Raw genomic sequence first — 60,948 nt, 5'->3', positions numbered from 1 at the left:
ACAGCCCCAAACTTTGGGTTTTATCAGGTCCCTTTGAATGTAACAAAACCCTGCAAACAGCCTGTGTAAATGTTATTTTCAATATACCCATGTAGGTGTTCAGACCTTTTCTGTGTTGAACTTGGAGGGAATTTTTTAAGTGGGAATAAGGTACAAAACCCAGAGCAGGAAATGTCATGCTCAGGACTCCATGTCTGAGTGTTTTAAACGTATTTTTAGGTTTTAGAAGGTGTTCATGTTTCAATTAAAATCTGTGAGGCTTTCCCCTGACCTGAAACACAGGACAAAAACAATGTCATCAAAATATCCTGCACCAAACATGTGGACAATGAAAAAGGAGTTTAAGGTCATAAAGGCAACTCAGATTTTCCATCTGTGGAGTTGTTGGCTCAAGCAGGAAATAGTTCAAGCAATGTAGGAACAGCAGCTCCTTGTGACTACTGTTACAGTAAAGTATGGAAACATTCTTGTAAAAAGCATTGATCATGGTTTTTTAAGTTTTATTTTGAGCTCATATTAATGCATCATCAATATCATGTAAATTCAGCTGTTAAACCATTAAAGTGCTTCGTGGGTGGAGCAGGTTAGAATTTGAGTTACATGTTTGAAGCTGTGTGGTTGCAGTACATTAACCCCAAGACATCTTACAGTGCTACATGTACTTGTTGTTTGTCTTCCTTTCAGGTGGATAGGCTGTGTCAGATCATGCACAGGAGCACAAAACAGCCACAGCACTGAAATTGTACTCCCTACTCTCCTGAGAACCAGCAAACCTTTCATACCTGTGTAAGTCCATTTTTGGGCATTCCTTAGAGAATTTCCTCTGCTTTGACCAACGAGATTTTTTCTCATATATTATCTCATATATTTTCTCATATATTAGTGAAAATGATGGGCTTTAATCTTCATTTGCTCCTGTATTCTGAAGGGCAAGAAGAGACAGAATGGTGGCTGAAAACAGGCTTTGAAGCTGCGCTGAAAGAAGTAGCTCAGTGACTTCCTTTTTTTGTGTTTCTCAGCCTTCCTCAGAGCCATAGCACAGCATGTGAGTGTTTTGGAGGCAGGCAGACCTGAGACAGGATGCAAATGACTGAGTTAAGGCTGCTTTTTCCATAGCTCTGAGGACAGGCTCACGGATGGCAGGGGACGTCACCTACGCGGCCGTGGCGATGCTGCCGAGGGAAAGGCCCCGCGCTCCTCCAGGGACACCAAACCCAGGTAAAACCTCTTGGGCACACACTCTCTGCTCTCCTGAGCTCTCTCTCTCTTTCCCTCTCACATTTTAAGTTGGGTAAAACTAGGAGAATGCCTTAAGATGCTGCATGGGAAGGGCAAGAAGGTGGAGTAGTGAGATCCTCACAGTACAAATCAGCCAAGCTGCTCCAAGGCAGAAGCACCAAAGAACAGCAGATCAGGTCTGGTCCCAGGCTTTAAGTAACAGAATGAGAAAGAAAAAGTGTTTGTTGGTTGAGTAATGAGCATAATATTTCTTTTTAAATTAGTAACATGATCAAGACAATGCTCCACTGAATTACTACCTAGCCCACAAATCAGGTCAATGTTTATGTTCATGGAAAAGGAGCAGTAAATTAACCAGGAAATCAGGAAACAAGTAGCAGTCTAAAGTGCAGCCACTGTCACTGAAGGAAGTACTGAATGTCCCCTAAAAACTTCCTGCTCTTTCTCTTTAATTTTCCAGTGGTGATTTTTCAGAACCAAATTACCAATCTGTGATCATTTCACATTTTTGTAAAAAAGCCCCAAAGGATTAAGCCAGTATTCAGGGTAAGGAGATGATTTATAATAAATTTTCTGAAGAAGTGGCATTTCTATTACTTGAAAAAAAAATGTAATTCATTCATGAAAGCATTTGGACAAAATTCTGGATGACATCTAACATGAATGACAGCTTATTATGAGCAAATAGGAAATTCTTGTTGCATCAGACTAAGGATATTTTCATGCTTTCATTAGTAATTATTGTATTTAATCCCTTAAGGAAACAGCATTGTGTAATGAGCATTTTTACATGTTCTGCTTACAATGGAGATTAATAGTGATGATGGTGCTCTGAATACATGCACTTAAATGACAGAAAATAATAGCTTTTATACATTTTTACAAGAGTGGTATCCAAAAGATAAAAATTAGTTCACTTTATTATATATATATATTTTTATATATTACATATATATTTATATATATGTAATATAAATACACTTTATTATATATATGGCATGAAATACTGCCTTAAATTCTGTGTTCATGCACCTATGGATGTTGTTTGCACTGCTTTAACCTGCGCAACACAAAGAGGTCTTGCCTGGAATTTTACCCAATATCCAAAGTGATAAAACTTATTTGTGAAGGGAGACAGACATCAAATCTTGATTAGAAGACATCCAAAACTAGTCCTTGATCATGCTGTCTAAAGGAAAAGCTCAATTTTGGACACGCCAGTTCCAATGAAATTTATCATTAATATGTGGATGGCTCTTAGTAAACTTTTGTTGAACTGATTTTAACTCATGTTATTTTCTCATATGAAGCTACTGGCCATGGTAATTAAGTGATTTCTCAATGCCCCGTTCCCTTTAAATATTTAACCTCTCAAAAATGCTAATCATTTTTGTGGCTGTTCTGTTCATACTCCAGTGCTTCCATCCCCTTTAAGAAACAGGCACCAGAGATCCACGCAGTAGTTCTACAAGCCTTAGTTATTCTATCTCAAATATACAGAGACAAAATCTCTTAACTAATCTTTTCTTCAGTGTTTATATACTCAATATATTTGAGTATATTGATTATACTCAAATACATTTTGTTTGATTGGGCTTGGATTGCAGCTGGACTTCAGCTGTCACTCATGTGCTCTGGATAACAGGGACGTGGGGCCACATTTCTCTTCACAGAGAAAAGCAAGGCACAGCTCCCCAGGGATATTTTCCGGGAGTCACAGCCAGGAACCTCAGAGAAGGAAAAACCGATTCTTATCTCATTTGCTGCTCCTGTGTTGTGCCAAAGTGGAATGCAATATGGAGATTGTTTACCCAAAGTGATGGTGTTTTGTTTCCTTGCCTTGTTTCAGGGCCATGTGTGTGTCCAGACTGTTGGTCAGGAGAGAGTCACAAGATTCTGTGCAGTGGAGTTGAGTGCTTGTGCAGTTTCAGTGTAGATATAGTGTAATATAGTATAAAACAATGCAGTGTAATAAAGTAATTAATTAGCCTTCGGATATCCATAGAGTCAGATGCATAATTTCTCCCAGATGCTGGGTCCCCTGCTTTACAATAGGGACGAGGGGATTCCTGGATGCTCTGCCAGAGTGTGTTGAGGAGGATTTAGCAATGGCACTATCTGTGCCCAGGCTTTGCTAGGTGCAGGTGCTGTTACTGTGCATGTGCTTCAAACAGGTGTCCAACAGTATGTGAAAAATGCCAATCATTTGTTTTTAAAATTTTAAAAGTTTAACAATAATAAAATGGTTATCAAAAATAGTAATACAATTGGAGTAATAATAATTTGGACAAATTGAATTGGACAATATGAGACAATAAAAACAAAGAGTTACGGACTGCCAGGGTTCCTTTTTCTGGGCAGCACGAGCCCGATAAAGGACACACGTTAACAGAGGATTAACCCTTAAAAACAACAGCCTGTTGCATATTCATACACCTCATACATGATGCATGAATTCCATTCAAACACAGGATTCTGTCTGGTCAGTGTCAGCTTCTTCCTCTGAATCCTAATAGCGCCTTCAAGGCAGGAAGAAGTTAATTTCTTCTGATAAGAGAACAATAAATTCTTTTTCTCTGAAAGATTTAGGTGTCCTGTGGCTGCTACCTCGGTGTGAGTCCTTTCTTTAAAAAAAGTATCTTACATAGCATAGTTTCTATTTTAACATTTTTTATAACCTAAAACTATATTTAACACATCATTTCAGAGAATTAATACAGCATAACTTTCTAACACAACACATCTAATATTCATTTTAATATTTGTGAAAAGCCAATCATAAAATAATGCATTTTTCACAAGTAGAAAAGTGTTCCTAAATCCCAGCAAGGATTAACACACCTGGGAATCCATTTTCCAGCGAAAGACTCCAGCAGTTTTTGTGTCCCGATTCCCTCACAGATAATTTGAGAGCTGCCTGATTATGAATCCTGAGTGGCTACACAGAACTTTCCCTGGGAGAAGGACAAACCAAGGAGAGTTGAATTCTACCACCAAACTAACCCACAAGCAGTTGTAGCCTGCTATTGGTTGTGCCCTTAACTTCTTATTCCCCTCCTTAACCTCCTGGGCTGCTCTGGGCGTTGACCAGGGCCACCTGGAGCCTCTGGAGCTTCCCCCAGACCCCTGGATGTGCTGGCCCACATCTGGACACACCATTCCCTCAGGGACCTTCCCAGGCCACTCCCTGGCTGCACATTCACCGGGCAGAAGCTTCCAATACACAGGGATGTTTTCTGCACCTGACAACAGGCACAGGGAAGTGCAGTGAAATTTCTGTTTCAGTGGCTGACAGAGATCTCCACCTTGTTGTTGAATTAGGTGAGGGTGTAGAAGCATCTGGCAGAATTAAGGTTATGTGGTGTTTTAAAGCCTCCTGCTGACTTCCGAGGACTCTGCATTCAAATAATAATTCCAGCATTCAAATAATCATACCAGCCCATACACACTGTAATAGAAGGAATGATTTGTGTTAAATATTCAGCTTGCATGGATGAGTTTTTTTTTCTTACAGGCTTAGAGATATTTTTGAAGGAATAAACGTGCATTTGAGAGAGAAATTATTTACTAACAGTAGCACAATGTCTAAAATACTTATTTTAGAAGTACCTCCATTTACAGGGCTAATGCATTTAAAAGTTTAAAAGTCCTGAGTGTTTTTGGAAAATTATTTACATTCTAAGAAGAAAAACTTTTAGGGCATTTGATTTAAGAACAACTACATTTAATTCACAAATTTTCTGTAGTTCATTGAATTAATAATTTGAAAGAAAGCAAACAACCAATTGTATTAGGTCATATTCTCTAAAGCATAGACTGTCTCCCCTATATGAATAACCCTTCTTTGCCAATCAGGTTCTCAGTTGGTTTTTTAACTGTAAAACCTCTCCATACTTCAGTAATTCTCATATGAAATGCTGCCTCATTTAAACCTAATGAAACTCTCTTCCTCTACCAAGTTTTTCCCTGACCAGTGAAATTTAATACAACACTTCTTTTAAAAGCCGCAGTGGTCACAAACTAGGGTGGTAACACAGAAGCTTATTCTTGATACAGATGGATAAAAATCTCTCCATTTATGGAACCAAAAGCAGTGTCCCAAAGGTCCAAATACCTTCCATAACACAAACCAGTAGCTCTGCAAAATACCCAGGTAAATTATATTGAAAACATCTTCAGAAAGAATCCACGTGCCTTGAACCCACACCGTGAGATTTTAATGCCAGTTTTGGTTTTGTTTTGGCAACGTGCTTTTGGAAAAGGATGTCTTCAACCCTCAGGTCCATTGCTGCTGCAGGCAGCACCTGAAATATCCTGGGATAAGCACTCACAAGTCAGGAATGCCCCCAGGAATTGCCTTGCTGCAGCAGCATTTCTCTGAGTGCTGGTTGGCATTTGGCACCTCTCTGCCCCACAGAGCAGTGGTGGGTCTGGTGCCCCTCCAGCCCCTGGGGTACCCTCTGAGATGCCTTAGCAACAGATGGGGTGCTTGCCATGGACAGGATCCAGATCCTTCCCATCCTTCAGCCTGTTTGGCTCCTGCTCCAGCCACACAGCACCCAGCAGTTCAAAGCTTATGGAGGAGGCTTTTCCCGCCTGACAGCAGGAGGAAGTGGTAAATCATCGTCTTGCCTGCCGTTGCCTAGGAAAAGGAAAATGCTGAACAAGCAGCCCTGGAAACACACCTCCCTTTTCACGCAAGCTCCGCCTTTATTGTTCCTCCACCTGGTGATTGGCAGAGGCACAAATGTCAGCGCTGCCCTCTCCCTACAGGAAACACCATCACGTATGCTGAGCTGCATGTGAAGCCCCAGCCCCAAGGGAGCAGCAGAGCAGAGACTTCCGCTCCTGGTACTGTGCAATTTTGTTTGGTTACTATTTATAGATGGAGTTTTTCCTATTGCCCACCAGTGAAACCTGCTATCAAGAGCTTTTATGTACTCTCTCTCAATGAAGGGCTGATCTGTCATTTCATCTGCTGTTTTTCTTCCTGGCTTCTCAGATTTTACACTTTCCTTTTAAAAATAATACTGAAGGATGTTTTAAAAATAATTTCTAAAAATGCTTTTGTGCCCTACATGGGAAATGTAGTAAAGCAAAGAAAAATTCCATGGTTTTTGTAGAACACTCATGGGGGAAGAGTCCCAGGGATGCATTTGGCTTTGGAGGCAGGGTAATGCCCAGGTCTCTCTGTGCCATTAGTGCCTGGTGATTGTCACCCTCCCTGCACTGGGAACATCACACCAGATAGGTCAGGCAGCCAGAGAATGGAGCAGTTGCTCATCTCACACAGGCAGGGTCAGGGAAACAGAGGTCATGACAGTGCACATCTGTCTTGTGGCACTGGCACCTTAACCCCAAATCTCCTCGGTTCTGCAGCTTCCTGAGGGTTTTCCTCTGACACACACAAATGCCAAACAGCTGGAGAGATGCTTGGTTTGATGCACCTCCCTGTGCCGTGCCAGGGGGTGTCAGTATGGGGCTTTTTTTCCTGTGCATTTAGGGAAGTTATCTTTGCACTGCAGGACCGGAACAGTAACGCTTGGGAGCAGAGAGGAGCAACACCCCACAGCCCATCCCTGACAGACACCACAACCATCCCTGACACCACAACCATCCCTGACAGACACCACAGCCCATTCCTGACACCTCAGCCCATCCCTGACAGACACCACAGCCCATCCCTGACACCACAGCCCATCCTTGATACTTTCCCTGAACTGCTCTGCAAGGTCCTGCAGGCTGTGTGCGGGTAGGTGAGAGGAGGCAACGCTTGAGAAAAATAAGTCAAAGGAGAAAAGGCAAATTCTTAAAGGCTGACAAGCACTTGCTCTGTCTGACCAAACAGATTTTGATTTCACTTCCATGTGTGCAAAATGGATGCAGATTTTTAATAAGTTAAATGCCACTGCATCCTCCTGACAGTAGACTGATTTTAGGCAGATGATTTCTCTGTTGTTTCCCCAGTGTTAAGGTTAAGTTTAAGAGTGCCAGGACCTTAAGGTGCTCTTCCTCCTGCCTCCCTGCAGGCTGCCAGCACAGGAGCTCAGCCTGGTTCTACGTGGCGCTGGTCCTGGCAGTCCTCGTGCTCATCCTGCTGGGAATTGTGGCCATACAAGCCAAGCAGTGTGAGTAGATCCTGCCTCCTGCTTCACCCCTTCACTGCAGACATGGCTAAACCTCTGACAGAGCTGAGAGAAAAATTCCCTTAGTGGCACACTAAAAGGTGTCAACTCGTACACAAATACAGGAAATGAGAAACTCCTGACAAGGGCCTGGAGTGACAGGACAGGGAGCAATGGCTTCACACTGGCAGAGAGCAGGTTTACATTGGATATGAGGAAGAAATTGTTCCCTGTGAGGGTGGTGAGGCCCTGGCACAGGGTGCCCAGAGCAGCTGTGGCTGCCCCAGCCCTGGCAGTGTCCAAGGCCAGGCTGGATGGGGCTCTGAGCAACCTGGGATAGTGGGAGGTGTCCCTGCCCATGGCAGGGGGGTTGGAATGAAATTATCTTTAAAGTCTTTCCAAGCCAGGCCATGCCATGAACATCTTCTCAGGAGGGTTTAGCTCACTGAGCTTTACTCACTGAGTTTGCTCCTAACTGTATCTGTACCAGGCAATGTACACAGAGATATCCTCACATTCCCAGACCAGCTCTGGGTACAAAGACTGCATTTCCTTATTCTTGCTGTTAACCATGACCTCTTTCTCTCTTTTTTTTTTTTTTTTAATTTTTGTTTACTTTGGGCTGTTCCAGTTTTGAAGGGCATAGCAGGAAAATCAGGAAGTTTGCCCCAGTATGGTCTGAACAGCACCAGCAGTGACATTTCTTCAGAGAGGACTGTCTCAGCAGCTCTCCTGAAACAGCTCGTGGAGGAGCTGTGTGAAGATGGACAGGGTGAGGCACGTTGCTCCTTTCCAGCAGAGAGGATGTGTGGTGTGCAAAGTTCTGTTGTCTCTGTTCCCATTTCTCTGACACCCTGTAGTTTATGGGAACTCATGGTGCTCCTGCAGAGCAGTGGTAACAAAACCTAAAGTAACATTTCAATCACGATAGTCTTGCTCCTCTGTTGATATAAAGTTTCCAGTATTTTCATTACGTTTCTATCTGCCAGGAGCTGCTGTCAGAAATGCCATATATCCTCCTCTTGTCCTGGAGAACACTTTCCAGACAATGGTTCATAAACAGGGGGGAAAATTCCATCCATTGCAGGAGCTAAATATTCCCCCTTCCACCCACAGGGACAACGTGTGAGCTGTGTCCCCCTGGCTGGCAGCTGCACAGGGGCAGATGTTACTTCTTCTCTGAGGAGGCCAGGAGCTGGGAGGACAGCCAGAAAAACTGCCTGGCCAGGAAATCCCAGCTGCTTGTCTTTGAGGATGAAATTGAGATGGTGAGTCTTGCAGCAGTGACAGGCCTCAGCCAAACATTTCTCCAAGAGAAAATGGCCTGGATGTCAGGAGTACACATAGACAAACAAGAGCCCCAGCAGGGAAAGGATCTGAGTCTCTCTGCACAGGAGCTGGGTTTGGGAATGTCAGCAGAGCAGAGCTGAAGAGGAGAAGCACAAGAGGTGTCAAGTGTGGAAGCCAGAGTGGTTTAAACTGGGAAGAGGAAATGCTGGGGACTTTCCACTGCTTGGCTCTGGGAAGAGAGGAGGCTGGTTGTGTGTGGGGGCTGATGTGAGGGGCTGCTCTGCCATGGCTGCATCCCTGCCCTTGCTCTTCAAAAGGAAATAAAAGCTGTGCATGAGGCAGGAGCATGACCTGGGCACAGCAAGAAAGCTCTTTTGTCAGGTAACATCCTTCAAATCATTCCACAGGAATTTATAGACAGCAAAGATAAAGATACCAAATATATCTGGATTGGCTCGGACATCGAAGACATGGAGAAAACACAGAGTTCAGTGGAAGATCACAGAGTAAAAGAAAAGAGGTGATGATTTTTGGGGGGGAGGATATCTTTGGGGAAAGCAAAGTGCAATATCCCTGCTTGGAAATACCATTCTGAATCTGAGCTAATTACCCAAAGCACAGATCTAAGCCTGCAGCCTCAGGTACCTATTCAGTCTATTTCATGGCCAGTTCCAGATCAACAGGTTCCTGCTGGGCACTTTGGGAAACTGATTTCTGCCTCCAGGACTAACCACAGCCACAGCTCATATATTTATTAATGCAGTGATATAATTACACACTTCTGCTGAAATCCCTGCCAACAAACTCTGTCACTTTGCAGACCATGTGCTGCCTGTCACCACATAGCACTGGCTGGGATCTCTGCAGCTTTCTTCAGCACTGTGGCTGCATGGGGAGGATCCTTATCTTTGTAACACTAATAATGCCAAGCATCCATCCCTCAGAAGCCAGCAGTCCCTGCTGGGGGTGCCCAACCCACCTCTGCACAGCTGCTGTGCTTCAAGGGGGTGGTCAAGTGGGCATCATCCACGCCCCTCACCCAGAGCATCACCAGGATTTGTAAGCAGTGCTGAGTTTAAACCCAGCAACTCATTGCATTCCTTTTGGTCTCTCAGCAGGACAGCTCTAAAAAGCACTGAGGGTGACAAAAACTGTGCTGTTTACAGAAGGAAAAACCTGATCCAGACAGACAACTGCCAGACCTTAAAGGAGTGGATCTGTAAGAAGAATGCAACTTTGCTGGTGCTCTGAGCCACATTTCCAGACAGCAGGCAGAGCTTCTCATCAGAAGACCCATTTTACAGACAAACCAACTTGTGATGTGAATCATTTTCATCAGACTTGCAGGGAAACTTGCACTTTGCTGTGCTGTGCTCCCTAAGAAGTCAAAAGACAGGTCCTGCAACGGGGCTGCAAGCTGGCACACGAGGATTCTGGGGTGCTGAGCCTTCACACAGACAGATCTTGGCAGCAGCTGCCTCAGGAAGGGTCAGAGGAGGAGAGATACTCGTGGGGAGGAGCACTGTGCACATAAACAGTGAGATGTGCAGGAATTGTGACCCCTGTGGGGCATGAAAGGTGTGCTGGGCCCTCTGCTGTCATCCCTGCTGAGCTGAGGACTTCTTATTTGCGTTTCAGAATTTTATGTTTGTTGAAGTTTGTGGCCTTGGGGTTTTGTGGTTTTTTTCCTTGGGGTGTATTTGTGACTCACAGAAGCCACTTGAGGGCTGGGAAAAATGCATTTATTGGACAATGTCTTATTCAAAGCTGCTGCACAGCTACTGGGTGTGGACAGCAGATCAGGCATGGAGTGACTTCTAATACTTGTGGTTAATGAGCTGATTGCTCCCATCCTCTTCTGCTGCTGAGCCTTGAAATCTGAAGGGATTAACTAGGGAAAGGGCTTGGGCTGCAAAACAACATTGCAGTGCAAGGAAATAAAGTTGATAACCTTCCTCTCCACCTATATTTTGTCCCTTTACATTGTAAATTCCACAGTTATGGTATGATGAGGTACCAAAGCCAAAGACTGCTAAAATAAATGCCTGGGAGTGCACTGAGTAAATGCATTACTTGGGCACTGAAATGTCATAAATAAATGCTGTTTCTGGGTCTAGAACACAAAAATGCTAAGAGCAGTCTGACCTAGTGTCTTTATTAGATTGCCATGTTTGACAAAAATGAAGAAATGTCATGAATTGAAGGTGCTACTCTAACAAAAATGGCACCAACTGGAATTTAGGTCCTTACAGCAATGAGAAACAAGTCTAACATGGCTTTTGAGATGGTGAGCCTTTACCTCATCTCTGCTGTGATGCACACAAATAAAGGCAGCTGCAGTTTCTCAGAGATGTTTTTTCATGCCTGTGCATGCCTGGGGAGGGTTAATGTCCAGCACTTTAGGGCTGCAGATTAAAAAGTGAACTGTACCCTCAGGGACTTCCCTTCAAACAACAACAATAACAAAATCCCAGCACAGATTTGTCACACAGAATGCAGCATCAGCAGCTCAAGACCCATGAGAAACTGCTGTTATGTAAGAGGAAACAAGAAAAATCCCCCAAACTCAGCACAGCACGTGAGGGGAAGAGGATTGGTTTGCTCATTCTAGACAGAGAAGCAAAGAAAAGGAAAAAGTCTGAAATGAGTAAGATCATCATCTATACCTATATAATACATGCTTTATAGAGAGAGAATTTCTGACTGCTGAGAAATTTTCAGGGTACTCACAGCACACCCTTCTCCATGCAGTGGACTTGACAATTGCTGGTTTTCTGGCAGATCTATCTTGACTCATGCTGAATTTAACAAGAAAAACAAACTCCTGCATGCTGGCTTCTCTCATATTAGTTGTGGTGTTTAGGTTTTAACAATATTCATGAAACATCTATGATTTGGGCCTTCTTGCTATTATTCATGCAATTAAACAAGTTTTTGCAGGGCCTTACTGAAGTTCTTACCTACAGTTTAAGCAGTCACTTATTGAAAGGAAAAAAGAAATTACCATTGAAGTACCTCATCAAACTCCACTCTGAGTAAAGCAAGTTGGCAGAGTTTGCAGCTTCACTCTTCTTAACACCCCCAAGGAAGTTCATTGCATCCCTGAGGAGTCAGATTCCAGAAGAGTTTTCACTTTTTAACCTTTTGTTAAAAGTGTGACTCATTATGAGGATTAAAAAGGGAAAAACATTCTTTTTTGGATCAAATATTCTGCTTCGTGTCAGCCCCAACATTATGATTAAAGATTTTTTCCATGTTCAAAACATGAATATTTTACTTGGCTTCAGATTTTTTTTCACCAAAATGGTGCCTGCGATGAAAAATACTTTTAATATCCCAATATTAAGATACAAACCACTGTAATTCAGGGGCTCTGGAAAGATATTTATTAAGTATCTTTTCAGGACTATTGCACATACCATATCCTTCAGAATCAGGTTAATGTAAAAACATTGCAGAATAACACCTTCCCCCCAACATAAAAAATAAATAGATAATTAGGCTTTTAATACTGTAGAGTCCTGTTACTGTGCCTATAAAGAATACAAGCAATTAAGAAAAGTGTAATCCAGCAAAATTAGTGATTATATTTAAATAAACATCTGAAAGGCACAAGCTGCTGACAGTATCCATGTGTATGGTCCTGCTACAGTCAAGTCCTTCTGTCACAGAAAATAATGGGGGTGAACTTCCCATTCTTCCTTCCCTGGAAACTTCATAGTTATATTCCTTCCAGGCAAATTTGCTTCCTCTGGGTCAAATGACACTTTTAATCTTTGGACAACCTGATAGATATGCGCAGGACTCAGACAATCAGAGGGATTGTGCCCTAATCCTGTTCAGGCTCCCAGCAATCCAAGAGCACTGGGGGCTGCTGCTGAAAATGTCACCTACACCAGGAAACACTGACTGTCCACCTGGAAATGTCCCCTTGCTCAGAAGCCTCACACCATGACAGGCACAGGGCAAAAGGGAGACACAGAGAAATATCCCTTGCTGTTAATTCTCTGATTCCCTTCTCCTGATTCTGCCTCCTTGCACTTAGGACTATTCCTACATTTACACATTATACATAATGCCTGCATTACACATTAATGCCTGCAGCTTCACTATCACTCCTCCAGTTCCTCTTCTCCCCTCATCAGTGCAGATGCTGAGGTAAATAAATATTCTTATCTACCGTGACCTTTTTTTGGCTAAAGAAAGTGTTGTGAGGATAACTTCAGGTGCAGTGCAGCTACATAAATCAGCTTGACAGTGTTATCACCAGGATTTAACAACATTAATGTAACATAACATTAACAAAACGTGGAATACAATGCAAGGTACATCCCATCAAATGCAAAGAGAGGAATTTGCTGTGATCCTGTCTAAAACACCAGTGTTCACTTCTGCATTGCCCTCTATCCATGAGGCACTGGCAGCCCTCCAGACAGACCCACTCCACCACCCTTGCACACAGAGCCTGGCAAAAGGAAAAGCAGAACAAAAACCTCCAACTGCACGCCCAAAAAGGGAAAGAAAGAGCAGCTGCTCCTACAAGAGAAGAGTAAATGGAGGAAATACTGATGGCACAGCAAAAAGAAACTACAGCTGGGCAGTAGCTGGAAAAATGGGGCAAGGAAATGACTTATCAAGATGCTGAAGAAAGCCTTTAAAATGGTATCTTTAAAGCTTTCCTCCATGGGTGGAGAATTCTGGCTACCAGAAAAGTCATTCACCACTGAGTAGGAGCTGGGACACATTCCCAGGTCCCAAAGTGCAGGCATAGCCTGTGTAGGCATCATATCAGAGCTCTGAGAGTCAGGGGTGGTGGCTTTGTCCACCTTTATCTTGCTGAGTTGATATTCAAGCTACAGACCCATTTCCTGGTTAAAGAACATCCTGAGGCTGAGACTCCTTTGGACTCCAGATAGGCACAGCTGCCAGAGCCTTTCACTTCAAACCTGTCAGGGAGAAGGGGAGACAGGGTTACTTGGACACCCACAATCAAATATTGCAATAGAGCAAAGGCAGCTATGGGCATCTCTGGTTCTCTTTGAATTCTCTTGGAATAAAGCCTGATTTATCTCAGGCAAGGCACCAGAGGATGATGTTTTGTGCCTTGAAGGGACCACCATGGAGATTGTCTTTTCTTAATGGTATCTCATGCCCAGAATACAAAATCCAGCACTTGTAGTACTCCTGCATCTTGTTTAGTGGTCACTTAATGTGAAACACACCCTTAGAGCAGAGACTGAAACTCAGGTTTGCCTTTCTCAGGGATGCTGTGCCATCAAGATGGGCACCACCACCTTGTACCTCTACATCCTCCTATCCAGCTCAAAGGCTCCAGCAGAAGCTGTGAAGGAAATGCATCTCTAATTCCTCCCTTCCTCAGAACCCAACAGGCACCATGGTTAAGGGTTGTTGGGGGAAACAAGAAGCAAACCCCAGTTTCCACACCATAGGTGTCCCTACATAAGAGGTAAGGGACTCCTTCAGCAACTCTGCTTTCAAACAAAGTGCTATAAAGCTCTATGGATAGGCCAAGCAAACTGGAATGGTGTCTGGAAAAGCCAAGGGACAAATCCCCACCAGCGTAGTGACACCTGAGCTTAGATATCAAGGTGTTTGCCCTCCCCTTCAGGAGGGGCAGTTTGAGGCAAGCAGTGAGGCAGAGGTCCAAGAATGGGAAGAAGCTCACTGAAAATGAAAGCTTCAGTGGATGTTTGTACTGCAGAGAGGGGATAAAAGAGTGGGAAGGACTGCAGTTTTCAACTTGAGGTGCCCACGTGTTCCCCACACCTCACATTAAATGCCTTTGTCAGATCAAGCCTTCAGGGCTTGGGGATGAAGTGAATATAGTCACACATCACCAGTAATGTCACAGACTTAAAAGTATTTAAATTTTCCATTTTTTTAAGGTAATTTCAGGCTTGTGAACTCTCCTTGCTTAAACCTATCAATGGTAATTCTGCCACCTCCTGCCAGCAGCTGCTCCAGGATGAGCTGCAGCAGCCTCTGAGGAGATGGGACAGCTGCCAGGGAGAGGAACAAAGTGCCCTACACCTGGCACTGCTGGCACAGAACACACAGTGGGCCCTGGCCACAGAGCAGCTCATGCAACATAAATTCACATCTTCCTTTCCCTCCAGCAGCCTCTTTCTAAGAAACATTCTATAAAAATGAAAACATGTCTTAGGAGTCTCCCAAATCCCTTTGCTATTAACCTCACACAGCTCACATGCAGGTTTGTATTGTTGCAAAATATATTCTATGATGAGGAATTTGTGTTACTGCAATTTTCCCTTCCTCCCCCAATTCCCTTCCTCCCATTGCTTTTGTGTCTCTTGGTTTCACTTTCTCTAATGTCTGTTACCATCAGCCTGCCTCATGTTGCTTCTCAGCATTACAAACTCATCCCCTCACTTTCATCTGCCACAGTTTTAACAATGCCATGTGAAATCTTCAGTGCATTCCATACCCTCTCCATCCCTTCAATATAATAACAGAGTCCTACAAGTCACAAGATCTGCATTATTTTTCTTACTCTCCTATAATCAAATATCACCAGCAAAACCCCTCCACATCAACTTACAGTTCATTGTCTAATGCTTTTCCATTTACCCAGAAGAACTCTTCATTTCTTTTATGGAGTCCAATCCACGGGTCTTGCTTTGTTATCTTCATCATAAACCTCTGTAGGAATAAACCCACATGAGAAAAGAAGTTCTGCAAGTTCAGCAAAACAACAATCTAGCCTTTCCTGCTGAAGGAGTAATATTAAAACCTAAATACATAGAGACTGGTTGGGATAGGGTTGACTGACCTAGAGAGAGGCTATTCTAAAATATCAAGGTCTGCTATCAAGGTCTGGAACAGATCCAGAATAATGTATTCTCCTAGGCCTTTGCTCAGGGTGGAATCTTTCCTAATACTGTGGTACAATATAGAAAAAAAAATGCTCCAAGCTGCACTTCAGGTAACTATCTCCTAACTCCAAAGGTCACAACATATTTACCAACTTGTGTGTCATTAGCCTATCTCAATATGAGAAAATAATTGTTTAATTAAAGATAAATGAGATGCAACAGTGTTTACCCTGATAGATGCCCTCAATATGGCAATTTATAGCTGTGAGCAGCACCAAATTTAATTCAGAGAAGTACTCAGAGGTTTTCTAAACCATCAACTTCTCAAACTGATGTTTCCTGTTTTCAGAGGCACAAAGTCTTCTCTGGGCTGTGACTCATTGTGGTCTTACATCAGCTTCCTAACTGTTCAGCTGAGGAGGATGGAGAAGCAGTTCCCTGGAAGAGAACTGGGAGGAAAACAGGATCCCCCTGTGGTTCCCTTACCAGCTCCTGGTGATTCTCGATGACCAGCAGGGAAGCGTTGTGGGAGGAGCACTGGCTCTGGCTGGAGTTCCAGGCAGCCTCACTCTCTGAGAGGAAGTAACACTTCCTCTGGAAGTACAGCCAGCCTGATGGACACAGCTCCAGGGGAGGACACACTGGAAACGCTTTGGCCAGAGAAGGCTTTACTGGGAAAAGACAAGAAACAATCTACCCTCTTCTTCCACTGGGAAAGGTTTTATTTTCTGCAGCATCTAAAATAATCCCAGTGTAGCCACAGCATTGTTACTTCTGCCCAGCTGAAAGAATAATAATAATTATTACATCTTCTGGATATTATTATTATTATTATTATTATTATTATTATTATTATTATTATTATTATTATTATTATTATTATTATTATTATTATTATTATTATTATTATATCTTCTGGATCCTGCACCCTTCTGCCTCTTGACATGTCCTTAAAAGGATGGTCAGGGACACGTTGGTAGAAGCAGCTGAGAAGGTGATCATAAAGAAACACCCAAAGACTCTTCTACAGCTTGAAAATTCCAATAACTCCAATTTTTGCATGTGTTGCTTCCTCACAGTTGAATTAATAATTTTGTTTATTATAGTGGCATTTTTGAAGGACTGCAGATTGGTAGGACTATCTTCCTGTTGTTATTTGTTTTCTTGAACTTGGATTAAGACCAACAGGGATGTGACAAACTTGATACCAAAAGTAAACTAAAACTAAGCTGAGCCCTCCCTAGCCCCACTGAAGCACGTGGAGCTGTTCCTGCACTGACCCACAATTTCAAACAGAAATCACAGAATCACACAGGATCACAGAGTGGCTTGGGTTGAGAGTGACCTTAAAGATCATTTTGTTCCACCCCCTGCCATGGGCAGGGACAGATTCCACCAGACCAGGTTGTTCCCAGCCCCATCCAGCCTGGCCTTGGACACCTCAGGGATGGGGTAGCCACAGCTGCTCTGGGCAGCCTGTGCCAGGACCTCGGCACCCTCTCAGTATGGAACCCCAAACCCTGGTAATTTCTATTGCTAATTAGATTTTCTTTTAAAATTCCTTACTTACCAAACTGGATACAGGAAATCAGAATGACAGCAGCAGTAAGGACTCCAGCGACAGCTCGCCACAGCCAGATGTTTGAGAGCAGACCTGAAAAAATGAATGCAAGGAATTAAAAAACAAAACAAACCCAAAATAACAAATAAGAACCAGCTGAAAGGGGAGTAGAGCCCAGGACACACAAAGCTGTTTAAAACAAATATAGCTCTCTGTGGAGAGCAGGCTGGGAGCAGAAACACTTAGCTTAACTTCACAAGGTTTATCATCTAACAAGAACTCTGAGTTACTGCAAATTTTAGTTACATCATCCAGAACTTAAAGTGATCCAAAGAGAAAGAAACGAGCAAGGGGAAAATGACGGTGGACACTGAGTGCCTAAACACGGCACGGATAAGTTCCATGGATAAGAGGCTGGAGAGGAAATAAGAAAAGCCATCCGTTCTGGAGCCCAAACCTTTTCCTGAGAAATATCCAGCCTTATCCCACAGTCACAGCTGTTTGGTCTCCTTTTGCTCCTGTCCCCTCCAGGGCTGTGGAAGCACCCAGGCCCTGCCGCTGCCCGGCCGAGCTGATCCCAGGGGCCCCTCAGGAGGGTTCCCTCTCCGGGCACTCGCTCCGCTGCCAGAACGGAGCGTTTTCAGCGATGCGGCAGCTCCCGAGGGGCCTCCCCGGCTCCCCATGCTCCGGAGGGATGTCCCGGATCCCCCCCGCACCCCAGCGCGGCCCCTCGGTGTCCCCCGCCCGTCACCTTTGGTGCCGCGCCCCGCGGAGCCGCCGCGCTCGGCGCCGCTGCCCATGGGCGCGGGGCTGGCAGGGCCGGGGCCGCCCGGCCGCGCTCGGGCCGCAGCGAGACCGGCCCCTGCTCCCCTCGGTGCCCCTGCTCCTCTCGGTGCCGCTGCTCCCCTCGGTGCCGCTTCTCTCCCTGCCCTCGCTGCCTCTGGCCCCGCTGCTGCTCGCCTCGCCGACACTGGCCCCGCTGCCGCTGCCCTCGCCGCCAGCCCCCAGGGGCATGGCCAGGGAGCCCGGGCAGTCACTCCGCAACTCCGGAGAAATAGGAAATGGGGACGCTTTCAAGGAGAAGTCGGCTCCTACAAAATCTCACCGGGATCCTGTGACATCAGCAAATTCCAGGAACTAACAGAACTAACACGAAGGGAGAAGGCTCTGTTTTGGTTTTGTCTGGTGGGGTTTTTTTTTTTTTTTGCTTTTGCTTTTTTCGGGTGTTTTGGGTTTTTTATGGTTTTGTGGTTCCCCCCCCCCCCCAATTTTATTTATTTCATGTGTAAAACACCAATCGCTTGTTTTTAAAATTTTAAAAGTTCGGTAGTAATAAAATGGTTATAAAAATAGGAATATAATTAGAGTAATAATTATTTGGACAATTTGAATTAGGACAATATGAGACAATAAAAACAAAGAGTTACGGACGTCATGGTACCTTTTTCTGGGCAGCATAAGCTCGAAAAGGGACCCACGTTAACAGAGGATTAAGCCTTAAAAGCAACAGCCTATTGCATATTCATAAATCTCATACATGATGCATAAATTCCATTCAAACACAGGATTCTGTCTGGTCAGTGTCAGCTTCTTCCTCTGAATCCTAGCAGTGCCTTTGAGCCTGAGCAAGGTGGGAAGAAGTTTGTTTCTTCTGATAAGAGAACAATAAATTCTTTTTCTCTGAAAGATTTAGGTGTCCTGTGGCTGCTATCTCAGTGCAAGTCCTTTCTTTTAAAAAGTATCCTACATAACATAGTTTCTATTTTAACCTGTTGTTATAGCCCAAAACTATATTTAACACATCACTTAAGAGAATTAATACAGCATAACTTTCTAACGCAACACATCCAATATTCATTTTAATATTTGCGAAAAGCCAATCATAAAATACACATTTTTCACATTTCATATTTATTAATTTTCTTCTTTTGTATGGAGAAGGAGAGTAAAATCAAGTATTTAAACGTTGATTACTTAAACCTCTTTGGAAAAACTGGACAGTGATTTGCTTTACCTAGAAGAACATAACGCCTGATGATGCTGGGTTGCCCGTGGGGATGAAGGTACAGTAGAAATTTCAGCATTGCTTGGAAGACAGGGCCACACCTATTATCCATTTCACCGGGTGGATTTGCACAATAACTGCTGTACTTACAACAGATCCGGGCTGTGCTTTGTGTTCTAACAGCCTGAGGAACACAGCTCTCTCCAAGTCATCATGTGGGCTCTGTGTGAGGCTGGTGAGGAATTCAGCAGTGGTTTATCCAAAATAAGCATCCTTCTGTACCTGGGCAGGAAACTTCAAACAGAAAACCATGGGAATGGGGGGTTACACTTTAAGCTTTCACTGCAATCTCCAATTACTTTGATTGTCAAGGATTCTGAGTGGTGGTGAGTTGCTGAAAATCATCTCCAGGTGTTTATGTTTACAGCTTAGACAGAAACATATAAACTTTATACTTCCATAAGTATAATTTGAATTGCAGTTGATTTTAGCCTCTGCTTGCAGCAGGAATTATTTAAGCAATGAACTGGGAGAGCTGGACTGGTCAAAGTTCCCAGGACAGCACTGGAAAAGAAAAGGAAAGATAAAAGGATGAAGAAGAATCCAAAAGATATGTGTGACAAGGCTTAAGGCCTGGTGGCTTCAGGGCGGCTAGGGAACCAGGAGAGAGAAGAGGTGATGGGTCCAGAGAGCACAAGCTGGAAACTTTTCCAGAGGATTTGGAAGACATGAATCCAGAGGGGCAGAGGATGAGAGGGGGGTGTGGAATTAGGGCAGCAGGGAGTTCAGTTTGTGCTTGATGTAGAGCATGTTTTACACACAAGGAGACAGTGGAGCATTGGTGTGTGTAGTGCTGGCATTCTAAGAACAGCTTATTCAGCATTTATTTGCTCTGAAGGAGTGGCTTGGGCTCCTGCCATTCAGTCCTGCCTGTCACTGAGGTCAAAAATAGAATTGTGGCTTTTAACCACAGAGCGTTCAGAAGTGAGCGCTCTCTTTGTGCTCACCCACGAGTACAGAAGGTAATTCTCACAGCCGCAGGAGATTCTCCAGGCTGGCAAGAAACCCTGAGAAATGCTGTCAACATAGCTGTGAATCAGCTGACCTCCAAAACTACTGCTATTGACCCCAGATGCTTGTAACTGAGACACTCACCTTCACCTTCACTTTCCCTGATCAGTTTGGCCAAGAAGCCTCCAGACAATTCCTAAAATAAAAGTTGGTTAGCAAGATAGGAATTTCTTGCAGGCTAAAGGCAGAAATAACCTCCAAAGTGACTCACTGGAAAGTTACTTTAAAATATTGCCATGATGTAGGGATAAAAATGCAAACATTCTAAGGAAAAAGCATAGCATTGTACCAGAGGGCTTTCATGGGACTGACTTGAAAAGTCAGAGTTGGATCCTGCCTCCTGCCTGCTGCTACCCCAAATAATCCTTGATTACCTTTTGTCACTCACTGATCATAGAATCATGGAATGGTTTGGATTGGAATAGACTTTATCTAATTCCAACCCCTCTGCCATGGGCAGGGACACCTTCCACTATCCCAGGCTGCTCAGAGTCCCATCCAGCCTGGCCTTGGACACTGCCAGGGCTAGGGCAGCCACAGCTGCTCTGGGCACCCTGTGCCAGGGCCTCAGCAACCCCCTGAGTATTTTTCCTAATATCTGCTTTAAATCTTTTCTATTTTAGTTAAAAACTGTTCACTCTTGTCCTGTCACTATCTGCTCATGTAAAAAGTCTCTCTCCCTCTTTTTTTACAAGCTCCCTTCAGGCACTGCAAGGCCACAATGAGGTCACCCCAAAGCCTTCTCTTCTCCAGGCTGCACAATCCCAATTCCCCCAGCCTTTCCTCCCAGCAGAGCTGCTCCATCCCTCTGATCCCCTTGGTGTCCCTGCTCTGGCCTGGCTCCAGCAGCTCCCTGTCCTTGCTGTGCTGGGCCCAGGGCTGGATGCAGCCCTGCAGAGGGCTCAGCAGAGAGGGGCACAGGGGCAGAATCCCCCCTGCCCTGCTGCCCTGGGGCTCTGGGTGCAGCCCAGCACAGGGGGGCTCTGGGTTGGGGCAGGGCCAGCTCTCACCCACAGCCCCCAGGTCCTTCAGCCAGGGCTGCTCCCTCTGCTCATCCCCAGCCTGGATTGATCCCAGGGGCTCTTCTGACCCAGGTGCAGCACCAACACTTGGTCCTGTTAAACCCCATTGAGATTCCCATGGGCCACTTCCCAAGAGAGAACAGAATTCCTTTATAGATAATTTGTGACCCACCACAGAGCAAACATCACACAGCACCTTGAAAAGTCATTCCCCATTTGAAGCCCTTGCAGCCACAAACCCAAAATGGTTCCAGAAAGTCCAGTGTGTGCTAAAAAGGAACCCAATCTGCCAGCGATTGCTGCAAGCTCTGTAACACTGTCAGTGCTATCTTTAGGGTGTTCTTTGTGTGCCCTAAACCCTGCTTGCTGCTCTGCCACCAAGTCTGCATTGGCAGTGCATCCTCCCTGAACTGCCCATTTGGCAGTAAGAGCCATTTCTTGTGTTGGTAGAGTTGTCATTTACAACCAGATAATATTGTTTGTATGTGCAATACTGCATGAACTTCTTTTTTTTATATAAAGTATCGCTCGTCTCTGAGATGCCTGCTCATGTCTGTCTCTGCTTAGTTACTTCTATGCAACAGCTTCTGGGCTTTTCAATGGTTTGGAGTGGATTCTTTTAAGAACCTTGCCTTCTTTCACTGTTTTCTCCTACAATAAAATCAAAATCCCTTGGTTGTGATTTTTGCCAAGATACTCAGAGCATTTTTTCCACCAAGTGTATCCTAAACACCACAGCTGGCTTGAGACACAGTTGGGACACAGGTTCATAGAAGTAAGATGAGCTTTGAGGATCAGCTCTTGGAGGTGTCCCTGTCACAGGTTCTCCTTGATAAAGGTCACTAAAGGAGCCAGTCCTGGGTCCAGGATGTGCCCCTCTGGGGCTGTGCTGCCAGCCTGGCCTGTCCCAGGGAGTGTCACCCATTGCCCAGCTGCAGCAGGAATTGAACCAGCCTGACATTCCCTGAGGCACTGAGCACGGAAGGAGCGAGAGGTCACGCTGGGATTGCTTAGGGATTGCTTGGCCTTGGCATCAGGATTAGACCCTGACCACACCAGAGTGAGGAGGAAATGTTTCACCCTTCTCTTGCAGTGGGGATGCCAGAGGTAATCCAAGAATCACAAGCTGTAAAGTGGAAGTTTATTGTAAAACTTAGCTCACAAGATCAGCGAATTGTGAACAAGAACAACACACAGGCAGAGGAAACAAAGCACTTTCATTTAAACTTCTGCCCTTGGTAGGGATTTCCTTGCAAGCTGTAGTTGCTCCTGAGTCCTGAGTCTTCCTGTGGCTTTCTGGATTTGATGGGGTTTGTGCAGTTCCACAGTGGCCCCAGGGTGGGTTGCCCTTCCCACCCCTCTGGTGCACAGCTGCTGCCTCTGCTGCCTGCTGAAGGCTCCAACTGAGGCCCAGTGGCTCCCAGGGAAGAGGCTTTTCCCTGGCCCTGCCTCCAGGAGAGCCCACTTGATCCAAGTGATCACAGCAGCTGGAATATGAAAATAGAAGGCAAAAATCTATAACACAACATGCTCTCCCACTCTCTCCAGTAAAATGAGTGCAAGCAAAGAGCCCTTCCAACTCAGCTTCCTTCTGGAATAGGAGTACAGATCCTGGGGTCTGACACTGGAATTGTTCTGCTCCAGCTCCATGTTCTTACTCTGTTCTCTGGGAATGGAAAGTCAGGGAAAGAAGTGCAAATACATTTCCAAAGCATTTGATGCAAGCAGTGAGTGAGGAGGATGGCTGGTGTGAGGAACATCACAATGTGCTTTTAATTTAGAAAGAGACAGTTTTACCTGTGGGATTCCATTTTCCCTTCCAAACGTCACAGCATACAGTATATAGATTTTTTGACTGAACAATTTTTTACCTGGTGGTAAACCAGGCTATGAGTTTCACAAATTTCACAGAGATTTCTCTACCCTGCAGCTAAAGGAGAGAGCCATGAAAGGCACCAATAAAGGAGGAATTATTCTGCCTAAAGGACACAGCAAGAAGAAATATTCTTGCAGTCACACGAGGCCCAGGGTCCCAGGAGTCACTGAAGAACAGCGGCAGAGTTTAGGTGATATTCCCTCTTTCATGATCACAGCTCTGTTTTCCTGGTGTCACCTGTTTCTGCTGTTGGCTTGAACATTTCTGAGCAGGAAAGCCTTCAGGCATCATTTCCACCTGTGACCCATCTCCAAGGAAAAGAGGGCAGAGCACTGTGTTGCCATTCCCTGTGGGTCACTCTCATGCTTCTGGCCAGCTCCTTCACAGATCCCTCTGGGTTTCATTGTCCTGTTTTCTCTCCAGCTCACCTTCTCTTGGGACTCGGCCTTGCTAGTCTCTGCTGGTCTCCATCCTGTGCCCTTCCCCAGCAGATCTGAGATCTGACATTCCTTCCCTTCCCCACACAGGACTGGGGCTGATTTTATGCCCAGAGCTGTGCTGCTGTAGGATCCTTTCCCTTGGGCTGATTCCCATTCCCCTCCCAGGCTCTGGGATCCTGTGTGCTCTTGCAACAGTCTGGGACAGGGGAAGGATTATCCACACCCCCACCTGACTTTCTCAAGTCCATCCTGGCTAGGAGTGGGGTTGGCCTTCCCTCCAGGATGCCAGCCAGAAATCTGTGCTGCCCTTCCCTTGTGGCTGCAGGCAAGGCCAGGCTGTGGCCAGGTGGGGAAGGCTCTCCTTGTGCCCAGGCAGAGCTGGGAACACAGGGCTGGCGCTGGATGGGACTTGCAGATGAGTCAGGATGTGTTTGGGATCACCCCTGTGCCCAGGCTGGACTCCTGTCCCCTGGCAGTGCCTGCCTGGCAGTGCCACCCCTGGCATGAGACAGTGCCAGAGTGCTCCTGTGTGCCAGGGCCAGCTCTTCCAGAGGGGATCCATCCAGGCTCAGGCAGCAGCAGGGACAGGCTGGGCTGAGCTCAGCCCCGAGGCTGGAGAGAGGCTGCAGGAGAGCCTGGGAGCAGAGACTGGGCAGCTCAAAGGAAATGGGACACATCCCATCCATGGTTCCTACAGGAAGCTGGGCAGAACAGATCATCGTGCACATGATGGTTTTAGCTCTCCTACAGATGCCTGTTGGAAATTGTTGCAGCTTTTTCACACATATTTTGTATTGCTCGGGTTCCAGCACAAGGTGCAATTGATACTTTACCAAATCCAATCACAGTGCAGTGCAAGTCACGGTAAAGTCCTAATATACGGAACCTGAATAGGGAAAGAAAGCCAAATTTGGTTCCATTCCTGACATGCAGTGAAAGGCATAGTGGCACCAGACCTGGCTGCTAAGCTGTGTTACTGCCACTGGGATCAGGAACTGCCTTGCTGGAATCTCTCTCCCATTCCTCACTGTTGTTCCCCACATCTCCACAAAAGGTTCTGGGCAATGCTTTCCCATCCAGAAACATTCCCCTGCTTTGGTCCCCTCCAGCCAATGGTGCTGACATCCCCCTCTCTTTCTTGTCCCTGCCTCCTGTGTCCTTCCTTTCCCCAGGGAGCTGCATCCAGCCAGATCCTTCCTTCCCCAGCAGAACTCCAGCTGGGTCCTCTCCTGCCATCCCTACAGGACAGCCCTGTGTTCCCTGGCCCTGCAAGGCTCCCTTGCCTTGGCCCAGGCTTGTGCTGAAGCCCCTGCATCTCCAGCAATCAGCTTCCCCCTCAGCACAGTCCCTGATCTCCCTTGGGCTCTTTGCTCATTGCTCTGCCTTTGGCATTCTCCTCTTCCCAGACACTGCATGGCAGGGACTTGCAGGGAGGAGCTCACATGGCTGGGTCATGTTCCACGTTGTTGATCCACTTCCACTTCTGCTCCTCTGCAGAGCGTGTGAGACCAAGGTAGTAGTAGTTATGGCTTGATTGTGAGAGCATATAGCTCTGGAAAGGAAGCCAACAATGGGAACACATGAAAATGACATTTTCTTCAGCATAGGCCCAGAAGGCTCAGGGCTAAACAGGCAGCACAGAGAGTGCAGTGTGCATCCAGCCACAGCACCTCTGCCCACTGCTCCAGAGGATGAATTTCTCCCTTTTGGAGACCCCTTATGAATATAAAAAATGTAAGAATACACCTGTGGTGCCATTACAGGTGTAATTTGGAGCTTAACAGGTGTGACTTGATACCTGGGGACACTTTTCCCTTTGGATGGGGGTGGCAAAGCCTTTCCAGGCTTTGTCCCAGCCATGGCTCTCCCAAATAAGTGTCTGCTCAAGCTCCATGGCCTGTGTGCTCAATCCCTGGAAAAGCCCAGCCAGCTGGGCAGGGACTTTGCTCCTTGCCATGGCATCAGGCCTGGGCACAGGAGCTTCCAGGGACAGGACTGCAAGGCCCAGGAGGCCTCTCCCTGTGCAGGCCTTTGCTGCCACTGCCAGGCCTGGGCTGTGCATGGCTGGCAGCAGGTCCCAGAGCCCAAGGCCATGGGACAGGGGCTGGCACAAGTGTCACTGCTGAGCCCTTGGCCAGGCAGCTCCAGCCCCCCGAGCAGCTGCCCCAGGAGTTGGATCTCACCAGCTCTTCCCTGCTGTCAATGACCACCAGGTCTGAGCCCATGGCAGTGCATTCTGCACGGGAGGCATTCCAGTCCATTGCTTCCCTCTCTGGAAAAAAGAAGTAGCATTTTCTGCCATGTTTCTTCCATGCTGTGGGGCAGCCTGCAGAAGGGAAGAAGAGGTGTGTAAAATCCATGTTGACACTGACCCAAGAATGCCACAACAATGGAGAGAGGCCATTCCAGCCCCAGAAATGCCTGTGTGCTCCTGCTGAGCATTGTCAGCAGAGCACCAGGGATCCCCCAGAGCCTCTGGGGCTGATGGCAGCCCAGAATCAGCAGGCAGGAGCCAGACAGGGAGCAGCAGCTCAGCAAACATGATCCAGCCTTGCCCAGCTTTGCTCAGGGCATACAGAGAAATGCTCAGGGCACAAAGCAGCTCCCAGATCCCCACAGTCTGGTCTGCCTGATGCAGAATCGGGCAGCAGAGGTGCCACTGGCAGCACCAACATTTGTGTGCATTGCCAGGCAGGGCAGCAGGAGGAGCAGGGAGGGGCAGCTGCAAAGGGGATGGGATTCAGGGAGACAGGGCCTGCAGGAGACACTTTGGTTGTGGATCCAGCAGCTCCTGAAGGGCAGCCTGGAATTGCAGTGAGGTCACAGGCTGGCAGTGGAGGGGCCTTGGGAAAGCAGCACAGGCACATTGTCCATCCTGCTCCCTGCAGGGCTGGGGACCTGAGGGATTGTTCCTCCTGTGCCTTCCCTGCCTCCCACTGCTCTGCTCTGGCAGCACAGAGGCATCAGCTCTTCCCTGGGGAACAGGAATGCAGAGCTGAGCCTGCACTGCTTCCAAAGGAGCTGCAAATGCAAACCCTCCATGGGCTCCACAGCTCATCCTGGGAGTGTCCTAGGGTGAGGTTTGTACTCCTGACATGGCAGAGGGGTTGTTTGTGTTCCTTCTGAACAGAATCCTGACAGAGTTCCTTTTCTGTCCCCCTTAACCATCAATCCAACAGACTTCTGGCAACTCCGTTTGGAAAGACAGAGGATTGCCTACCTGGTGTCCTTTCAGGGATGTGGGACAGTGTTGTTGGGTCCTCTTGAGTGGTAGGGGACAATGTTGTTGGGTCCTCTTGAATGGTGGGAGACAATGTTGTTGAGCCCTTTTGGCTGCCCGCAGTTTGACCATCTGGAAATAAGAACACAATTTCTGCTTGCAAGGAGTGGCCACTGTGCCATGCGCTGTCAGAGCTCTGCTGGACCTCTCTGAGCCCCATCACCCAACACAGAATGCAAACTCTGCCTCTTTGCTCATGGGGCTACTACAAAAATCATAAAATGGTCAGGTCAGGGTCCAGTGAGGAAAAGGCAACACTTGAGTTCATTTACACAAGTTGTATCTTAATTATGATTTTGTTCCTTGAGTTCCATCTAGATGTCAAGTTTCTTAGTGTATATAAATTTCAGGTCACCAAGGCAGTACTGAACCCACAAAAGAGCTATAACTAAAGCCAGGCCTGGATCCAAGTCTAATGACTACTCTTTCCCTGTTAAAGCTGCATTAAATGCTAATTACACTTTGTTACTTTGTGCTGCTTTGAATTTATTTAATTTTTCCCATCCTTCCTGGTTAGACATTTTATAAATGTCCGAACGCTGTCAGATACCAATCCCAAACTCTTTGCTTTAAAAAGGAAGAATGACTTGCCTCCCCCAGCCCTAGTTTTTAAGTTACATGGATAAAAACCTTTGCCATGTCTCCCCCATGTGCATCTCTGAGCAGGTGGCAAACTGTGGGACTTGGGAGTTATTGGTTGTAGCAGCTCCTCAAGCTTTCTCAGCTACCAAAGGATGGAAAGAAGAAATGACAACGGAATTTTTAAAATGATTCCATGAAAACTTTCAGAGGAAGTATCAAATGGGTTGATTTTTTTTCCTGGGGTAGATAAGAATATATTTTCCACCAGATATCATTTATCAGTTAATGTAACTTAAAAATTGTTATGAACTCAGTGCAGAGACTGAGCACAAGATTTTAATTGAAATTAGCAGGAAATAAATTCCTTTCATTTCCAATTTTGATGCCTTTTTCAAATGAGATTTAATTCAAAACATTGTAAGATTTTTCGTGTCTCATCCCTATGGCATAAGACAACACCATCATCTTGAAATATTCTCAAGGACTACAATCATAAGACCAAAAGGCATTATTTGATCTTCACTGGTTTCTTCAAAACATTTGCATCATAAATTCCTCAGTGTCTGAACATTATTGTTTTCCCTTTTGTCACAGATTTTTTTCTTTTGGAATTTTGAACTTTCAAACCCTTTGGCTATTTGCAGATTTCCTTCTACAGCCATGGGTGGCTAAAAACTGTCGCCCTTGGCCTTCACACCACACTTCCATTCCTCCTGGCTTTGGATGCCATGGCCTGGACATCAGGCAGTGGCTGAGTGACACAAATGAATTGCCAGTGTTACACTTCTAGCAGGACTTACGTGGGAGTGTCCAAGACAGGGTGAGGGCCACTACAATGGGAACCAGGACAACAACCAGGACAGACAATTGTGTTCTGGAATAATGGCTTTGACCTAGAGAGGGACAGAAACATAAAGATCAGGGAAATAGCTGGACAAGAGCCCCCTTGCCCTGCATTCCAAGATGCCTTTTCAGGCTCCCTCTGGGACTCTGGAGCATTCCAGATCTGCAGGCTGGAGCCAGGCTCAATGTCCTGGTGCTTCCCCACTGGCTCTGGAGCCCTGTGCTCAGGGAACTGAACAGATCCCAACCTGCCATGGCATTGAAGACATGGGAAAGCTGTAGGGCCATCATTCAGGAAAGGGAGATGGATCCAGCCTGTTTCAGGAAGTGCAGAAGGTGCTTAATATGCAAAATTGTAGCTGGTTTTATAGAAGAAGAGCAACCCTGCATGCAAGCCAAGCAAAGCAGGGAATTCATTCCCCACTTGCCATGGGCAGGCCCAGGAGAGCAGCTTCCATCCCAAGGAACAGTGGCTTGGGAAGAGTGAATTTCGTGGAGCACTGCCAAACTGGGTTAGTGAGGGGGCTCTGGCAGTCAGAATTTTGTCTGGATGTGAATGAGAGGCGCCATCCATCAGAGCTGGAGGGTCTTTAAAGAGCACTGCCCTGTGACCTAGAAGGGATCTGGGATCCCTGATGCCAACACTTTGCATTTTCATCCTGTCTGATGTAATTAAATGCCATTAACTTAAAAGAGCTTTCCAGCAGTGAAACAATTCAGACTTCTAAAAATTAATTCAATAACAAATATGCTTTTTCACGCTCGAAACCCGTCTCCCAGATCCAAGGGAACTGGCTGCCATTCTCTCCCATTGAAGCTGCACTGGGACCATTTATTGGTCTCCCAAGATTCTTTGTGTAATTTGCTATCAGAAGTGCTTCATGCAGAGGTTTTTGTGTGAGGCCTTTGGTGTCATTGAGTTTCTAAACTTAATTTACCTGATTTAGTCAGAATCTCTGACTGATTGTGGGAGTGTCTCCAGTTTGCTAAACTATCAAAGGATGGAAAGTAATGAGGAAAACCATCTGAAATTTAAAAATGATTCCTTGAAAACTTTCAAAGGAAGTACCACAGGGCTCTGATTCTTTTCCCTAGATGGAAAATATGATGTTTTCTTTCTCTAAAATATAATGTGTTGTTATAAATTGGATATGTGTCTAGAGATTGAGCAAAAGGCTTTTATTTGAATAAGGAGAAAACAACTGCCTTTAAGAGGTAACTTTGAAGTTTGCTGTCTTTTTCAAATGAGCTTTTACTCTTAATTCTTTTAAGAATTTTGGTGTCATATCTTGAAGTCATAAAAAGTTACCTTCTCCTTAAAAGATTTTCACATATCCCACTTGAAAGGCCAGTAGTTATTATCTGCTTTTGTTTCATCAAAATATTTGTATAATGAATTCTTCAGAGTTTGAACATTGTCAGTTTTCAATTGAGCTTGTTCTTTTTTTTCTGTTGCGGTTTTAAACTTTCAAACCTCTTGATTCTCATACACATTTCCTCTTACAGCCATGCTGGGCAAAAACCTGCTCTCCTTTGCCTCCAAGCCAGACTTCTGTTCCTGCTGGCCTTGGATGTCATGGCCTGGACCTCAGTCAGTGGCAAAGAGACACAAATTAATTGCTGTTATTCCATTTATAGCACTTACATGGGAGTACCTGACACACAACAATGAGCAGGAGCACGATTATCTCAGTGACCAGGACAGCAACTCGAGTTGTGGAACAACAACTCCTTCCTAGAGAGAGACAGAAAAAAGTAAAAATTACAGAAACACTTGGAATAATCCACCTTTCTCCTGCATTCCAAGGTGCCTTTTCAGGCTCCCACTGGGACTCTGGAGCATTCCAGGTTGGCAGGCTGGAGCCAGGCTCAATGTCCTGGTGCTTCCCCACTGGCTCTGGAGCCCTGTGCTCAGGGAAATGAACAGATCCCAACCTGCCATGGCTTTGAGGAGAGGGGAAAAGCAGGAGAGTGTTCCAAGCCCTGGATTGCAGAAGGACACAGAGAGGGTGGGTGGGTGACAGAGGGAGCTGCCTGAAGGAGAGGGGGCTCAGTAAAGAGGAGCTAAAAAGGGCTGCTCAGAGAGAATGGGATCCAGGCAGGATGGTTGGCTCTGCAGGAAACATTCAGCAGAGAAGGTCATGGCAGAGAAGATGAATCAATTCCTTGTGTCAGGATTGAATGAGTCAGAACTGGGCAGATCTTTCACTTCAAGGCAGTTCCTTGTGAGGAGCCACAAGGACTGTAAAAGGTATGGCCTAAATACAACATGGATGTACTAACACATCCCATCTACTGCTGGCAGATAATGCTAATGCTGGTTTTTAATCCCACTCTTAGAGCTCTCTTTCAACATGGCCAATAGAAGGGTTACCTGATGTGGATTCACAATAAGACAATAAAAAATAAAGTTCTAGAGGATATCTCAGAACATCAGCTCTGCTGTCCTGAGCACACACCAGTAGAATGGTTTAGGATGGAATTGACCTTTTCACATCTCTGAGCCCAGCTCCCCTGCTCAGGTGTTGGCCAGAGCAGGATGTCCAGGACCAAGCACAGGCATGTTGGAATATCTCTGGGATGGTGACTCTACAGCTCCTGGCAGTAGGAATTCCCTGAGTGAAGAAGGCCCAGGAAGTGCCTGAGGGAAATGTGAGAGTATTGCTTCTGAAACTATGACAGGAAAGTATCTTCAATGCCCTTTCTCTTCTTCCTCATCTCTTGTTCACTTTTCACTGCTGGTCTCTGAGTGTCCCATTCAGTTCACATCCATTCACAAATGGGGAGAATGCTTAAAATGTGGAAGCCTGAAAGCTGCAGACCATGCTAAATGTGGAGGTGTGACAGAGTTATGGGATAAATGCAAGCCAGCAGGGAAGAATGCACATGGACAAGTGTAAAGTTTATTGATGTGGGCACAAAATAAGACATGGACTATTCCATATTTCTGTAACACTCAAACCCATCCTGCTGTCCAGCACTGAGCCCCCTTGGTTCTATCTCCACACAAAGATAATACAATTTTCTATCAGTTTAAGTGCATTCTGCTGGCTTATGGAATTGATGTCAGTACTTTGTTGTTTTCCTTCTGACCAAAAACCTCACAGAGTTCCTCTTTGTCCCCCTTAACCATCAATCCAACAGGGGCTTCTGGACACTCCCTTTGGAATGACAGAGGGTTGCCTACCTGGTGCCTCCTCATGGCTTGGGGGTGACTCTGTTGATTCCTCTTGGCTGCTGGAGGACAATGGTGCTGAGACATTTTGGCTGCTGGAGGTCAATGCTGTTGAGTCCTGTTGGCTGCCTGCAGTTGGACCATGCAGAAATGAGAATACAATTGTTACTGCAATGAATGACCCCTGTGCCAGGCACTGTCAGAGCCCTGCTGGGCCTCTTTGGCTGCCCCATCACACAACACAAAATGCCAACTCTGCCTCTTTGCTCACTCCTGGCAAACAGCCCTCAAAGCTGCAGCACACACCAAGCTGTTCACTTCCCAAGGGCCAAAGCCCAGAACTGACCCAGAGCTGCTCCAGCCCTTCCCAGAGCAGAGGTGGATGTGAGGCACAGCACCCAGGGAGCCACAGCAATGGGAGACAAACCACAGCAAGTCCAGATTCTGTGCTCCATTAAATGCAGCCAATTTCCTTCTGTTGTCTTGGTTTATTATTTCTTTTGAATTTGTCCTTGCTCTGGTATTGCACATTTTGTACACATCAGAGCACTATGAGATAAATTCCCTGAACTCTTTGCATTGAAAACCAAAAAGCAATTACCCCACCCAAGCCTATGCTTTACACCAAATACATGAAAGTTTTTAGCATTTTTTCACCATGGGTAGCTCTGAGTAGTTGGGAGATTCTGGGATTTGAGTGTGATTGGCTGTGGAAACCCTTCAGACTTATTCAATGATCAAATTATGGAAAGAGAAAATGAGAAATATCTGAGAGTTAAAACTCATTCCTTGAAAACTTTCAAAGGAAAAGCTGTAATAATTACACACATTGTTTCATGCAGATGAGAATATTTTCTTTCTATGGAATTAATGTGTCTTTCAAGGTAGCTCAGAGATTGTTATGAGCTCAGTGATATCTCTGCAGACCCTGAGCACAAGGCTTTTATTTCAGTAAGGTGACAAAAATTCAATGACAAAAATTGAAGGTGTAACTTTGTTGTCTCTCTCAAAGGAGTTTTTATTCCTAATAATTTTAAGGGTTTTGGTGCCACACCTGGGTGCCATGATGCAATATCATCATCTCAAAATATTCTCAAGGATTGCAATCTGATCAAGGTCATGCATTATCTGATCTTGACTTGTTTCTTCAAAAGCTTTTCTATTATGAATTGCACAGTGTTTGAACCTTGTCAGTTCTTAATTGGGTTCTGGATTTTTATCTCCTGGATTTTAAAACTTTCAAAGCACCTGGCATTTCTTTTACAGATTTCCTCTCACAGCCATGGGTGGCTGAAAACTGCTGTCCTTTGCCTTCACAGCAGACTTCCATTCCTCCTGGCTTTGGATGCCATGGCCTGGACATCAGTCCGTGGCAGACAGACACCATTTACGTGCCAGGGTTCCATTTCCAGCAGGACTTACCCGTGGTGAGTGTCAGATACAGGGCTATGGCCAGCAGGAGGATGATCACAAGCAGGACAGCTCCAAGAGCAGCAGCTCGTGCTCTGGAACAATGGCTTTGACCTACAGAGGGGCAGAAACATCCAGGTGTGGGGAGCAGCTGCACAGAGCCCCTTTGCCCTGCATTCCAAGGTGCCTTTTCAGGCTCCCGCTGGGACTCTGGAGCATTCCAGGTTGGCAGGCTGGAGCCAGGCTCAATGTCCTGGTGCTTCCCCACTGGCTCTGGAGCCCTGTGCTCAGGGAATGGAACAGATCCCAGCCTGCCATGGCTTTGAGGAGAGGGGAAAAGCAGGAGAGTCCTCCAAGCCCTGGATTGCAGAAGGACACAGAGAGGGTGGGTGGGTGACAGAGGGAGCTGCCTGAAGGAGAGGGGGCTCAGTAAAGAGGAGCTAAAAAGGGCTGCTCAGAGAGAATGGGATCCAGGCACAAAGCAGCTCTTTGCTGAAAGCTAGAAATCAGTAGCTGGGAAGCTATGTGCACAACATAAGAAAAGAGTTGGTAGATATTTTTCCAAAAATGCACTGGAAGAGAAATATTAAAATATTATTGAAAATATATAAAAACATGAAATTACAATGAAATCGAACCTTTATTCAGGTAACATCCATTGTGGATTCCTGTCAAGTTAGCTGTGAATGCATTGGTCAAAAGAGGTTAAAACCCCGTTTTCTTGGGATATTAATAACTCCAGTTATCTGAAAAGAGATTCAGAAGGTTCACACTTTGTGCAAAAGACATCCAATGGATGGCAAGAAATAATTTCTGCCAGAGTGAAAGCAGAGTTAGGAAAAAAGGGAAAGAAAAATGAAAATGAAATACAGAGACACACTGTATGAAGTCTGTCAATTTTCAGGATACACATTTATGGCAGATATTGCAAAACCAGTGCAAACATATATGCAACCATTTTAAACTCATTAAAGAAAGATAACTCCCTGGTTAGAATTTTGTGGAGTGTTTGATCCCAAATCAGACTAAAGTTGTCCATGAAACATTTTTTCACATTGGTGCATTCAACAAGCAGTTGGCACAGCCAGAGCAGGAGGAGAAGCCCCCAGGCAGTGCCTGCTGTGCTCAGGGAGCAGGAGCAGCTGTGCAGGAGACTGCTGTGAGCACCAGCAACAGCAGCCTCTCCATCCTGAGCAGTTTGCTGCAGCAATCTCAGTCTGCTGGGGCACAGCAGGCCAGGGCCAGCAGCAATGGATGTTCAGCTCTGGAATGCTCTCCAAAATGGATAAAAATGACTCTCAATCTCACCCCAGAGACACTGCCTCACACTTGCACCTAAGCAAGAGAAAAGTAGATCTGCCAACAACTTGCCTTTGTAAATATCAACAACCCTCTCTGGACACTCCACCTGCAATTTTTTCAGCCCTGGCCCTCATGTTTCCCTTGGGCTCTTTGGGGCTTTGGTGCTGCAAAGAACTCTCTCAACAGATGTGGGAGAGAGAGTGGAGAATGCAAAGAAAGCTCAGGGCCCAGCACTGGACCTACCTGGGCCATCAGGGATGGTGTGTAGCCTGGCTCTGGGTGGTTCAGGCAATTTGCGGTCAGAGTTAATGACATTTTCTGCCATTCTGGTTCCACTCTGCTCTCTCCTGCCTCGGCTGCTGTGACAGTGACACTCTGGGCTGGGGACAACTCAGAACTCCCTCCCCTCTCCAACCTTCAGCAGGAAGTTCTTGACTCTTCCGGTCATTTAGAAACTTCTAATGAAAGGAGAAGTCTATTTCTACTTCATCTTTTGAAGGCTCATGGTTTTATGTCAGCAACATGAGAAAACAGAAGTTTGTTGTCTCCATGTTATTTTCTCAAAAATCCCTTCCCCAGGATTTCTTCTCCTGGGAAGCTGAGAAGCCTCAGAAAAGAATGAAAACAAGAATTATCTGTTGTCTGGAAATGTGGTCTGAAGATCATCTTCCAACGGGTCCATCATTAATTGGTTCCATGTGAATTGTTCTCAAAAAATGACGAATCCCCATCAGCTGAGTCAGACTCTGAGGAGTCAGTCATGAGCTTTCATTATCATACATGTGAAGCCTTCTGAAGACTCCCTTCTCTTTCTTTACTAAAGTTTTAGTATATAATTTCTTTTAATATAATATAATAAAATATCATAAAATAATAAATCAGCCTTGTGAGAACATGGAGTCAAATTGTCATCCCTCACCTCATCCTGGGAACCTCACAACAAGAGAAGACTATTTCTACTTCATCTTTTGATGGCACAGGGATTCATGTCAGTAACATGAGGAAATAGAAGTTCATGGCCTCCCCGAGGTCACCTGTGTTGGGAAGTGGTTCTGGACTGGAAGTGTCTGGAGCTCCCAAAGCTTCACCCACCCACACACAAGCACTGCTTTGTGTTTTGAAAAGACAAGATTTATTCCATTGAATGGAAAGGAGAGGAACTGTACAGGGGCCCAGCAGTCAGCCCAGACACCTGAGGAGAGCTCTCTGGGGGGACCCAGAGCACATCCATAGAGCTGCCCTGTCCTGTGACCCATCTCCAAGGAAAAGAGGGCAGAGCACTGTGTTGCCATTCCCTGTGGGTCACTCCCATGCTTCTCACCAGATCCTTCACAGGTCGCTGTGGATTTCATTTTTCTGTTTCCTGACCAGCTCAGCTTCTGTTAGTGCTCTGTTCTTCAGGCCTTGCTGCTCTCTGCTGGTCTCCATCCTGTACCCTTCCCCAGCAGATCTGAGATCTGACATTCCTTCCCTTCCCCACACAGGACTGGGGCTGATTTTATGCCCACAGCTGTGCTGCTGTAGGATCCTTTCCCTTGGGCTGATTCCCATTCCCCTCCCAGGCTCTGGGATCCTGTGTGCTCTTGCAGCAGTCAGGAACAGGGGAAGGATTATCCACACCCCACCTGACTTTATCCTGTCCATCCTGGCAAGGAGTGGGGTTGGCCTTCCCTGCAGGATCCCAGCCAGAAATCTGTGCTGCCCTTCCCTTGTGGCTGCAGGCAAGGCCAGGCTGTGGCCAGGTGGGGAAGGCTCTCCTTGTGCCCAGGCAGGGCTGGGAACACAGGGCTGGGGCTGGAGGGGACTTGCAGATGAGTCAGGATGTGTTTGGGATCACCCCTGTGCCCAGGCTGGACTCCTCTCCCCCAGCAGTGCCTGCCTGCCAGTGCAACCCCTGGCATGAGACAGTGCCAGAGTGCTCCTGTGTGCCAGGTCCAGCTCTTCCAGAGGGGATCCATCCAGGCTCAGGCAGCAGCAGGGACAGGCTGGGCTGAGCTCAGCCCCGAGGCTGGAGAGAGGCTGCAGGAGAGCCTGGGAGCAGAGACTGGGCAGCTCAAGGGAAATGGGACACATCCCATGCATGGTTCCTACAGGAAGCTGGGCAGAACAGATCAGCCTGCACCTCTTGGTTTTAGGTCTCCTACAGATGCCTGTTGGAAATTGTTGCATTTTTTTCACACATATTTTTTGTTGTTCGGCTTCCACCACATGATGCAGTTTGTACTTCACCATATCCAATGACTGTGCAGAGATAGTCATGGTCAGGTCCAATTATACGGAACCTGAATAGGGAAAAAGAGCCATATTTGGTTCCATTCCTGACATGCAGTGAAAGGCAGAGTGGCACCTGGCATGACTGCTAAGCTGGTTTTTTGCAAGTGGGACCAGGAACTGCCTTGCTGGAATCCCCCTCCCATTCCTCACTGTTGTTCCCCACATCTCCACAAAAGGTTCTGGGCAATGCTTTCCAATCCAAAAACATTCCCCTGCTTTGGTCCCCTCCAGCCAATGGTGCAGACATGCCTCCCTCTCTCTCTTGTCCCTGCCTCCTGTCCCCTTCCTTTCCCCAGGGAGCTGCATCCAGCCAGATCCTTCCTTCCCCAGCAGAACTCCAGCTGGGTCCTCTCCTGCCATCCCTACAGGACAGCCCTGTGTTCCCTGGCCCTGCAAGGCTCCCTTGCCTTGGCCCAGGCTTGTGCTGAAGCAGCTGCACCTCCAGCAATCAGCTTCCCCCTCAGCACAGTCCCTGATCTCCCTTGGGCTCTCTGCTCTTTGCTCTGCCTTTGCCATTTTCCTCTTCCCAGACATTGCATGGCAGGGACTTGCAGGGAGGAGCTCACATGGCTGGGTCATGTTCCACGTTGTTGATCCACTTCCACTTCTGCTGCTCTGGAGACCGTCTGAGACCAAGTAAGTAGTATTTATCTTTTGATTTGTTGTGCAGGAATTTCTGGAAAGGAAGCCAACATTGGGAATAAATGAAAATGACATTTTCTTCAGCAGAGGCACAGAAGGCTCAGGGCTAAACAGGCAGCACAGTGAGTGCAGTGTGCATCCAGCCACAGCACCTCTGCCCACTGCTCCAGAGGATTAATTTCTCCATTTATATTGAAGATCATCTCCCTTTTGGAGGCACTATATGAAGATAAGAAATGTAAGAATACACCTGTAGTGCCATTACAGCTGTGCAATAATGTCAGTCAGGTGTGACTTCATTCCCGGGGACTCTTTTCCCTTTGGATGGGGGTGGCAAAGCCTTTTCAGGTTTTGTCCCAGCCATGGCTCTCCCAAAGAAGTGTCTGCTCAAGCTCCATGGCCTCTGTGCTAAATCCCTGGAAAAGCCCAGCCAGCTGGGCAGGGACTTTGCTCCTTGCCATGGGACCAGGCCTGGCCACAGGAGCTTCCAGGGACAGGACTGCAAGGGCCAGGAGGCCTCTCCCTGTGCAGGCCTTTGCTGCCACTGCCAGGCCTGGGCTGTGCATGGCTGGCAGCAGGTCCCAGAGCCCAAGGCCATGGGACAGGAGCTGGCACAAGTGTCACTGGTGAGCCCTTGGCCAGGCAGCTCCAGCCCCCCGAGCAGCTGCCCCAGGAGTTGGATCTCACCAGCTCTTGCCTGCTGTCAATGACCACCAGGTCTGAGCCCATGGCAGTGCATTCTGCACGGAAGGCATCCCAGTCCTTTGGTTCCCTCTCTGGAGAAAAGTAGTAGCATTTTCTGCCATGTTTCTTCCATGCTGTGGGGCAGCCTGCAGAAGGGAATAAGAGGTGTGTAAAATCCATGTTGACACTGACCAAAGCATGCCACAACAATGGAGAGGTCAGAGAGGCCATTCCAGCCCCAGAAATGCGTGTGTGCTCCTGCTGAGAATTGTCAGCAGAGCACTGTGGAGAGCTTGGTTCAAACATGGCTTAAAGAAAGAGGCCATGAAAATATACAGCTGATGGAAAAGTAAAAGGCAGCTGTAAAGCAGCAGTTCCCAGGCCTGATTTTGTAAATAACTAGGTTCTCAGGCACATTTTTATAAACAGCAAGATTCTCAGACAGTCTTCTCATAACAGGTAAACATTCTGTCCTTGGCTGGTCTGGGAACAGACATAAAGGTTTTGAGAACTTTTCATATCAGGGTGAGAACACAAATCTTGGTTTCAATAAACAAACCCCAGGTATTGCAAACAAAAGGAGCGGTTAGTGTTTTGCTCTGTTGCCTATCGTGAGCTCGGATTCTGCAATATGCATGAACTTAATTAACACGGTTATCAAAAGTGACTGATTGAATCAATAAATCGGAGTTCTTTTCTCATCAATCAGATGGTCGTCTCCCTTCACTTCAATAGAGCACCAGGGATCCCCCAGAGCCTCTGGGGCTGATGGCAGCCCAGAATCAGCAGGCAGGAGCCAGACAGGGAGCAGCAGCTCAGCAAACATGATCCAGCCTTGCCCAGCTTTGCTCAGGGCATACAGAGAAATGCTCAGGGCACAAAGCAGCTCCCAGATCCCCACAGTCTGGTCTGCCTGATGCAGAATCGGGCAGCAGAGGTGCCACTGGCAGCACCAACATTTGTGTGCATTGCCAGGCAGGGCAGCAGGAGGAGCAGGGAGGGGCAGCTGCAAAGGGGATGAGATTCAGGGAGACAGGGCCTGCAGGAGACACTTTGGTTGTGGATCCAGCAGCTCCTGAAGGGCAGCCTGGAATTGCAGTGAGGTCACAGGCTGGCAGTGGAGGGGCCTTGGGAAAGCAGCACAGGCACATTGTCCATCCTGCTCCCTGCAGGGCTGGGGACCTGAGGGATTGTTCCTCCTGTGCCTTCCCTGCCTCCCACTGCTCTGCTCTGGCAGCACAGGGGCATCAGCTCTTCCCTGGGGAACAGGAATGCAGAGCTGAGCCTGCACTGCTTCCAAAGGAGCTGCAAATGCAAACCCTCCATGGGCTCCAGAGCTCATCCTGGGAGTGTCCCAGGGTGAGGTTTGTGCTCCTGATATGGCAGAGGGGTTGTTTGTGTTCCTTCTGAACAAAATCCTGACAGAGTTCCTTTTCTGTTCCCCTTAATCATCAATCCAACAGACTTCTGGCAACTCCCTTAGGAAAGACAGAGGATTGCCTACCTGGTGCCCTTTCAGGGATGTGGGACGGTGTTGTTGGGTCGTCTTGGTTGGTGGAGGACAATATTGTTGAGCCTGCAGTAGGACCATCTGGAAATAAGAACACAGTTTCTGCTGGCATGGAATGACCACTGTGCCAGGCACTGTCAGAGCTCTGCTGGACCTCTCTGAGCCCCATCACCCAACACAGAATGCAAAGTCTGCCTCTTTGCTCATGAGTCTACTATAAAAATCATGACATGGTCGGGTTGGGTTCCATTGAATTAAAGGCAACACTTGAGTTTATTTAAACAAGTTATATCTTAATAACAGTTTAATTTGCAAAACAAGACCCTATGGAAAATTCATACAAAACTAAAACTTAGCATAAACTTGTAGCATCCCATGAAATCTCTCAGCCAATTCCCAAGTCCTCTGCCCTATCAATGGCGGTGAGTACCTGCTACAGAGTAGTTCCTCCTGCAGGAAAAAGACAGACTCCCACATGGATTTCCCCTGGCTTCCCCTTTCCCTGTTCCCTCCTGGCTTCATACCCTGGTGGCCGACCCCCTCTTCCCTGGATACCGGTCCCCTTTGCCCTGCCCTTAGCTCTGCTCCCCACACCTTCCCTTTCTTAAGCTGCCTGCTCCACATGGTTGTCTCTCTTTCTCACTGGTCCCCTTCAGCCTCACGCTTCACTGGAATAAAACCTTGCAAGAAGAGCCTTTCTTGCCTCTCTGGCTGAGCCAGCTGTGGTGAGTGTTGGGTGGGGTTTGACTGTGTTGTCTGAATGCTGACCCAGCCTGCTTTTCTACAGCAGAGTTTTGTTGGGAACAGATAATAGGCAGCAGCACCCACCACCCACCACCTGCATTTTATAAACTCAAAATGCACCAGTTTTGATTTGGAGCAAAGTGAAACTGTTTGCTCTTGAACGTAAAAACTACCTTGATTTAATTTCTCAAGTTTGATCTATATCTCTAGTTACTTGGGAGTATTTTTTCAGGTCTGTAGCAGTTCGGAGACAGAACTGAGCGTCACAAAAGAAGGATAACTGAAGCCAGACCTGGATCTAAGTGTAAGAACTCCTCTTTCAATGTTAAAATTAAAGCTGTATTAAATGTAAATGACACCTTTTATTTTCTGTTGGTTCATTATTTGTTTTTAATTTGCCCCACCCTTTGCTGTTTGACATTTATAAATGTCTGGGCACTGTCAGATATCAATCCTGGACTCTTTGCCCTGAAACAGAAGAACGACTTGCCTCCCCCAGCCCTGTTTTTTAAGTTCCAAGGATCAAAGTCTTCCCCATGTGCATCTCTGAGCAGGTGGCAAACTGTGGGACTTGAGAGTGATTGGTTGTGGAAACTTCTCAAGCTTTCTCAGCTATGAAAGGATGGAAAGAAACAAGCAAAACCATCTGAAGTTTTAAAATGGTTCTTTGAAAACTTTTAAAGGATATACCAATTGGTTCTATTCATTTTTTTTCTTATGGAAGTAAGATTTTTTTCTATAAAATATAATTTATCTTTTTATGTAACTCAAAATATGTTATGATCTTCAGGAAACTCCATTAAGATGTGATTTACTTGCCTTCTTCAAATGAACTTGAATTCCTAATTATTTTAAGATTTTTGGTGTTATGGATATCTTGGTCTCATGATACAACCTCATCACCTTGTGGGATTCTCCCAGCTAGCAATTGCACAATTGGTAGGCATTATCACATCTTACCTTGTTTCTTCAAAACATTTATATATTAAATTCTTTATAATTTGAATATTGTCAGTTTTTCATTGGGATTTTGGCTTTTTTATCTGTTGGAATTTTCAACTTTCAAGCCACTTGACTCTCATACAGATTTCCTCTTACAGCCATGCTTGGCTTAAAACTGCTGTCCTTTACCTTCAAACCAAACTTCTGTTTCCTGCTGGCTTTGTATGTCATGGCCTGGACATCAGTCAGTGGGAGAGAGACACAAATAAATGGCTGTTATGACACTAACAAAAGAACTTACATGTGATTATTAAATACGCTGCCAGGACCAGTATGAGGATTATCACCACCAATATGGCAACACGTTTCCTAGAACAACGGCTTTTACCTACAGAGGGACAGAAGAATAAAGATTAGGGAGCAGCTGGACAGAAGCCCCTTTGCCCTGCATTCCAAGGTGCCATTTCAGGCTCCCACTGGGACTCTGGGGCATTCCAGGTTGGCAGGCTGGAGCCAGGCTTAATGTCCTGGTGCTTCCCCACTGGCTCTGGAGCCCTGTGCTCAGGGAACGGAACAGATCCCAACCTGCCATGGCTTTGAGGAGAGGGGAAAAGGAGGGGAGGCCTTGCAATCAATGCCCTCCCTCTGCTTCCTCCTCTCCTTTGTTCACTTTCCCTGCTGCTGGGGACAGGAGCCTGGGCTTGGGGGTCTGGGTGTGCCCCATCACATCCTTCTATTCCTTTGCCAGGAAAGCCAACAAGTGTTCAGGGGCACAGGATGCAACACCTCAGCTGTCCCTGCTCTGAGTGTGGAAAGCAGACAATTGTATCCTCCTGCCTCCTCATGGTTTTGTGTCACTGCATGTTTGGGGCATCAGGATCAGCCCCTCTGCTCTTCTTGTTTAAATTCCCATCGCTTTATCAGACAGCTAAACTCACCTGATGATTTGCAGTTTGTTGCAGCATTTGTGTCTTGGGCTTTCACTTTCACTTCTGCATAGGTACAGCCTGAGCCTGGGAACCAGAACAGAGCACAAAGAGAGCTGAGAATCAATTTAAATTAAATAAAAATGACTGAAATTGTGAGAAATGCTGAACACAGGACAGCAACTGGTTGATGTGACTGTGGTTAACAATACACAAATTATATTTTTCTCCATTATAGGCACTGATCTGTGCTCTGTGGCGACCAGAGACAGGACCCAAGGGAACAGCTGGAGCTGTGTCAGAACAGGGTCAGGGTGGACATCAGGGAAAGATTCTTCCTCCAGAGGGTGCTGGGGCACTGAACAGGTTCCACAGGGAATGGTCACAGCCCCAAGGCTGCCAGAGCTCAAGCAGCATTTGGAAAACACTCTCAGGGATGCACAGGGTGGGATTATTGGGGTATCTGTGCAGGGCCAGGAGTTGGACTGGATGATCCTTGTGGGTCCCTTCCAGCTCAGGATATTCTGATTCCATGTTTCATGATGACTCTTTCACCCTTGGAGCACTTGCTAGATGCAGGAACAGAACTGATTTCTTTTCGAGGCAGACAATACCAGAGGGCACAGGGGCACACACTCACATTGTCAGCCTTGACAAAAGGGGAGGAAAGTGCCAAGGGTGGCCCAAGGTTGTTCATCCTGACAGGAATGGTGAGAATGAGTAAAACATCAAAGCCTGAAAACTGCAGATTGTGCTAAACTTGGAGGGGTTTGAGTGTTTATCTAAATAACCCAGATAACAGGTAGAGTAATGAAATCTATTCCATCATCTGCAGGTAATAACTACAGAGCAGCAGAGAAGAAAACATATGGAGAGGAAAGAAAGGTCAGAGGGAGATAAAAAGTGGGTAAAAAGTCAAAAATATGACGTTGCAGTGTTATAACACTCTCCAAGTCATCGTGATATGCAACACTGATCCCCCTGGATTCTATCACTGTACAGAGCTAAGATGGAAGTCAGGGATTTGAGCTCTTTTTAGAAGATGGAGACAATATCTGGGAAATCTTGTGCATAATTTCAGTGAACACATAGAAGAGTTGGTAGGGGTTATCTAAAAGGCATAAGCAGAGAAACACCCAGATGTTACTAGAAATCTATCAAAATTCTGAATAGGAATACATGGGTTAAATTCTAAGGAAAATGGAACTTGTTATCAGGTGGCATCTACTGTGGTCAATTGAACTCTGAATTCATCCATTGAAAGGGGTCGTAAAGCCCTCTTTCCTGGGGTGTTAGTAAGTCCACACATCCAAAAAGACATGCAGAGGGGTCACACTTTGTGCAAAAGACAAGCAATGGATGCAAGAAATAATTTATGCCAGAGTAAAAGCAGGGTTAGAAAGAAAGGGAAAGAAAAATGAAAATGAAATACAGAGACACACAGCAGGAAGTCTGTTAATTTATAGGACGTACTTTTATGGCAGATATTGCAAAACCAGTGCAAATATACATGCAACCATTTTAAACTCATTAAAGAAAGATAAATCCTAGGTTAGAATTTTGCAGTCGTTGATCCCAAATCAGACTAAAGTTGTCCATGAAACATTTTTTCACATTGGTGCATTCAACAAGCAGTTGGCACAGCCAGAACAGGAGGAGAAGCCCCCAGGCAGTGCCTGCTGTGCTCAGGGAGCAGGAGCAGCTGTGCAGGAGACTGCTGTGAGCACCAGCAACAGCAGCCACTCCATCCTGAGCAGTTTGCTGCAGCAATCTCAGTCTGCTGGGAGACAACAGGCCAGGGCCAGCAGCAATGGATGTTCAGCTCTGGAATGCTCTCCAAAATGGATAAAATGACTCTCAATCTCACCCCAGAGACACTGCCTGACACTTGCACCTTAGCAAGAGAAAAGTAGATCTCCCAACAACTTGCCTTTGTAAATATCAACAACCCTCTCTGGACGCTCCACCTGCAGTTTTCCAGCCCTGGCCCTCAGGTTTCCCTTGGGGTCTTTGGGGCTTTGGTGCTGCAAGGAACTTTCTCAACAGATGTGGGAGAGAGAGTGGAGAATGCAAAGAAAGCTCAGTGCCCAGCACTGGACCTACCTGGGTCATCAGGGACTGTCAGGATTCTGGGTCTGGTTGATTCAGACAAGTTCAGGTCAGCATAAAGGACATTTTCTGCCATTCTTGTTCCCGCTTCTACTTTTTCCCTCCCTCGGCTGTTGCGACAGTGACACTCTGAGCTGGGCACGACTCAGAGCTCCCTCCCCTCTCAAGCCTTCAGGAGGAAGTTCTTGACTCTTCCGGTCACACCTCAACTTCTAATGAAAAGAGAAGTCTATTTCTACTTTATCTTTTAATGGCACATGGTTTTATGTCAGTAACACGAGGAAATAGAAGTTCATGGCCTCCCTGAGGTCACCTGTGTTGGGAAGTGGTTATGGATTGGAAGTATCTTGAGTTCTCAAAGCTTCACCAACCCACACACAAAACATTTTGCTCTGCTGTGTCCTGAGCTCTGTGGGCTCTGTGTAGCTCACAGACATTGTCTGCTTCTCTGAAAGGGAATTCTGGAGGCAAAATGGGGTCAGAAAGAGGGATTGTTCCAGCCTGTTTTGGGAAGCACAAAAGATGCTTAAGGCAGCAACTGGAATAGTGCAGCCTAAACAAAACTATTCCTTGGCTTTATAGGTTTGTAATATCCCTCTGGGCAGTTGGGGTCAGCTGTGTCCCCTCTCAATTCCTTGTGCACCCCCAGCCCCCTCAGTGGTGGGGTGGGGTGGGATGACAAACAGAGGTCTCTCACTCTGTTTAATCTCTGCTCAGCAAGAACTAAAGCATCCCTGTGGACTCAACACTGTTCCAGCACAAGTCCAAAATGTAATCATACCAGTTACTATGAGGGAAGTAAACTCTATCCCAGCCAAAACCAGCCCAGGGCCCCTAGAATTTAAGAACAACGTGAAGGTCCTTGAATGGAGGCTCACAGGAAGGGAAGAAAGCTGGTGGAAGTGTTGGAAGGAATGTCCTGTGAGGAGTAGCTGAGGATTCCTTGGTTTGTCCAGTTTGGAGAAAAGGAGGCTGAGGGGTGACCTCTTTTGTCTCAGGAGTCCCAGCACAGGAAGGACATGGAACTGTTGGAGAGAGTCCAGATGAGGCCAATACAGCACTTAGAAGCTGGAGAATGTCTGCCATGAGGAAAATCTGAGAGAATGAGATTTTTCAGCCTGGAGAAGAGAAAGCTTTGAGGTGACCTCACTGTGGCCTTGCAGTGCCTGAAGGGAGCTACAAGAAAGATGGAGAGAGACTGTTGACAAGGGCCTGGAGTGACAGGACAAGGGAGAATGGCTTCCCACTGACAGAGAGTGGGTTTAAGTGGGATATAAGGAAGAAACTCTTCTCTGTGAGGGTGGTGAGACCCTGGCACAGATCCCCAAAGAAGTGTGGTTGCCCCATGCCTGGAAGTGTCCAAGGTCAGGTTGGACAGGGCTCTGAGCAAGCTGGGATAGTGGAAGGTGTCCCTGCCCATGTCAGAGAAGGTGAAATGAGAAGATCTTAAGGTCCCTTCCAACCCAAACCATTCTATGATTCTATGATTGCTGTATTTCTATCTTTATCGAAACATAACACATTGCTTTTCTCATTTAAAACAAATTATAGGAAAAAGTTGAGTGGTTTTTAAAAAAATAAATATCAATTCTGATTGAACCTATTTCTTCAATAGAAAGACAATTTTCTATTATGGATGTATGCTCTCAGGGCCATCAGATCTGGAACACCCTCTGGTGCCAGTGGTCATGGCAGAGGCTTCTTCATGGCAGAGCCAGAGATGTGTTCTGGTATTCTGTGCCTCATGTCCCATAATCACAGGCCCAGAGAAGCCAAGCAAACACCAAATGTGTGAGAGAAAGAAGAGGAAGTGAAGCGGTTTCTGTGGTGGTTGATGACTCAGAAGTTTGTACTGCAGTTAAATGAAGGTTTGCAGTGGCCCTGAGACCTGACAGGGAGACGTGTCTAGAAATTCTGTGGCAGGCTGAAATAACGAGGCCTAAACAACAGACCCTGACCGAGGCCTGAACAACAGGCTCTGAGCCAAAGTTGCCTCTAGATGAACCTTCCAACCAAATGTTATATATATATATATATATATTCAATCATTATTGAGCTATTGTTAATAAATGACATACATAACATAACATAACATAACATAACATAACATAACATATAACATAACATAACATTTCATTAATGAAATATTGTTAAATTAATTGTACGTGTTTGTTTATTGGCAAAATATGTGTTTACCTTTCCACATCCAGAAACTGGATAAGGCCACATCTGGCCTAGTTAGGGGTGTACACAATCAAAGACAATTCCCTTCATTCCCCCTTGAGCCCTTGACAAGCCTTTGGAGGAAATCCAATAGGGGAATGAAACTAGAAATTATAAATGTCAGTTTGTTTGTTTAAGAGTATAAAAAATGGCCTACTGTCACAACTAAGTTGGGAAGTCATTCCACATCCCCACAAAGGTGGAATGGGTCGGAGAGGACCTTAAAGATCATCTTATTCCAAACCCCTGCCATGGGGGTGCCCCTTCCAGGTTGCTTCAAGCCCTGTCCAACCCAGCCTTGGACACTTCCAGGCATGGGACAGCCACAGCTTCTCAGGGCAACCCTAAGTATTCTGCAATTTTTCAGCTCCACCAAGTCTCAATTCCTTTTTTCATTCAGAATTTTCCTTTTTATTAGGGAATTGCATTGCTAATTTGACAGTTGTAACATGGACTGAGTGTAGGAAACATCCATTGAGTTAAATCAACTTTTTTGGTTTTTATTGCTGGTTTTCTGGAGTGAGAAGCACATGATAGCATCAATCCCACAAATTTTGCCATAAAAATAGTTCCCCTCTTTCCTGTGGAATATTGCCTACGCTCATCAGCAGGTTCTGCTGCATCTTGAGGGAATGCTGACTGTGTGGGCTGGTGCTGCTTGAAGAAGGAAGGTGCAATACCCCACTGAGTTGATGCTTTTGAACTCCATTTGACAAGGATGGTGCAAATGCCATGGGGGAGAAGTTAAAACAGGGATCCAGCTCCCCTTGTAAATCCTTTTATGTGATACTGATATGCTGCATAACTTAATACTGGAGATAGCACACAGGGCAGTTTGTATTGTATTTCTGAGCACTTAGCCACACTTTTCAGCATTTAAATGTATACTTATTTTTTCTCTATGGTATTGTGTATTTCCCACAAAACTATGATGGGTAAATATCTTTAGTAATTTAAAGATATTTTCCTGTGAGTATGTATGGGTGGGACAATGGCCCTGCATGTCTTTGTTAATAATGAGATGTCTGTGTTAATAATTCTGCTGCAATTCCTTAGCACCTAATGAATTTGGCTTCCTAAACACTAGCTAAGGGCATGGGCAACATCTGACAGCATTTTCCTAACAGAGAAGCCCTCACACTCCCACTTCACTCCTACTCTTGCCAGCTCTGTTCCCATTTTTCCAAGATGAGTCATGTTCATCTTTTGGCCTCTGCAATCCCAAACTCAGTGTGCCCATGACCAAGAAAGACAGAAGAAAGAGATTTTTTTAACATACCAGACTCTTGGCCAATACTTACATTATGCAGCCTCAGGTCAGAAGTGAAGAATCTTCTGGGGTCAGTTGAGTCCTATGTATCTCTGTATCTTATCAAGAAAACAGATCTGGTAAAGATTTCATTACAAGATCCAAATTCAAAGATAAGTGATCTGCAAATCATCTATTCTGAAATGGATAAAATATTTAAAATATAATATACATTATGAATGAAGAATGCAGTAAACACTTGGAAAAACAACTCTCCTTTGGGAAAGCAAGCCTTTTGGGCTGTTTTTCATCACTTGACAATTCCAGATAATGACTTTTATTTGGTTGTAGTAAAAAGGAAAATTGAAACAAAAACCAAGCATGTGAGAGAGAGAGGCTTAGAAGGAAGATTTCAAATAGAAAACCTCACTAAAATTCTACTTACAGTAACTAGGATGTCTTTCCCTCAAGCTATCTGTTGCTAGGATTCTGTGGATGTGGTTGACAGCTGAGCAAATGTGGATTTTTCTGGATTTAATGTGCTTGCTTACTGTATCCAGACCTATAATAATTGGGAGATATTTTCTGATATGTAAAAGATTTGAAAAAACCTGTAACTTTTTTGGGACCAAAATTATTTTCTAATATAAACAAAGAGTTTCTGCTACCAAGGAGGAAAAAAATAATTGTTAACATTAAATATATTTTCTGAAAATAATGGAATGTTTAACAATTTTGAAATCAAACATTTCAATTTTTCCTTTCAGGATGTTCTTTTAGGAGAAATTAAATGCTTTGGGTTTGCACCAAATCACTTTTTAAAAATCATTATTAAACAAATAAGAACAAGTGTTTCTTCTATTTTTCTCCTGCCGTAATTCACAGCCCAAAGGTCCCTGTCTGGGTCACAATCCAAGAAAGATTTAAAAAGTGGTTTTAACAAGAATCATTTTGCAACCAGCTCATGACCATAAGGAAGGCTGGCTACCTCATTCCCTCCAAAGTTTACCCATTTTTAGACAAACATTGTGACATATTTTGTGCAACGTATATTTTATTGTTGTGTGAAAGAGGAACTGAAAACAGCTGAACAAAGTAAAACCACTGGAACTGGTATAAACTCTTTCTCTCTGTATCTGGATAAAATTAAGCTGTCGGTTTCTCTTTTATATTTAACGGAAAACAAAACAGTCTGGTTTTTATTTAGCAGCCTTGGTGGCATTTTTCCCCCTCTAAACTCCAGCTGCTTTAACATCAGACATCTATACTTAGTGGTTGCCTGACAGTGGAAAAAACAAGAATTCCTAAGGATGTCCTACCCTATGCCTGACGCGTCTCAGTGTGCCAGGGCCTCACCACCCTCACAGGGAATGATTTCTTCCTCATATCCATCCAAACCTGCTCTCTGTCAGTGTGAAGCCATTGCCCCCTGTCCTGTCACTCCAGGCCCTTGTCCAGAGTCTCTCTCCATCTTTCCTGTGGGCTCCCTTCAGGCTCTGGAAGGGCACAATGAGGTCACCCCAAAGCCTTCTCTTCTCCAGGCTGAAAAATCCCAATTCCCTTTCCAGGCTGAAGATTCCCAATCCTCTTAGCCTTTCAATATACCTTTTGTCCAACATACTTGGAGCATGACCCTTGGCAGAGGGGGATGAAGAGGAAATCTGTTCATCTTATGGAGAAGCAGATGCTGCCATTTCAGAAGGCACCTCCTGGCACAATGTCAGATCCAGGCAGCTCTCCATGAGGGCTGAATCCACATGCCACCCAGCCAGTGTGGATGTGCAGTTCAGCCCCATCAGCTCCTGTTCCTCATGGTCCCAGCAGAGGCAGAACATGCTGGAAGGATCCAGGAAGGTGGGGAAACGCAGCAGTGGAAATGCAAGCTGGCCAGAACAAAAGCATGGGAGGAACAAGAGGAAGAGCATTCTCTTGATTCCTGAGAAGAACATCACCATCATCTCTGCAGTTTCTGAGTCTTGCTGATGCCTTGGGCAGCTAGGAGAAGCCCAGATTATATGGAAGTACCCGAAGCTGGGCCTGTTGCCAGGAAGGAGGGCTGGAACCCAACTGTTCTATATTCAATTTAAAATGTAGGAAAGATCAACACTTTACATAACATGCCCTGGCACCCTGCCTGAGTGAAACTGTACTAAGCCATCTCATATACATCTTTAAACATTTTTAACAGCTGTTTTGTCCTACAGACCCAAAACAAGGCAGCCAAGTCTTTACCTCCTACCCAGTACTGCTCAGGGTGGGTGAATGTTGGCTCTTCTCACCAAGGAAAAGGGACACTTCTGATGAACTTGTCTTGCCACTGCAGATTCTAAAATGAATCCCGGTTGTGCCACTCTTGTGGGATGGTTACGGACAAATTTGTAGGAAAGAAGCTAAGCCTTATTGCCATGGCTTATCAGAAGGACCTGTAGTGGTACATGGAAAGGGCTCCTGTGATAGCAATCTGGAAGAGTAGAATAAGAAAAATGCCTCTGCTCCATGTGCTATACCTTGGTGAGAGTGAGTCATTGGAGAAAAGTGCATCATCTCTTGTGCTGCCCGAGACCTTTCAGGCTAATGACACAAAAACAATAACCTCAGCAGGTTTCTGACCAGTTCTCCCAGGAAGTGCCTTGTCTGTCATCTCCAATTTGCCCAGCTGCATAATCCATTACAAAACTTACCCCAGATCTATGGATTCTTCAGGACATGGTAGTTTATTCCTATTAACTTTCAGGGAAAATGTAGAAAAGCCATTTGTATTATTTTACTGGGGCAAGTGTTGGAAGAACAGATGAATAACAGAGAAAGAGAGTTACCTGATCTGATCCTCAGGCACAGGGTTTATAGAGATCAAACTGTATACAGATTGCTTGAATCTCAGGTCATGTTGTTGACAGTCCTGCTTTAGACAGGACTGTCCAGTCCTGAAGTATATTTATGTCTTCTTATTTCAGTTCCCTAATAAAATGCTGACACTTTTTATACTGTCTGCTCCAGAGAGGCCCAAGACTCTCTTTTTTTGGGGGAATGAGGTCTGAGGGATACAGTAATGGAAATTGAGTATTTGGAGGTTAGGACAGCACAGGGATACCAAAACTGAGAGACTTTGGCCCCTCTGAGAGATGAACCAAAGAGAGAAATAATCATGAAGTGGGGAGGGAAAAAGGCAAGGGAATTTGCATCTTGCAGAGCTGCCCATGGGAGAAATTTTCACTGCGGCTAGTTCTCCACTTTTAGGCAGAAAATCCTTTCCTCACATGGAGAAGAGTGTGAGATTGGAGGATGCAACTGAGACACTGCTGGAATGTGCAACTCTCCTGGAATTACAAGGAGAAGTGGTTTGGCTGTGTGACAAGGATTGGAGTTGCATGGTCTCTTGGGTGGAACAGGATGTGGTGGTGTTTGCATGGCACTGCTGAGGGGCGTGGGAGAGATGTGCAGGAAGATTCCACAGATTGGCAGTGAGCAGAATGCCAAGGAAGATTTTTAAATTATAGATGACCTGAGAAGAGGGAGGAAGATAAAATCTGCTTCCTGTAGAAAACTAAATGCTCCTACAGGAGGCAAGTGTGAAAAGAAAGAGAGTCAGAACTACAGGACGCAGTGGCACCTCTGAGTATCTGCCTCAGGCAAAAGACAGAGACAGACAGGAGAGAAAAGCAGTGAAGTTCCACTGAGTTTTCTCTCTGGGGATTAGGATGACATGCAACAAACTCAGAAGGTGAAGAAGAAGGAAAATGCTATGCCCAGTACTCTCAAAACAGCCCTGATTGTTCCACTACTGAAATCCTTTGCTGGCAGCACACACATCCCTGACTCACAGCCAGCTTCCACCCCACATCTCCCCAGCTCAGCAGTTCCCTTTTGCAGTGCAGGAAGCAGCAGAATACTGTTATATAGAGCCAGCTGAAGCAATGTGAGTATCATTTCACAGTATTTTCATTCTGGTGAAGTTATTTAATACCTCTGTTCTTTCAGGACAAATTTTAACAAAAAATTAAACTTAAAAAGAAATCAGGTTTAAAAACGTCTGAAGGCTGATACCCAAATAGGTTTTTAACTGAGTGGTAACTTGAAACTATTGTAACTAGGCTAAAAAATATCCTTGCATTCCACTACTCACTTCTTTGACAGCCCTCTTTTCCATGAATACATCCCAGATTCTCTGTATTTCAAAAAGCTATAGCCCTTGTGGAAGATGGTGCCAAGCTGACTCACCTTTTGCCATACATCTGCAGGGCTACTTCTTCCAAATCCTATGGATCATATGTAAGCAGCAGAGGAGCTGTAAAGCTCCTTGTTGAATAACACATGCAATCCTGAAGGAAAGGGGGTGGAATAAGGGAGATTTTTTCACAAGCTGCCTTGTGAAAGGACTTCACCTTTACTTAATGTAATTTCTCAGCTCTTTCACTGCTCTGGGCTTGTTTATCCGTAGCTGTGTTGCACAAATCCTCCTGTTCCAGGAGTTGTCCCTCTGCAACTGTGAAAAGCCCTTTCCTTCTTCATAGGCTGAAAATCCTGGATGCCCAAAAAACCTGAGGATAGAGAGGTGGAGATTCTCTTTATAATAAGTAATTTGGTAAGTGGGTTAGCAGGGACAGATACATCAGCATGTGAGGGATATTTACAGAATGAGGAATTGTAGGATTGCAGTTCTTTTTTCCCCCTTTCCCTTTTCAAGCTTTAAAAAATACTGCTAAAGGCAGGGGCATCCCAGGTGATGGCTAAAGGCATTTTGGAACAAATGTAAACAGTGTCTACACAGCCATTTTCTGGACAGACTTGTCACCTGAAAGCTCAGAGCACTGGAAGCACAGGGAGGGTCAAAGATGAGCAGTTCCCAGGCTGATAAATTTGCTTTACTTGTCTCACATAGCAAACAGGAGGGTACAGGCACACCCAGAGCTGCAGAAATTGATGCCTGCTGATAAATCCATGCACAATAGATCAGGAGCAATCAGGAGAGTCTGCTTTTGAAGGGCTACCAATGTGGGCTCTGCAATGGCTGTGCATTTGATGTAACTGCAGTTTTACCCTCCCAGGAGCAGTGGTTGAAGTGCAACTATGCAGAAAGCACTCAGTTCCAGAAAGGCTGTTATTTACAAACAGTTTTGTAATGAGGTTTCAGAGACAGAAGTGTTCTAACAGTTGGTCACTGAGCCTTTGTGTCCTCACAGCTCAGTTATCTGAAGATCTGTACCTGACATCCTGTAAATACCCACGTGCTGGCCCCTGCACGTTATCTTCAACTCAGTGATGTGGCTTCCTAGAACTTCTCCATATTGTGATACCCCTCCCAACCTCACATCCCAAATCACTTATCTGTGCTGTAAAACTGCCCAGCAACTGGAAGATAGAATCATAAAATCATAGAATGGTTTGGGTTGGAGGGGACCTTAAAGATCATCTCATTTCAACCCTCCTGCCATGGACAGGGACACTTTCCACGAGACCAGACAGACAGGCCAATGTGCATAGATGGACAAGAAAGCAGCCACCTCATTTTCTTGGCAAATGTTGTTAAAAAACGGCAATACATAGAGAAACTAATTATGATGCATGGATTGGGCTTTTCAAGAAAGGAAATTATCATTGCTTCTTTCCTCTGTGAGACTGCGTCATGGAAAGTCTGAGGGTGGCTCCAGCTGAGCATGAGTCAGAGGATTCTTCTCAGCATTTTGTAGGTTGCCCTCTTACACAGAGAATTTTCTCATTATCTGCTTTCAAATGGCACAGGGATGAGGATGCTACCTGTGTCTGATGGACTGACTTCTTTCTGCAGAGGAATGTGAAAACAGTGATTATATCTCAGGGCTAGATATTTCTGCCAAGTAATTTCTATTTATTTTTATCATCTCTGAAAAAAATCCAACAGTTATCCACAAGAGCCCTTATTAGGAAAGAGTTTGAAGATGGAGATTGCCACGAAGGCTGCAGGAATTAAACCAGAACAGCAGGTCAGCAAGGAAAGAAAGACAGCAAATTCATGGCAGCTACAGTGAAATGCCATCTATCTGCCTTCTATATGGAAGGATGATCAAACTGAATTACAGGCTCAGATGACTTTGCCACTTTTCCCTCAACACTGAATGCCTTGGAAAACCCATCAGCATATGCCATGAGAAATAATATGATGATGCTTACTACAAAGAGCTACTGAAATATAATAAATTTTGAAGAAAACACGGCTCCAGCACAGAAGCCCATTTATCAAATGAGGTTTACACCTTCATTAGGGTGACATCCATTCCAGGGGTCAAGGGCATCTCAATATAATTGATCCCAAACTTTGCCCCTGAGGTAGAACGGACAAAAACCCAAGTGCACAGTTGTGAGAATCAGATACTGTAACTTGGGAAGGGAATGTGACGGAGCAGATGAAGAATGAGCAGCAACTGCACCAAACTAGTAAATTCTTGTTCCAAGGGTCTGAGAAACGTGATGAGGGCTCTGTCCACACTCTGCAGTGCACCCACCCTGTGCAGAATAGAACTCACTTTTCCTAGTACATCATTCTGCTGCAGAATGGGAATGGGAGCATTTTATAGTCTCCATGAGGGTTCAGCTGCAAAGGAGTCTCTCTGACACCAGAGGTACAAATAATTCTGGCACTGCAAGCTGGCCTGCTTGTTAGGAATGTCTGCATCACAGCAGGATGGTATTTGTCTGCCAAAATACTCTTGTAATTCTCTGCTCAATTGCCCTGCATAATGGGCTATTGCCCTTCTTGGGTCACTCATTTTCCAGGCGTTTCTTCAGGAATCCCAGGATTTGCCTGAAGCTGAGGGACGATCACAGCAGTCCATTCTCCCTGAGGTGACTCCTACCAGTAAGTGATTCAGCTGTACCTGTCAGGTGGCTTGTTTACTCCTGTAACACTGGAACTGTTTGAGGACCATTTCCATATCCTGTGGATTTTCCTTTTGCAAAAGAGCCTGTGGGAGCTTGCTGCTATGGTGACTCTAAACACCTCTGAACACCTCTTTCCCTTGGGGCTGCTGCAGTGTCGCTGCTAAAGTAGCAGCTGCTTTTGGTAGGACAATTTTCTCATTATTCCTTTTCAACTGAATTTCTAGCTATAAGCTCCAGTAAATGTAACAGGTGTAATGAGGTGGGTGCTTTACGAATGCAGTGAAAAGATAGTCTGCTGTTCGAAGAGTGAAATACCTAAATTAAACACATTAAGTGCATAAGCCAGAGGGATCATAGAAATTAGTTTGGTTTTTGCTGGGGTTTTTTCAGAGTATTAAGTTAAACTTGTCATGAAGGACAATTTTCCCAAATCAAACTAGCTTGTTTTAATCCATTCTTCCTGTTGAGTCCCTGCAGAAATGGGCCCAGAATACCACTCTGCTTTGTTGTTGCTAGAGAGCTAAAGAGCATAATTTGCATTTCTAAATCTGCTAGGAAGGTGTGACAATGGTTTTCATCTAGCAGCTTCACTATAAAAAGAGGAAGATGTAGCAGGAGGAAAATGAGGATGCTGGGTTTGATTTCTCTTATTTGTTTTATACATAAGTAAATTCAGTAATCTTATCCATTAATTATTCCTGACTTATGCTGCTGTAAGAAAAAGGATTCAGATTCTTCAGTCAACACATCTGTTCTTTTAGATCCAGGAAAATATAAAATTCAAAAGTCTGTTAGAACACCAAGAATAAGCCACTCTCCGCCTCTACAGTCTCCATTTTATTGCTGCTGGTTGTGAAGAATCTCTTATCACAAAGATGGAGATGAGGAAAAGGAATGGTTCTCAAATTCTGTTTTGGTTGACTAGATGATTTCACGGTAAAAAGAACATTAAATATACTTACAATGTGCACAGCCCATGAACAGACAGATATAGCTTATATTCCTGAGTACAAATAATACCTACAAAATACACTAGGTATGCAACTGAGCCAATCTTAGCTTGTACTCTGTGTTACTTAATTGGTGGGAAAAAAAGAGATGTTTTTGGAAGAGCTCTTTCACCACTGTCTTCTGCTTGATCATATTTAATAGGCTTTTCCATGTGGTTTTCCAAGTATTTCTCTGGAATAGCATGCTTCCTTGTGTTCTGCACATCACTTTCTGCTGTGCCTGTGAAAGGAGTCAGTCTGTCAGCCAGTTCGCTTCTCACTTTGTCAGCTGCATTTTTCCAGAGATTCTCTGCAACAATAAATCATTAAAATGAGAGGGTTAAGACTGCAGACTCTTAACAGCAGGTAAAACACAGGATTGACACAAACTCCCAGCAAATCAGGTGAAAGTTTTCTCAGGGATCTCACAACCCCCACTGCTGCATTCTTTTGCTCTGAAAGTGGCATGCACTGTGGTGTGGTGTCAGATACTGTTTTGCTCTCAGCAGGGAAAAGGGTTCTCTGTGTGAATCTTCAGCACTTCCAGTCTTCTTGCAGGCAGCTGAACTAAAACATAAGGCATGCAGTTCTACACAAGTGAGGAATGGTGCCTGTACCCACCCCATTTCAGGGGCCATCCATTATCTCCACACTTCCACCTCCCCTCGCTCCAGGCAGATGACACTGAACACAAAGAAACCCCAAACACTGGTGGCATAAATGCCTTAGTCCTGAGGTGGAACATGCTTACGAATAGTCTCTCTTCTACTTTCCAGCACAGAGAAGGAGCCATCACTCATCTTCCTTGGGGCCTGTGGCTTCCGGAAGATTTTGGGCTCCTGGATCCACGCGTGTTTCATCGCTTCATCGGGAGTCATGCGCAGGGAGGGCTCCCACCTTAAATCCACGAGACAAATAATTATTCAACTATTTCTATCTGAAAATTAGTAAGAGGCAAGAAATTCAGCCCTGTCTTTTGAAAGTCAAGTCAGGAGGACATGTTTTTGAAACAAGATAATTTTCTTTTTATCCCAAAACCACGGAAAAATCTGTGATCTTCTCCAGCCTTCAAAACCTATTTATGTCAGCACTGTGCTGATCAAATCCTCTGCAGCACCAAACCATTTTTAATATGCAGTTCCTGCTTCTATTAGGGTAGGTACCCAACATTCTTGTTTAAGGTTTGGTTTTTTGCTCCACTGAAATTATTTTCTGAAAATTCTGATTCAACCTGCAAACCGAAATGAATCCATGATTCACACAGATTTGGCAAACAGAGAACATTGAAAGCAACTGTCTTGTGAAACATGGTGGGATGATTTTTTCTTTCTTCCCCATGTTATCACAAGTTTGCAGTTTCTTTAGAATTTCTTTAGGAAAGTGCTACTGAACTGCTAGAAAGAAATTTGAAGTCACTGCAAAAGAAGGCATAGTAAAGTGTCCATAATAATAGTTATACAAATGATGCCACGTGGAAAACAAAACAAAACAAACCCAAAACACCCCATCAAAAAATAAAACAAGCTAACAAAACAGATACCAGGATTTTAAAGGCACAAAAGAATAAAATCAAAGTCAAAAGTAGCTTGTTGCGTACAGTATGAACTCACATTAAGCATCCTTTCAAGAAGTCCAAGAAGCCAGCATCATGGGTGTTCAGCACTGTGCTTAGATCCTTGGAGTCTGGGCATCTCTTTTTCCCCTTGCTGTTAGTTACAGATTTAGGAAAACCTTTGGAATCTTAGAAAAAAAAAGACATCCTCAAAAATTACATTAAAAACCTTCACTAAATACCTTAAAAAGTTGCATAAACAGTATCCACGTCCATCCCACTAATTCCAGTTTTGCCCTGTTGCATTGATAATCTACCAGAATTGTGGCAAACAGAATTGATTACATCCTAGAGACCATATCCTACATTTTGTTTGGTTTATTTGCTTTGAGCAATTTCCAAACCAAATTTATACACAGAGAAATGAAAAATGCAAATTAGTTCCCAGAGCCCACTGCATTCCTTTCAGCAACAATATTTTTAAAGAGCAACATCTCTATCACTTTGGCAATTAGAGGCCCATAAGACATGAAGAGCAGAGCTCCAGGTTTGTTTATAGGCCTCATTTTATCCTTTTACTTTTTTTCCATACCTCTTCCTGGAGGTATTTTTATCAGCTAGGAATTAGCTAAAGATCTCTGACCCTACTCTCTACCAGTGCTATTAATTAGTGATTAACGACCAGGGAGGGATCCAGAAATGACAAATAATCAGAAGAAATTACCAAAGAATGTTCTCCTCCTTGACGCAGCCTGGATAAAATCAGCTGGTGGAAGACCCAATACCTTCATAGAAAATTAATTCATAGAGTTACTCCTCATTTCATAAAGATACTCAACAACCAATAGGTGAGGTGTGGCATTTTGCCCTCCTTATGAAAAGAAGTTGAATGTTGCAATTTACTGTGAAATGTCTGCAAAATATTTCCTCTTATCGTGGAGAGAATTAAGGGATTCCTTAGTGCTGCCTGTACACATCTTTGCATCAAAAATAGCTTGGCCAGCAGAACCAAGGCAGAGGTTGTCCCTCTCTCCATGGCACTGGTGAGGCCACATCTCAAATCTGTGTCCAGTTCTGGACCTGTCACTTCAGGAAGGACATGGAGGGGCTGGAGCGTGTTCAGAGAAGAGAACAGAGCTGGGAAGGTGCTGGAGCAAAAGTCTGATGAGGGGAAGCTGAGGGAGCTGGCAAAGGGGCTCAGCCTGGAGGAAAAGAGGCTCAGAGGGGCCCTTCTGGCTCAAAGAGCCATTTGGCTGCAATAAACCTCCCTCTGGAAGGCCAGGCCATAGCCAATCATATTTCATTATTGCTTGAGGTTTCTCTTTCTTTCTGGTGGTGCAGTTTATCAAATGGGTGTGCAAACCAACCCCAAAAGTTACCTCCATGATGCAGGCAAGTTGGTCAGCTTCATTTTCCCCTGGGAAGAGCGGGTAGCCTGTGTAAAGCTCTGCTATGATACAGCCTAAGCTCCACATATCAACAGCCATAGCATAAGGATGACCAAGAATCACCTCAGGGGAGCGATAAAAGCGGCTCTGAACATAGGTGTACACTGGATCAAAAATCAGACAAGAAGCAAAAATCACAGTTGGGACTGAAATGTCAATTTGCAGATTTCACAGAAAAGAGGCATATGTTCAGGAATCATAAATCTGTCTATCCTCAGATTGCTCACATAGGCTCTGGAAACATTTTCTAATCCCATCCTAAAAGTAACGGGTGGTACACTTTCCCCCGTTCTATTTAGAAATAGTTTTTCAACAAGTTTCACTGAAGTAAATTGTTCTCCTAATGCTGTGATTCAGTTTATCCATGCTCATTTTCCTATTTGAAGGTGTTCCATTTGCATCAATCAACAGTTCCTAAATTAAAAGTACAGTTCCCATTTCCCTTCCTGTGGTATTCATTACAAAAAGTATCAATTATAATTTAACCATCTCACAGAGAAAGGCTCTCTGGACCTGACAAACTTCTTGATAAGTGAAATATTTGGATTATCCTCTTAAGTTTGTTCCAGCTAACCACCCTTGAAACTGCAATTCTGATTTCAACAGGAGTGAAGGAGCTGATTGGGCTTGGGACAAAGAAAAAGAATGGTAATATCTTATTTGTCTCTACCAGTATTTGCTCCACCACCAGTGGCTGAACAGTTCACCAGGTTCTAATTAGGGGCATAGGTCAATATATTAGCCCAATCCAAGAAATAGCTTTTCCACATTATTTAAAATTAAGAAAGCTTATTAAGAAAATTACATCAACTTGACTTTTCTGCAAACCTCTTTGGTCTTCATAGCAGCTTGATCCAAAATCAATAACTTTGACTGAACCTTGCCCATTGTGGTATAATAGTATGTTCTCCTAAAAAGAAAAAAAAATCACAGGGAAAAGAGAGATTTAGCACCATATTAAGCTAGGGAAAATCAGAATGCAAATCGCATTTACACTTCTCTGCATAATGAGAGCTTCAAAATCCAACCTCCTTTGGAATGCATTTGCTAACATGAGGGGGCAGCCAATAATGTGCAATTGTGCAAAGCAGAGGGGAGATTTGGTACCCAGGCTGCAGGTGAGACAGAAAGGGCACCAGGGAGCTCCCCAAAACTCAGGGTTGCTTATCTAGTAAAAGCCAAACTGCACCTGGCTTTGTGCTGTGCTGAATTAACCAGAATCATCCTTTTGTAAGCACAGAAAGCCCCTGGCCCACGAAGGAGCCACACTCCACAGTTCTCCCCTGCACTGCCTGCCCCAGACTCTGTGTCAGCTCACCCCTCCCCACCTGTGTGATGCACAAGTCTCAAGGGAGGGATAAATGGACAAGGCAGGGTCCTGTGGATTCTTAGCTGGGTGCAGGTGGGTACAGCACTGGATTCTTGCAAGTCCAGCTGGAGAAGTGATCCTTAAATAGCCAGCTCAGGGATATGTGCACTGATGAGCAAACACAGCCTTCAGCTCATTTCTGCAGAGCTGAGTTTTATCCTCATTAAAAGTCTGTCTAAATGAAGGATTTCCTTCTCCATGCCTCAGCAGACAGATGGTTACCTCTATCAACCAGTTTTACAGTGATTATATGTCAGGGCTTTGAAGGACTGAACACTTCCCAGGTGGATGCCAAATAATGATGAAGTGGTTTCCTGGGTAATTAGCTCATAAGGAAATGCTTCATGTGCCAGGAAGGAGAAGCTGCTACTGGTGAAAGTCAAGGCAAGGACTGACTTCCACAATCCAGGTGCTTTTGTTTCTGGTAAGGGAAGCAGCATCCCATCTCTGCAGCTCCATATCCCTTCATGCTCATGGTAGGACTCTGTCTCTTATACTGAATCCCTCACAATGCAAGGGAGATGATCAAAACTGGAAAACCAGGATTGACTGAAAAACCAGGCTTTGGAGGCAGTGATTACCTAGCATAAAGGCCAGAGAAACTCCATATTCTACCTAATGCTGAGAAATATCATAGGAGGCAGATGGGATAACAGATGTGAGTTTCAGGCAACATAAATTCATGAAACTGTACAATTGTTGAATGAGAACAAAATTGTCTTTTAGTTAACTCATTACATTTTCACTAACATGTTGCTCTATTTAAATACAGACTACACTAATTGATGCTGCCAACGTCATTCCTTGTCAGTGGCTGCCTGGAAACAGATTTCCCATTGGGCTAATTGTTTTTGATTCATATATATGGGTTATCTTGCAAGCCTCTCTTCTCACTGCAAATTGGTCTGGCAAAGATATTGGTAAGACACTGGGTATAGAAAATATGTGACTTCTCAGAATTCTAAATCAAACTACATTTAGCAAAGCGAGAACAGAATTTTATCCTTAGCATTTTTACCTGAGAACTTATTTATTTCTTTATTGGTTAATTTGCCCTTTTGAGAAGGAAATCAAGAGAAACTTTAATCTGAAGTGAAAATATAATTAAAGTCCTTCAGAAATCTCAGAAAATTTCAAAATATTAAATTTGGGGCTTAAGGAAAATGGAAATGTTTTACTATCAAATGATTTTTGACAGTGATAGTGACAGGACAAGGGGTAATGATTTCAATGAATGCTTAGCAGATACAGCAGAGGGAATTGGAGAACAGATATTCCTCCAAAAAACAGATGAACACCCGAAATACTGTTCCACAGAATTCCTTTGCCATTTACTAGGCTACTTAATTTTATAGTT

At 45.0% G+C, this 60,948-nt stretch overlaps 5 protein-coding genes across 7 annotated transcripts in view; 1 reads left to right on the top strand and 4 right to left on the bottom strand.

Moving 5' to 3' along the window:
- Positions 1–1,136: 1,136 nt before the first annotated feature.
- LOC134417208 (killer cell lectin-like receptor subfamily F member 1) lies at positions 1,137–10,644 on the top strand. Of its 2 annotated transcripts, none has more exons than XM_063154163.1 (7): positions 1,137–1,218; positions 6,013–6,090; positions 7,269–7,367; positions 7,996–8,136; positions 8,481–8,632; positions 9,062–9,174; positions 9,773–10,644. In XM_063154163.1, exons 1-7 carry the CDS (start codon positions 1,137–1,139, stop codon positions 9,903–9,905), a joined length of 798 nt encoding a protein of 265 aa, XP_063010233.1. In that variant the 3' UTR covers positions 9,906–10,644. The 2 variants fall into 2 exon arrangements, with proteins under 2 accessions (XP_063010233.1, XP_063010232.1); XM_063154162.1 differs by having other exon boundaries at positions 9,770–10,644.
- Positions 10,645–12,017: 1,373 nt separating this feature from the next.
- On the bottom strand, positions 12,018–17,887 carry LOC134417207 (C-type lectin domain family 2 member L-like). The gene is made up of 5 exons (XM_063154161.1): positions 17,821–17,887; positions 17,079–17,162; positions 15,995–16,179; positions 15,235–15,335; positions 12,018–13,600 (listed from the first exon to the last, which is right to left on the bottom strand). The coding sequence occupies exons 1-5, from the start codon at positions 17,867–17,869 to the stop codon at positions 13,483–13,485; spliced, it is 537 nt and encodes a 178-aa protein (XP_063010231.1). The 5' UTR covers positions 17,870–17,887; the 3' UTR covers positions 12,018–13,482.
- A 4,420-nt stretch (positions 17,888–22,307) lies between these two features.
- LOC134417929 (C-type lectin domain family 5 member A-like) lies at positions 22,308–34,502 on the bottom strand. The gene is made up of 9 exons (XM_063155800.1): positions 34,319–34,502; positions 32,786–32,887; positions 31,376–31,492; positions 29,834–29,923; positions 28,146–28,238; positions 26,704–26,835; positions 25,667–25,809; positions 24,926–25,035; positions 22,308–24,369 (listed from the first exon to the last, which is right to left on the bottom strand). The coding sequence occupies exons 1-9, from the start codon at positions 34,398–34,400 to the stop codon at positions 24,228–24,230; spliced, it is 1,011 nt and encodes a 336-aa protein (XP_063011870.1). The 5' UTR covers positions 34,401–34,502; the 3' UTR covers positions 22,308–24,227.
- A 686-nt stretch (positions 34,503–35,188) lies between these two features.
- LOC134417979 (C-type lectin domain family 5 member A-like) lies at positions 35,189–44,070 on the bottom strand. The gene is made up of 7 exons (XM_063155834.1): positions 43,901–44,070; positions 41,810–41,884; positions 41,173–41,259; positions 39,180–39,266; positions 37,679–37,821; positions 36,916–37,025; positions 35,189–36,357 (listed from the first exon to the last, which is right to left on the bottom strand). Exons 1-7 carry the CDS (start codon positions 43,980–43,982, stop codon positions 36,216–36,218), a joined length of 726 nt encoding a protein of 241 aa, XP_063011904.1. The 5' UTR covers positions 43,983–44,070; the 3' UTR covers positions 35,189–36,215.
- A 10,987-nt stretch (positions 44,071–55,057) lies between these two features.
- DYRK4 (dual specificity tyrosine phosphorylation regulated kinase 4) overlaps positions 55,058–60,948 on the bottom strand; it is a 17,692-nt gene continuing 11,801 nt past the window's right edge. For both annotated transcript variants that reach the window (XM_063154158.1, XM_063154159.1), the window contains exons 9-14: positions 59,051–59,132; positions 58,154–58,326; positions 57,499–57,559; positions 56,833–56,962; positions 55,974–56,119; positions 55,058–55,532 (exon numbers count right to left, since the gene is read on the bottom strand). In XM_063154158.1, coding sequence (XP_063010228.1) covers positions 55,306–55,532; positions 55,974–56,119; positions 56,833–56,962; positions 57,499–57,559; positions 58,154–58,326; positions 59,051–59,132 — 819 coding nt within the window. In that variant the 3' untranslated portion in view covers positions 55,058–55,305. The remainder of the gene's footprint in view (positions 55,533–55,973; positions 56,120–56,832; positions 56,963–57,498; positions 57,560–58,153; positions 58,327–59,050; positions 59,133–60,948) is intronic.

Source organism: Melospiza melodia, chromosome 4 (assembly GCF_035770615.1).
Source record: "Melospiza melodia melodia isolate bMelMel2 chromosome 4, bMelMel2.pri, whole genome shotgun sequence".
Taxonomy (NCBI): Eukaryota; Metazoa; Chordata; class Aves; order Passeriformes; family Passerellidae; genus Melospiza; species Melospiza melodia.
The sequence above is the reverse complement of the archived record's forward strand: the minus strand, read 5'-3'. Positions and strand labels throughout refer to the sequence as shown.

What these genes read in the sequence shown, in the direction of transcription:
- LOC134417929 (XM_063155800.1), bottom strand. Translation starts at nt 34,400, where the DNA reads ATGGCAGAAAATGTCATTAACTCTGACCGCAAATTGCCTGAACCACCC. An exon ending in CCTGTCTTGGACACTCCCAC is followed by an intron (nt 26,836 to 28,145) that starts GTAAGTCCTGCT and finishes TCTTATTTCCAG; the next exon opens with ATGGTCAAACTGCGGGCAGC. An exon ending in GTGGAACATGACCCAGCCAT is followed by an intron (nt 24,370 to 24,925) that starts GTGAGCTCCTCC and finishes TTCCCTATTCAG; the next exon opens with GTTCCGTATATTAGGACTTT.
- LOC134417979 (XM_063155834.1), bottom strand. Translation starts at nt 43,982, where the DNA reads ATGGCAGAAAATGTCCTTTATGCTGACCTGAACTTGTCTGAATCAACC. An exon ending in GACAGTCCCTGATGACCCAG is followed by an intron (nt 41,885 to 43,900) that starts GTAGGTCCAGTG and finishes TCTGGTTCCCAG; the next exon opens with GCTCAGGCTGTACCTATGCA. An exon ending in TTGACAGCAGGCAAGAGCTG is followed by an intron (nt 37,026 to 37,678) that starts GTGAGATCCAAC and finishes CTTCCTTTCCAG; the next exon opens with AAATTCCTGCACAACAAATC.
- LOC134417207 (XM_063154161.1), bottom strand. Translation starts at nt 17,869, where the DNA reads ATGGGCAGCGGCGCCGAGCGCGGCGGCTCCGCGGGGCGCGGCACCAAA. An exon ending in TCGAGAATCACCAGGAGCTG is followed by an intron (nt 15,336 to 15,994) that starts GTAAGGGAACCA and finishes TTATTCCTACAG; the next exon opens with AGGTTTATGATGAAGATAAC. An exon ending in AAAGCATTAGACAATGAACT is followed by an intron (nt 13,601 to 15,234) that starts GTAAGTTGATGT and finishes TCTCCCTGACAG; the next exon opens with GTTTGAAGTGAAAGGCTCTG.
- LOC134417208 (XM_063154162.1), top strand. Translation starts at nt 1,137, where the DNA reads ATGGCAGGGGACGTCACCTACGCGGCCGTGGCGATGCTGCCGAGGGAA. An exon ending in TCCAGGGACACCAAACCCAG is followed by an intron (nt 1,219 to 6,012) that starts GTAAAACCTCTT and finishes CTCTCCCTACAG; the next exon opens with GAAACACCATCACGTATGCT. An exon ending in AGCAGAGACTTCCGCTCCTG is followed by an intron (nt 6,091 to 7,268) that starts GTACTGTGCAAT and finishes GCCTCCCTGCAG; the next exon opens with GCTGCCAGCACAGGAGCTCA.